Here is a 72,089-nt window from a genome sequence, read left to right as displayed (position 1 = left end):
TCACCACTGCTATTCAACATAGCACTAGATGTCCTAGCCTCAGCAATCAGACAACAAAAGGAAATTAAAGGCATCCAAATCAGCAAAGAAGAAGTCAATCTATCACTCTTCGCAGATGATATGATACTATATGTGGAAAACCCAAAAGACTCCACTCCAAAACTGCTAGAACTTGTACAGGAATTCAGTAAAGTGTCAGGATATAAAATCAATGCACAGAAATCTGTCGCTTTTCTCTACACCAACAACAAGACAGAAGAAAGAGAAATTAAGGAGTCAATCCCATTTACAATTGCACCCAAAACTATAAGATACCTAGGAATAAACCTAACCAAAGAGGCTAAGAATCTATACTCAGAAAACTATAAAGTACTCATGAAAGAAATTGAGGAAGACACAAAGAAATGGAAAAATGTTCCATGCTCCTGGATTGGAAGAATAAATATTGTGAAAATGTCTATGCTACCTAAAGCAATCTACACATTTAATGCAATTCCTATCAAAATACCATCCATTTTTTTCAAAGAAATGGATCAAATAATTCTAAAATTTATATGGAACCAGAAAAGACCGCGAATAGCCAAAGGAATATTGAACAAGAAAGCCAAAGTTGGTGGCATCACAATTCCGGACTTCAAGCTCTATTACAAAGCTGTCATCATCAATACAGCATTGTACTGACACAAAAACAGACACATAGATCAATGGAACAGAATAGAGAGCCCAGAAATAGACCCTCAACTCTATGGTGAACTAATCTTCGACAAAGCAGGAAAGAATGTCCAATGGAAAAAAGACAGCCTCTTCAATAAATGGTGTTGGGAAAATTGGACGGCCACATGCAGAAAAATGAAATTGGATGATTTCCTTACACCACACACGAAAATAGACTCAAAATGGATGAAGGACCTCAATGTGAGTAAGGAATCCATCAAAATCCTTAAGAACAGAGGCAGCAACCTCTTCAACCTCAGCCACAGCAACATCTTCCTAGGAACATTGCCAAAGGCAAGGGAAGCAAGGGCAAAAGTGAACTATTGGGATTTTATCAAGATCAAAAGCTTTTGCACAGCAAAGGAAACAGTGAACAAAACCAAAAGACAACTGACAGAATGGAAGAAGATATTTGCAAACGACATATCAGATAAAGGGCTAGTGTCCAGAATCTATAAAGAACTTAGCAAACTCAACACCCAAAGAACAAATAATCCAATCAAGTAATGGGCGGAAGACATGAACAGACATTTCTGCAAAGAAGACATCCAGATGGCCAACAGACACATGAAAAAGTGCTCCATATCACTCGGCATTAGGGAAATACAAATCAAAACCACAATGAGATACCACCTCACACCAGTCAGAATGGCTAAAATTAACAAGTCCGGAAATGACAGATGCTGGCGAGGATGTGGAGAAAGGGGAACCCTCCTACACTGTTGGTGGGAATGCAAGTTGGTGCAATCACTCTGGAAAACAGCATGGAGGTTCCTCAAAATGTTGAAAATAGAACTACCCTATGACCCAGCAATTGCACTGCTGTGTATTTACCCTAAAGATACAAATGTAGTGATCCGAAGGGGCACGTGCACCCGAATGTTTATAGCAGCAATGTCTACAATAGCCAAAGTATGGAAAGAACCTAGATGTCCATCAACAGACGAATGGATAAAGAAGAAGTGGTATATATACACAATGGAATACTATGCAGCCATCAAAGAAATGAAATCTTGCCATTTGCGACGACGTGGATGGAACTAGAGGATATCATGCTTTGCGAAATAAGTCAATTGGAGAAAGACAATTATCATATGATTTCCCTGATATGAGGGAGAGGAGATGCAATATGGGGGGTTAAGGGGGTAGGAGAAGAGTAAATGAAGCAAGATGGGATTGGGGGAAGACAAACCATAAGTGACTCAATCTCACAAAACAAACGGAGGGTTGCTGGGGGGACGGGGGTTGGGCGTGGGGTGGGGTTATGGACATTGGGGAGGGTATGTGCTATGGTGAGTGCTGTGAAGTGTGTAAACCTGGCGATTCACAGACCTGTACCCCTGGGGGAAAATATATTATATGTTTATAAAAAATAAAATTAAAAAAAATCACAAAAAAAAAATATCAAAAGAATCTGGGTTGTTGATATTTTTGAGCTTCTATGTTAACCAACCTCTATTTCAAGATTTTTTTTTGTATGTGAGATATTTTCTTTATATTTAAATAAAATAAATCTGAATTTTTAAATGCTTGCAGCTGAAACAATTAAAGCGATCATCTTTGCCAAAAACAAATTGAATACTGTTACTTGTATTTATTACTCCCACTGACTTCCCAGTGTTCCTGGGGTTTTCCTAGGTATAGGAGATGAGGCCCTCTGAGACCCAGGTCACTTCTCCATCATTAGAATTTTTTCCTTAGCATCACACTTCATCACCCCCATTCCCACACAAACAATAGCCATACAAAGCCATACAAATTCCTTGCAAATTCCTGAATTTGACATGTAATATCTTACTGTAATACCTTCGCACAGACTCTACTAATTTCCTAGAACATCCTGCCCTCTTTTGACTCAACTGAATTATTCACAATTAATTCATTTGGATTAAGTCAGTGTCTCCACACTGGAGGCATTGTTCTCCATTCCCCTCTTCTGCTTTTCTAGATGGTTCCTACTGTGTGTTCTTTCCGACTGTTGTGCATCCTCTGCTCTAAAGTCATGTTCCTGTGTCATTTACTATTACTGACATCAGAAGCCAACTCGGAAGTCATGACCATGAAAATCAGGAACCAGTCTGGCTTATAGATTCTTCCCAGGCCTACTGAGTTCATGATACTTAATGAGCATAAATAATGTGATAGCTTAGAAAAACTATATTTTATTACTGTACTTTTGTATTACAGCACTTTTTAAAGTCCACTTTTAACTCAGTATCTGCAGGTACAGTGCATCACTATGTCATCCATGCCACTTAATTGTTGGGGAACCATTATCAGCAAATGAGATGTGTTTGCTATCAAGTTTTTCATTGGGTGGTCTTGTGGTCCCTATTGAGTTAGGGTGGGCAACACCAGGTAGTCATCCTGGTTTTTCAGGTCCACTCTCCCCTCTAGATCTGAGCATACTTCTTACAGACTGGCCAGCCTCATCAGTTGCCAACATCAGGAGATAAAGCAAACAGCAAGATCAAATCAGTCTTTCACAGAAAAGAAGGCAAAGAAGTCTATCTCACTATCAAATTATACACCAATCATCCAGGTATATGGGCAAGGCTCAATGATAGTAAGAAATCCAGTGTCACTCAAAATGAATCAACCATCACAAAAGGAACATTAAAAAGTAGAGGCAGTGAGGCCAAAATTGTGACACAAGTTAAAGACTTATTTTCCAAGAGTTAGGAACCTAGGATAGCACCTTCTAGTCTATTTGACTATCACCCATTCTCATCCTCTGATATTAGACTATAAACTTTTGAGGGCATAATGTATTTCATTATTTTGTGTATCTCCAAAGCAAAATAATTCCAAAAAATATCTCTACCTAGCAAAGTGTCTGGGTTCTAGCTGGCATTCACTAAATATTTGTTGGATAACTGAATTATTTTAGTATTAATCATTTCTTCTTTCAAGTTTCTCCCTTACCTCTCTATCTCCTGTGTTCTCAACACTCTCATACTATTTTCCTGCCTGTCCCCTCTTTGAGGTTTTTTTTTTTTAATTTATTCATTTTTGGAGTTTATATCTTCTTACCTAAAATTTCCATACCCTCAAGAACAAAAAAATGTGGAACAAGAATGGACTCTCCACTTCCTACCTAGCAAGCAAGTGATATAGAGAATCTCTTATGTGCCAGACATTTACATGGTTCCTGCTATTATGCAAAAAGAACTCCACAAGGGAGATAAGTAGATATGCCTTGTGAAAGGGATTCTAGAATGACAGACAATGGTGCAGCCACTGGGCCAGCTGGATAGGGGGATTCAGGGGATATTTCAAAAAGGAAAGGACATAGGAGCTGATCTTTGAAGATAAAGTAGAAGAGTCCAAGGCAGAAAATCAGCTAAGAGCATAAGTGGACAAAGAAACAATTGAAATGAGATTTTGGGTGTGGAAGAGATAGATGTGGTTTATCTATTTTGCTGGCAACATCCTCATAGTCTTAGGTGGTCATTACCATTGCCAAAGCTACCTCCTTCCTCCCCTACTCCACCAGTTAAGTCCAGCTGGTACTGAAGTGAGTACATAATCTAAGAGCAAAATCCTCTAATTCGGGGAGAGAGGAAAAAAAGAAACTACCCCTCTTGAAAAAAAAAGCAAGAAATGCCAATATTGGTGAGCTAAGAACATGTCCAAGCTAGAAATACCAAGGAGCACTAACAAGGGATAAGTTGGGGAGATGAGTTGGCAGAGAGAAAAGTGAAGCAGACATACAGAGGGAAGCAGATTGAGGACAGCAACCTCAGCTTTGGAGAAAGGATCTCCTGCATTTATTCCCCTTTTATCTAGGAATGAACAGGCTCATTGTGGTTAAATGACTACCTCAAGGTTGCAGATCTGATATGTGGGAGGGCAGGGATTGAATTCAGATATACCTGACTCCCAAACCCATAGTAGTGATATCACACCAACCAGAAAAAGAAAGACAGCAGATATAAACAACAGAAAAGACATCATTCACTGTTCCCTAAATGAGAATAATATCATATAAGGAAAACACAGGATACTTTCTGAGTGTAAAAGGGACTTTAATATTTATAACAAAATAGCTAAATTTATTGCACACTTAGTATGTACCAAGCATTGTTCTAAGTGCTTCTTATGAATTATCTCATTTTGGGAGACTTTACCGCATACTCCATTCTACCACTTATCTTTCCATAAATTACTTCTGGGGAATTTGGGCTGACTGCTAATGCACGGTTTTCATTTTTCAAAGCATCCTCCGGTTTAGTGTGGCTGTTATTTATGTGCTTCTAGTTCTGGACATTCTGCATATTTTGCTTCATTTCTTCATTCCAGCTTCAATACAAACTAATGGGAAAAAATTAGTAGAGTGGTGACTGACCAATCAAATGAAAATTTAATTATTAATAACATTATTATGTAAGATCTTTTACATTTGTGAAAGTGTTTGATCTTTTTCAAAGTATTTTCACAGTTATATTATTTTTCTCTCATAGAACCCTGTGAATTCAGATTTTAAAAAAATCAGTGGATCTGAAGACAAGTCATGTAAAATTGTCCAGTTGGTGGAGAAAAAAGGAAAAGAGAATGTAAAAATGTGAAGCCTATGAGTTTTTTTTAAAAGATTTTATTTATTTATTTTACTGACAGAGAACAAAAATAGGCAGAGAGGCAGGCAGAGAGAGAGGAGGAAGCAGGCTCCCTGCTGAGCAGAGAGCCTGATGCGGGGCTCGATCCCAGGACCCTGAGATCATGACCTGAGCTGAAGGCAGAAGTTTTAACCCACTGAGACACCCAGGTGCCCTGAAGTCTATGAGTTTTATGGGAAATTATCAGAAAAATCAATATATACATTATCAATCAATATATACATTAAGGGAATCTCAGATGGAGAAATGAGAAAGAAGGAACAGAAAAGTTATTTAAGGAAATAATGGTTGAAAACTTCCCAAATTTTGGGAACAGTAAACTTCTAGATTCATGGAACTCAAAGGATCCCCAATAGGATCAAGTTAAAGATTATAGTATAATGATATTGTCAAAAGTCAAAGATTAAGAGAATTTTGAGAGTGGCAAAAGTGAAGTGACTCTTCACATAGGGAAATCCTGATAAGACAAAAGTTGTGTATCTCAATAAAGACCTTGTGGGCCAGGAAAGAGTTAAATAATATATTGAAAGCTCTGAAAAAAAAAATCCCTGCATATTTTTGGTCATTTGTCATAAATTGTCACTGATTGAATATGTGGGGATTTACTTATGGGCTGTCTATTTTGTTCCATGTATCTATGTGTCTGTTTTTATGTCAATACCGTATTGCTTTGATTATTAGAGCTTTTTCATAGTTTGAAATCATGAAGTATAATGCATCCAGCTTTGTTTTACCTCAAGATAGCTTTTGGAGACTCACTTTAGACTTAAGGACATACACAGGCTGAAAGTGAAGGGATGGAAAAGGATATGCCATGCAGGTGGTAACCAAAAAAACCAAAAACCAAAAACCAGCCAACCAAACAAACAAACAAAACAGGGCTAACTATACTTAGACAAAAGAACCTATGTGAAAACTGTCTTTAAAGCCAAATAAGGATATCGTATACAGAAAACAGAGTCAATTCAACAGGATGATATAACAATTATAAGTGTATACACAACCAATATCATAGCACCTACAAATATTAAACAAATATTGACAGACAGGAAGGGAGAACTTAAGAGAAATATAATACTAAAAGAAGGTTCAATACTATGAGTAATCATAGAACATTCAGACAGAAAATCAATAAGAAAACAACAGGCTTGAACTTCACTGTAGTCCAAATGGACATAAGAGATATATACCAAATTTTCCACACAGCAGCAGAATACTCATTATTCTCAAGTGCACATGGACATTCTTCATGATAGATCACATATTAGGCAACAAGACAAGTCTTAGGACATTTAAGAAAATCAAAATCATTCCAAGTGTTTCCAACCACAATGGCATGAAATTAGAAATCAATAACTTTAAGAAAACAAAAGAATTCACAAATATGTGGAAACTAAACAACACACATTGAAAAACAATTAATTCAAAAGGAAATCAAGAGGAAATTTTAAAAGTATCTCAAGACAGATGATAACAATAGCACAACATACCAAAAAAAATATGAGGTGCAAAAAAAGTATACTAAGAGAGAAGTTTATAGTATGGAATGCCCACATTAAAAAAAAAAAAGGATGAAATGTCTTAAATAAAACAAATTTACATTTCAGGGAGCTAGAGAAAAAAAAAATCAAACCAAGCACAAATTTGTCAATAAGAAGAATAAGGTGAAGATTAAGGCAGAAATATATTGGGCTCAGTTGGTTAAGTGTCTGCCTCAGGTTCAGGTCATGATATCAGGGTGCTGGGATTGAGATCCACTTCAGGTTCCCTGCTTGGTGGAGAGCCTGCTTCTCCCTCTCCCTCTGACTGCTGCTCCCCTGCTTGTGGTCTCTCTTTCTTTGTCAAATAAATAAAATATTTTTTAAAAGGCAGTACACCAAGTAAAGAATAGAAAAAAAAACCTACAAGTGTTTTATTTTATTTTATTTTATTTTATTTTTAAGATAACAAAACAGACAAACCTTTAGCTGGACTAAGACAAAAAGAGAAGGCTCAAATAAGTCAAATCAGGAAAGAAAGAGGGACAGTGCAATGGATGTCTCAGAAAAAAAAAATCATAGGAGACTATGAACAATTATATGTCAATATATTGGATAACTTAGAAGAAATGGCTAAGTTCCTAGAAACATATAGTCTAAAGAATCAAACTAAGAAGTATTAGAAATCATGAACAGACCACTAACAAATAAGGAGGTTTTAGAAATAATTAAAAACTTCCCAACCAAGAAAAGCCTAGGATCAGATGACTTCATGAGTGAATTCTACCAAACATTCAGTGATCACCAACAATATTCTTTTTTTTAAATTTAAATTTTTTCAGTGATCCAAGATTCATTGTTCATGTGCCACACCCAGTGCTCCATGCAATACATGCCCTCCTTAATACACACCACCAGGCTCTCCCAACCTCCCGCCGAAACCCTCAGTTTATTTCTGAGTCCACAGTCTCTCATCATTCATCTCCCCCTCTGATTTCCCCCAACTCCCTTCTCCTCTCCTTCACCCAGTGTTCTCCGTGTTATTCCTTATGCTCCACAAGTGAAACCATATGATAATTGACTCTCTCTGCTTGACTTATTTCACTCAGCATAATCTCCTCCAGTCCTGTCCATGTTGATATAAAAGTTGGGTATTCATCTTTTCTGATGTAGGCATAATACTCCATTGTATATATGAACCATATCTTATCAATTAATCTGTTGAAGGTCATCTTAGCTCTTTCCACAGTTTGCTGACTATGGTCATTGCTGCTATGAACATTGGGTTACGGATGTCCCTTCTTTTCCTTTCTTCTGTATCTTTGGGGTAAATACCTAGTCGTGCATTCAATATTCTTAAACTCTACAAGAAAAATAGAAGGACCATTTCTAAAATCAGTTTTTGAAGCCAGCACCAACCTTATAGCAAAACCAGGCAAAAAAACTGCAATAAAAGAAAAGTACAGGCTGATATCTCTAATGAACATAGATGCAAAAGTTCTCAACAAAACACTAGCAAACTAAATAGAATAACACATTAAAGGGATCATACACTATGGCCAAAATACATTAATGCTTGGAATGCAAGAATGATTCCACCTAAGCAAATTAATCAATGCAATACACTGCATCAGTAAAATGAAAGGAAAAAAATATATGGTCATCACAATAAAGAAAACATATTTGACAAAATTCAACATCCATTTGTGATTTAAAAAACTCGACAGAATAGGTATAGAATGAATTTATCTCAACACAATAAAGGCTATCTATTAAAAGCTCCATCATAATCAATGTAGAAAAACTGAAAACTCCTCTAAAAGCCAGTATAAGGCAAGGGTGTCCACTCTCACCTCTTCTATTAAACATATTACTAGAAATTTTAGCTAGAGCAATTAGATAAGAAAAACAAATAAACATCACTGGCATTGGAAAGAAAGAAGTAAAATGATCTCTGTTTACAGATGACATATTCATATATGCAGAATACTTTACAGGCTACACACACACACACACACACACACACACACACACACAATTAGAACTAATAATTAGTTCAGTAAATGTGCAGGATACAAAACCAACATACAAAAGCAATCATATTTACACACAAACAATGAACTATTCAAAAAGGAAATTAAGCAAGAAATCCCATTCACATTGGTGCATTGGCAACAAAAAAGAATAAAATACTTAGAAATAAACTTAACCAAAGAGATGGAAGACCTACACAATGAAAAGTATAAAAATTAATGAAAATTAAAGAAGATGCAGGTAAATGAAAAGACATCCATGTTCATGGATTGAAAGAATTAATATTGTTAATATGTCCAAATTACCCAGAGTGATCTACAGATTTGATGAAACCCCTATCAAAATTCTAATGACATTCTTTACAGAAATATAAAAAGAAATCTTAAAATTTAAAGCAACAACAGAAGACCTCAGATAGCCAAAGCAATCTTCAGCAAGAACAAAGCTGAAAGTATTCACTTCCTGTTTTCAAAATATATCTCAAACTACAGTAAACAAAACAGTATAGTATTGGTAGAAAGACAAACATATAGACTAATGAAATAGAATAGAGAGTCCAGAAATAAATCTATGCATCTATGAATGATCTAAAACCAGGGTGCCAAAAACATATAATGGAGAAAGGATAGATACTTCAATATACGATATTGAAAAAACTGGATATCTACACATAGAATAATTAAACTAGATCCTTATGTCACATCCTGTACAGAAATCAATTCAAATATAATATCATAGGGTGTATCAACTAGCAGAGCAGGTTTATCTCCCATGTCATGTTTTTCATTCTCTTGTTTATTCAGTCATATGTGCATGTACTCATTCATTCATTCAATTTAAAAACATGATGGTTACCTCATGTTTAAGGAACATTGTGGAAGTCTGTTGAGGATAACCTGAATTCTCTACATTCCAGTATGCCTCTGGCTTAGCCCCATGCCTGGCATGAAATTGGTGATCAGTGAATATTGTGTTGAACAATTACCAAACTGGAGGTCATTATGAACTTCCCCATTTACCTCAGAGTTGTCTTGAAAGAAGAAATATTTCAATATAAGACTGAGCTTCTGATTATCCTGCGCAGCTTCTCCCCATTCCCGCTGGTCAAGAAAAAGCTCCTAACCCAAACTATACCACTACTTATGTTTAGTAATTATTTGTGGTTTTTGGGGAAGGGTGTGTGATTTGCCAATTTCCTTCTTTTAGTATCCCTTTCCTCCCTTTGCTGAGGCAGCAGGAGTTACTGAGTTTCCAGAAAGCCCATAGCTTAGAAATTTGTCTCAATGGATGTGCCATCAGAAAATCATTAATACTGCAAGCATGGCTCTCTGTTTTTTAGGAATCTCTGTGCATGGGACATTCTCATCTTGGTTTGGACTACCAGCCTGAATTAGAGGAAAGATTCATTTCCTACTGATTTTTAGTACCATTAAAGAAACAACATTGCCTTTTGCATACACCTATTATTGGATGATTCATAGCTGTGAAGCCTGCAAGCTATGTTCTTGTTACCTAATATTGAGACAATTACTTCATCATGGCAGAAGCTTAATAAAAACAATTGTTAAATTACTCCAACAATGGTAATATGTCAAAGGTATGCAGATGACAACTGATAAGAGCCCCTACTTAATAAAACTGGAACAAATTGAGTATGAAAATAAATAAGAGAATATTGATACTCAAAGTGTGAAATAAGTTTCCATGTGTCCATACTGATAAAAATAAATGACCTAATAAACAAATAAATAAAGATGATAGATCTCCATGGAGAAGAATTCCAGATGATTTATGTGGATACTTCAACATCAAAGAAGGGAAGCTTAACTCCTGACCCTGTAAATATGGGCTGTGTGCATCACATGACTTCCTTCCAGAGAGTATGTCATAGAAAGGGGAAAAAAAGAATAACTCTGCAGTCGAGAAATCTGATGAAACTACCTTAACCAGGTGACCAAAATCAGCTGCAACAGTATTTCATGTTCATATTATGTACCCTTGTATGTCATGAGAAAGGTACTTTATCTCTGTGGCCTTTCTCCTAAAAACATATAACCTCAGTCTAATCGTGGGGAAAATCCGAATGAAAGGACAGTCCACTAAATACTTAAATATCTACTAAATACCTAAATACTAAATACCTCAAAATTGTCAAGATCATCCAAAACAAGGAAAATCTAAGAATCTGCCACAGCTGAGAAGAGCCCAAGGGAACATGATAACTGAATGTAATGTGGTATCCTGGATGGGGTGCTTGAGCAGAAAAATAACATTTGATAAAAAGTAAGGAAATTTGAATAAAGTATGGACTTTAGTTACTAATAACATGTTGATATTGGTTCACTAATTATAAAAATGTACCATGTTAACATAAGATATTAATAATAGGGAAACTGGGTGTGAAGTATGTGGGAACTCAGTCTATCTTCATATCTTTCCTGTAAATTTAGGACTATTTTGAACCTAAAAGTTTATTAAAAACTAAAAATGAATCCCAGTGAAGAGAGAAAGGAACAAGTGATAGCACTGTGGGATTTTCTCTAGCCCCCTGGTTGGGTAAATGAGTGTGTGACATGTTCTGATTATATATCACAGAACATTTTTGATGGATTTTTTCTCTCTTTAGACATGTGGGAAATAGCTCATCTGCACAATGGCCAATAAGCTATTAGCCTGACTTACTCTACTCACAATGGAGAAGGAATGGGGGAGAAGTGGCAAAGAATGATGAAAAGTAATGTGCTACTAAACCAAATGTTCCTTTTTATGAAGGAACACAACAGAACTCTTGGAAGAAGCCAACTTATTTTCCAAAATTAGTAATTTTCAAGTTTCTTTGATCATTCACTCTATTGAGTGAAGTATTGAAAACCTCTCAATATTTCCAAATACATATATATTTTTCATAAATATGTATACATGTACCAATATTACTAATATCCTAAGCCACAGTATACAGAGATGTTGATCACCAATAACAATGTACATAATTTTATATTTCATATTATATTTATAGTAATTTCTAATTTATTCTACCTGTTTCATGCCAGATCTGATTACTTTGCCATTGTTTTCATTTTTTAATTGGGTATTTTTTGCTGACAAAGGGCTCATATTTGAAGGCGAAACATAGTTAGCTGTGAAAAAAAAATTGGTTACCTTGTCTTTGCATATTAATTTTTAACCGACATTTTGCAATAACTGTTCTAAGATATGTCTCCATTTTGGGGAGGGCTAGTTTTTTAAAAAGAGATTGTATCATTTGTACACACATGATTGAACACACATTACAGTACTTGGTGATGCAGTGGGCATTCATGAGTGTGGTTGGAGTGATCCATTCACATTGCAGAGTCTCCCCTTCCCTCATACTCCTTGCACTATAACTGACAATGATTTGACACAGATTAAGCCATGGATTTAATGGATTTAATACTAGCAAAATTTAATTACTTTCTTTTCAGGTAAAAATAAATAGAAACAGAACCATTGAAAGTTTTTTCCTTGATCTAAATAAATCATCTGGAGAACTACCTAGGTATTTGTACCCCACTCTAAAAACCCCTGGTAAAACTGACTGCAATAAAGAGAAGGGCAGAAGTAGTTTATATTGGTGGGACATTCAGGTCAATGTCACACATAATTCCGTGGCTCATGTCAGAGCCGTGGACCTGGAGGTAATGATGCACCCTGCAAGAACCTCATTGAAACAGGGGATGGCCAAGGCTATCCTGTTTAGTCAGGTCAGAGGGCATGTGTACATTCTTGGGTGGAGTCAGTCTTCCAAATATCCAAGTACAGGGGTTATTTGAATCTGACCAGATTTTTGTGAGTTGTTATAGTTAATAAGTAAATTCAACAAAGTGCCAAAATATAAAGTCAATACACAAAAATAATTTGTATTTCTATATACTTGCAAAGAACAATCCTAAAAGAAAAAAATCAAAGTTCACAGATTCTCTTTATAGTAGTATATTTTTCCTTCCAACTTTTTATTTAGATTTTAATTTTTATATAGAGTATAATACTGGTTTCAGGAGTAGAATTAAAAATTCATCGCCTCCATATAACACCCAGTGCTCATCATAACAAGTGCCCTCCTTAACACCCATCACCTATTTAGCCCATCCCTCCATCAACCCTCAGTTTTTTCTCTATCATTAAGTTTTTTCTAGTTTAATTACCCCCTCTCTTTTTTTCATTCTGATATGTTTATTTGTTTTGTTTCCTAAATTCCTCATATGAGTGAAATCACAAGGCATTTGTCTTTCTCTGGCTGACTTATTCTGTATAGCATAAGCTATGGTTCTATGGACATCGTTGCAAGAGGCAAGATTTCAATCTTTTGATGGCTGAGTAATACTACATTGTTTATAGATACCACATCTTTATTTTATATCACATCCATTAGTTGGTGGACATTTAGGATTTTTGCATAGTTTGACTATTATTATTTTTAAAGATTGTTATTTATTTATTTATTTGTGTGTGTGTGTGTGTGTGTGTGTCTGTCTGTCTGTGTGTGTGAGAGAAAGAGAATGAGCAGGGAGGAGGGCAGAGGGGGGGAGAGAGAGAGAGAGAGAGAGAGAGAGAGAAAGATTCTCTGTTGAGCCGTGAGTCCAAGGCAGGGCTCAATCCCGGGACCTGGAGATTATGACCTGAGCTGAAGGTAGACACTTAACCAACTGAGCCACTCAGGCACCCCCATAATTTTGTTATTATTAAAAATGCTCCTATAAACATCAGGTCATACACCCCTTTGAATCTGTATTTTTGTATCCTTTGGGTAAGTACCTAGTAGTGAAATTGCTGGATTGTAGGGTATTTCTATTTTTAACCTTTTGAGGAACCTCCGTACTGTTTCCAGAGTGGCTGCACCAGTTTACATTCCCACTAACAGTGCAAAAGAGTTCCCCTTCCTCCGCATCCTCAGCAATATCTGTTGTTGAGTGTGTTGTTGATTTTAGTCATTCTGGCAGGTGTGAGGTGGTATTTCATTGCAGTTTTGATTTGTATTTCCTGAAGATGAGTGATGTTGAGCATCTTTGCATGTGTCTGTTAGCCATCTGAATGTCTTCTTTGGAAAAAAAAAAACATTTGCTGATGTCTTCTGCCCAGTTCTTAACTGGATTGTTTGTTATTTGGGCGTTGGTTTGATAAATTCTTAAAAGTTTGGATACTAACCCTTTATCAGATGTCTTTTGTAAATATCTTCTCCTATTCCACAGGCTGCCTTTTAGTTTAGTTGATTGTTTCCTTCTCTGTACAGAAGCTTTGTAGTTTGATGAAGTCTCAATACTTCATTTTTGCTTTTGTTTTCCTTGCCTCCAGTGATGTGTCTAGCAATAAGTTGCTATGGCCAAGGTCAAAGAGGTTGCCACCTGTGTGCTTTACTAAGATTTGGATAGTTTCCAGTCTCAAATTTAGGTCTTTCATCCATTTAGAATTTGTTTTTGTTGTATGGTGTAACAAAGTGCTCCAGTTTCATTCTTCTGCGTATTGTGGTCCAGTTTTCTTAATACCATTTATTGAAGGGACTGTCTTTTTCCATTGGATATTCTTTCCTGCTGTGTCAAAGATTAGTTGACCATAGAGTTTTGGGTCCATTTCCAGATTCCTTTTTCTGTTCCATTGATCTTTTTTCTGTTTTCATACCAATACCATACTGTACTGATTGCTACATATTTGTAATATAGCTTGAAGTCCAAAATTGTGATACATCCAACTTTTGTTTGTTAGTTTGTTCAGGATTGCTTTGGCTATGCAGGATCTTTTGTGGTTCCATACCACTAGATTGTTTCTTCTAGTGCTGTGAAAAATGCTAATGGTATTTTGATAGGGATTGCATTAATGTGTGTAGATTACTTTGGGTAGTTTAGCCATTTTAACAGTGTTCTGCCAATCCAAGAGCATGGAATGTCTTTCTGTTTTTTTGTGTCCTCTTCAACTTCTTTCATAAGTGTTCTATAGTTTTCAGCATACAGATCTTTCACCTCTTTGGTTATGTTTATTCTTAGATATCTTACTGTTTTCAGTGCAATTGTAAATGGGATATATTCCTTGATATCTTTTTCTGCTACTTCATTATTGGTTTATAGAAATGGAACAGATTTCTGTACATTGATTTTATATCTTATGATTTTCCTGAATTCAGGTATTAGTTCTACCAATTTTTTAGTGGAATCTCTTGGGTTTTTTACATAGAATATCAGGTTGTCTACAAAGAATGCATGTTTGGTTTCTTCTTTGCTGATTTGGTTGCCTACTTATTTCTTAGCTGAGGCTAAGTCTTATAGTGCTATGTTAAATAGTAATGGTGACAGTCGACATCTTTGTCTTGTTCTTGATTGTAGGGGAAAGACATCCTCAGATGATGAGGATGATATTACCTGTGGGTCTTTCATATACAGCTTTTATGATGTTGAGGTATATTTCATCTGTACATGCTTTGTTAGTTTTTATTTTTTATCAAGAATGGATGCTATATTTTGTCAAATGCCATTTCTGCATCTGTTGAGAGGATCTTATGTTTCTCACACTTTCTTTTTTATGATTACTATTTTTAAAATTTCTTTTCAGTGTACCAGAATTTATTGTTTATGCACCACACCCAGTGCTCCATGCAATCCGTGCCCTCTCTAATACCCACCCCCTGGTTCCCCCAACCTCTCACCCCCCCACCCCTTCAAAACCCTCAGATTGTTTGTCAGAGTCCATAGTCTGTCATGGTTCACCTCTCCTTCCAATTTCCCTCAAATCCCTTCTCCTCTCTAACTCCCCTTGTCCTCCATACTATTTGTTATGTTCCACAAATAAGTGAAACCTTATGATAATTGACTCTCTCTGCTTGACTTACTTCACTCAGCATAATCTCTTCCAGTCCCATCCATGTTGCTACAAAAGTTGGGTATTCATCCTTTCTGATGGAAGCATAATATTCCATAGTGTATATGGACCACATCTTCCTTATCCATTCGTCCGTTGAAGGGCATCTTGGTTCTTTCCACAGTTTGGCAACCGTGGCCATTGCTGCTATGAACATTGGGGTACAGATGGCCCTTCTTTTCACTACATCTGTATCTTTGGGGTAAATACCCAGTAGTGCAATGGCAGGGTCATAGGGAAGTTCTATTTTTAATTTCTTGAGGAATCTCCACACTGTTCTCCAAAGTGGCTGCACCAACTTGCATTCCCACCAACAGTATAAGAGGGTTCCCCTTTCTCCACATCCCCTCCAACACATGTTGTTTCCTGTCTTGCTTATTTTGGCCATTCTAACTGGTGTAAGGTGATATCTCAATGTGGTTTTAATTTGAATCTCCCTGATGGCTAGTGATGATGAACATTTTTTCATGTGTCTGATAGCCATTTGTATGTCTTCATTGGAGAAGTGTCTGTTCACATCTTCTCCCCATTTTTTGATATGATTATCTCTTTTGTGTGTGTTGAGTTTGAGGAGTTCTTTATAGATCCTGGATATCAATCTTTTGTCTGTACTGAACTACAGAACACTCATGAAAGAAATTGAAGAAGACACAAAAAGATGGAAGACCATTCCATGCTCTTGGATCAGAAGAATAAACATTGTTAAAATGTCTATACTGTTTAGAACAATCTATAATTTTAATGCCATTCCAATCAAAATTCCACCAGTATTCTTCAAAGAGCTAGAGCAAATAATCCAAAAATTTGTATGGAACCAGAAGAGACCCCAAATCGCTAAGGAAATGTTGAAAAACCAAAATAAACCTGGGGGCATCACGTTACCTGATTTCAAGCTTTACTACAAAGCTGTGATCACCAAGACAGCATGGTACTGGCATAAAAACAGACACATAGACCAGTGGAACACAGTAGAGAGCCCAGATATGGACCCTCAACTCTATGGTCAGTTAATCTTCGACAAAACAGGAAAAAATATACAGTGGAAAAAAGACAGTCTCTTCAATAAATGGTGCTGGGAAAACTGGGCAGCTATATGTAGAAGAATGAAACTCGACCATTCTCTTACACCATACACAAAGATAAACTCAAAATGGATAAAAGACCTCAATGTGAGACAGGAATCCATCAGAATCCTAGAGGAGAACATAGGCAGTAATCTCTTCGATATCAGCCACAGCAACTTCTTTAAGATATGTCTCCAAAGGCAAAGGTAACAAAAGCCAAAATAAACTTTTGGGACTTCATCAAAATCAAAAGCTTCTGCACAGCAAAGGAAACAGTCAAGAAAACAAAGAGGCAACCCACGGAATGGGAGAAGATATTTGCAAATGACAGTACAGTGAATAATTCTTTTAATGTTAGATTCATTTTGCTACTATCTTGTTTAGAATTACTGCATCCATGTTCATCAAAGACCATGGCCTATAATTCTTCCTTCAAGTGAGGTCTTTGTCTGTTTTTTTTTTTTTTTTTTTTTTTAATCAAGCTAATCTGGCCTCATAGAAGCAACTTGGACATTTTTCTTCCATTTTGGAACATTTTGAGTTAAACTCTTCCTTAAATGTCTAGTAGAATTCTCCTGGGAAGCCATGTAGCCCAGAACTTTTGTTTGTTGGGAGATGTTTGATTACTGATTCAATTTCTTTGCTGGTTATGGGTCTGTTCAAATTTTCTATGTCTTCCTGTTTCAGTTTTGGTAGTTCATAAGTTTCTAGGAATTTGTTCATTTCTTCCAGATTGCCCAGTTTTTTGGCAGATATTTTTCATAATATTCTCTTTTAATTTGTGCATTTCTGTGGTGTTGGTTCTTATCTCTCTTCCTTCATTCATGATTGTATTTATTTCGTTCCCTTCTCTTTTCTTTTGATAAGTCTAACTAGATGTTTATCCTATTGCTTTAGGATGAAATGTTCTGAATATGTTTGTTAAACCTATCTGGTTAAGTATGTCATTCAAAGTCATTGTTTCCTTGTTCATTTTATGCTTACATGATCTGTCCATTTCTGTGAATGGGGTGTTAAAGTGTCCTGCTCTTATTGTATTATTATCAATGAGCTTCCTTATGTTTGTTATTAATTGATTTATATTTTTGGGTGCTCCCAATTTGGGGGGCATACATATTTATAATTAGTAGATCTTCTTGATGGATAGACTGCTTAATTATGATTTAGTGCCATTCTTCATCTCTCATTACAGTCTTTGGTTTAAAATCTTATTTTCATGATATAAATATGGCTGCTCTGGCTTTCTTTTTATGTCCATTAGCATGATAGATTGTTTTCCATCCCCTTTCTTTAAACCTGCCAATGTCTTTCTGTCGAAAATTAGTCCTTGTAAATAGCATATAGATGGGTTTTTTTTAATCCATTCTGATACCCTATGTCTTTTAATTGGTGCATTCAGTCCACTTATGTTCAAAATGATTATTCATAGATATTAATTTAGTGCCATTGCATTCTGTTTCTTTCTAGTCTTTGTTGCCTTTGCCTCCCCACTGCCTTCAAGAGTACCCTTTAATATTTATTGAAGGGCTGGTTAAGTGGCCACAAACTCCCTTAATTGTTGTTTGGAAAACTCTTTATCTCTCCAATTCTGAATATGATAGCCTTGCTGGATAAACTATTCTGGGCTGTATATTTTCTCACTCAGTATGTTCAATATATCCTGTGACAGTCTCTGGTCTGCCATGTTTCTGTGGACAGATGTGCTGTGATCCTGATCTGGCTTTCCTTCTAGTTTAAGTACTTTTCTTCCCTTGCTGCTTTCAGGATTCTTTCCTTGTCTCTGTATTTTTTCTTTCTTTCTCTCTCTCTCTCTGTTTTTTTTTTTTTGTTTTTTTTTTTGGTCTCTGTATTTTCTAACTTGGCTATGATATTTCTTGGTGATGTCCAGATTTTGTTGATTTAAATAGATATATATCTATTTAAATCAAATATATATATATATATATATATATATATATAATATATATATATATATATATATATATATATATATATATATCAGAGAAAGCATGAGCAGGAGTGATAGAGGGAGAATCTCAAGGAGAATCTGTGCTGAGCATGGAGTCTGTTGTGAGGCTTGATCTCATGACACTGAGATGACTTGAGCTGAAACCAAGAGTCAGATGCTAAACTGAGTGCAGCATCCAGGTGCCCTTTTTGTTGAATTTATTTTTTTTAAGATTTTAATTATTTATTTGACAGAGAGAGATCACAAGTAGACAGAGACGCAGGCAGAGAGAGAGAGAGGGAAGCAGGCTCTCTGCTGAGCAAAGAGCCCGATGTGGGACTCGATCCCAGGACCCTGAGATCATGACCTGATCCAAAGGCAGCAGCTGAACCCACTGAGCCACCCAGGCGCCTTTCTTTTTGTTGAATTTAATTGGAGTTTCCTGTGTTTCTTGAATTTTGATGTTTGTTTCTTCCCCAGATTAGGGAATTTTTCAGTTATAACTTGCTCCAATAAATCTTCTGCTCTTTTTTTCTTTCTCTTCTTCTGGGATGCATGTGATTCAAACATTATTATGTTTTAAGGAGTTGCTGAGTTCCCTAAATCAACATTTGTTATCCAATACCTTTCTTTCCATTTTTTCCAACTTCTTTGTTTTCTGTAATTTTATCTTCTATATCACTGCTTCTTTCATCCTCATTGACATGAGGTTTTGCATCTAAGTTGTAGTATCTAAGTTGTAGTATTTGGTTTTGCATCTAAGTTGTAGTATTTCTTATTTTGGCCTCAGTAGTTCATTATTAATTTTTTTTTATCTCTGTACTAAGGGGGTCTCCAGTGTCTTCTATACTTTTCTCAAGCCCAGCTAGTGTCCTTATGGTATTGTTTTACACTCCAATTCAGACATCTTATTTGTATCTGTATTGATTTTGCAGTGAATTCATCTGTCTTGTCACTTTGTCTGGGTCACTACTTTTGTTGTTGTATTTAGGTCAGTCTACTGTATTCCCACTCCTGAAAATAATGGTAACATAAAGAAGATATCTGGGGGACAATTTGGCAGCAGAGTAGGGGACCTCATTTTATCTGGTCCCTCGAATTTAGCAGCTTATCTGCCAAACCATTCTGAGCACACACGAATTCAACCTGAAGATTTATCTGGATCCTTACAAGCAGAAAAATGACTACATTTTGTGAGGTAAGGAGTGCAGAACCTTGAATATTTGGAGGAAATGTCAGAAGGTAAATGGAGGGGGAAGGAGCCTCCATAAGACAGCCACTGGTAAGTGATATTACACCAGAGCAAAATATCAGTACCCTTGGAAATCAGCTCCAGAGAGAGGTACCACTTTTTGAAAAGGGCATAAGGAATGAATAGGGCAGAATTCTCAGTGGATCATTGTAGTCTCAGGATTCCAGGAGACTCAGAAAGAAAGGGGGATCCTGAGTGTCCAAGCTGTGGAGCAGTGAGACTGGTTATGGTCAGCGAGCCCAGAAAGAACTCTCAGCTCTGGTCACCGTAAATTGCAAGGTGGGCTGGGAGGGAGACCACTTTCTGTCTGACCCCCCTGAGAAGGACTAGAAAATGTGGGCTGTTTAACAATCCAGGTTACTGTGCCCATGAAAGGGCAAAAGCTCTTAGGGCAGTGTGGCCCATGAAAGGACTGAAGGAGCAGGAGCATGACCTAAGAGCTGCAAAAGAGAGTGCATGTGTGAGCAAATGGCTGCTAGCAATTACAAATCACAAAGCACAAGGACACTTGCAGGTCCCTGTTTCTCCCCTGGGAGAGGTGCAGTGGAGCAGGAACCAACGGATTTGGCAGTTTGGCACACAAAGAGGCTGTGCTCACAACAGGGCAACAGCTCTTAAGGCAGCATGGCCCCTGAAAGGACAGTGGGACAACACCCAGCATGGCCTGTAAGCTGCAGAAGAGCGTGCATGCATGAGCCCACAGCACTTAGCAATTGCAAAGTCACAAAGCACAGAGATGCTCATGGGTCCCTGTAATTTCACTTAGGAGAGCTGCAGCAGGTATAATAGTGTGGGTCTGTGGAGTTTGGTACAAACAGAAGTGGAGATGGTTTGACCTGATGGTTTTATTGAAGAAAGGGGACTTTGACCTTGTGGCTCTGGACCAGAGATTCCAGCAAGGCCATATTTGCTCTGACACACTTAAGAGAAGTGGAAAAATGTCAGGGAACAAAAGCCACACAGCCAACTAGCTCACATTAAGCCCACCTCCGTGATAAGGAGTGGGCAAATCCACACACTCAAGGATGACTAAGAAGCCAAGGGGTAGGTTCCCACCCCCCAGAAGACAGATTAGAAGAACAGGTGAATGATAAGATTATTTCACACAGGACTGTAAAACTCTAGCACCAGGGAGAAATAATATAAGGAGCTTTAGGTGTTCCCTCATGACTCGTTTATACTTTAGGCTAAAAGTTTCTTTCCTCCTAATCCTCCTTCTCCCTCCTTCTTCTCCTTCTTCTTCTTCTCCTTCTTCTTCTTCTTCTTCTTCTTCTTCTTCTTCTTCTTCTTCTTCTTCTTCTTCTTCTTCTATCCTGTTCACCTTACAAATAGATACTTATTTTCCAACTTATGTTTTATTTTTTAATAAATTTTATTTTATTATTATTTTTTTAAACATATAATATATTTTTATCCCCAGGGGTACAGGTCTGTGAATCGTCAGGTTTACACATTTCACAGCACTCACCATAGCACATACCCTCCCCAATGTCCATAACCCCACACCCCCTCTCCCAACCCTCCTCCCCCCATCAACCCTCAGTTTGTTTTGTGAGATTAAGAGTCACTTATGGTTTGTCTTCCTCCCAATCCCAACTTGTTTCATTTACTCTTCTCCGACCCCATTAACCCCCCATGTTGCACCTCCTCTCCCTCATATGAGGGAGATCATATGATAATTGTCTTTCTCCGATTGACTTACTTCTTTAAGCATGATACCCTCTAGTTCCATCCACGTCGTCGCAAATGGCAAGATTTCATTTCTTTTGAAGGCCGCATAGTATTCCATTGTGTATATATACCACTTCTTCTTTATCCATTCATCTGTTGATGGACATCTAGGTTCTTTCCATAATTGGGCTATTGTAGACATTGCTGCTATAAACATTCGGGTGCACGTGCCCCTTCAGATCACTATGTTTGTATCTTTAGGGTAAATACCCAGTAGTGCAATTGTTGGGTCATAGGGTAGTTCTATTTTCAACATTTTGAGGAACCTCCATGCTGTTTTCCAGAGTGGTTGCACCAGCTTGCATTCCCACCAACAGTGTAGGAGGGTTCTCCTTTCTCCACATCCTCGCCTGCATCTGTCATTTCCTGACTTGTTAATTTTAGCCATTCTGACTGGTGTGAGGTGATATCTCATTGTGGTTTTGATTTGTATTTCCCTGATGCCGAGTGATAAGGAGCACTTATTCATGTGTCTGTTGACCATCTGGATGTCTTCTTTGCAGAAATGTCTATTCATGTCCTCTGCCCATTTCTTGATTGGATTATTTGTTCTTTTGGATTATTTGTTCTTTGAGTGTTGAGTTTGCTAAGTTCTTTATAGATTCTGGACACTAGCCCTTTATCTGATATGTCGTTTGCAAATATCTTCTTCCATTCTGTCAGTTGTCTTTTGGTTTTGTTTACTGTTTCCTTTGCTGTGCAAAAGTTTTGATCTTGATAAAATCCCAATAGTTCATTTTTGCCCTTGCTTCCCTTGCCTTTGGCGATGTTCCTAGGAAGATGTTGCTGCGGCTGAGGTTGAAGAGGTTGCTGCCTCTGTTCTCCTCAAGGATGTTGATGGATTCCTTTCTCACATTGAGGTCCTTCATCCATTTTGAGTCTATTTTCATGTGTGGTGTAAGGAAATGATCCAATTTCATTTTTCTGCATGTGGCTATCCAATTTTCCCAACACCATTTATTGAAGAGGCTGTCTTTTTTCCATTGGACATTCTTTCCTGCTTTGTCGAAGATTAGTTGACCATAGAGTTGAGGGTCTATTTCTGGGCTGTCTATTCTGTTCCATTGATCTATGTGTCTGTTTTTGTGCCAGTACCATGCTGTCTTGATGATGACAGCTTTGTAATAGAGCTTGAAGTCCGGGATTGTGATGCCACCAACTTTGGTTTTCTTGTTCAATATTCCTTTGGCTATTCGGGGTCTTTTCTGGTTCCATATAAATTTTAGGATTGTTTGTTTCATTTCTTTGAAAAAAAGTGGATGGTACTTTGATAGGAATTGCATTAAATGCGTAGATTGCTTTAGGTAGCATAGACATTTTCACAATATTTATTCTTCCAATCCAGGAGCATGGAACATTTTTCCATTTCTTTGTGTCTTTCTCAATTTCTTTCATGAGTACTTTATAGTTTTCTGAGTATAGATTCTTAGCCTCTTTGGTTAGGTTTATTCCTAGGTATCTTATAGATTTGGGTGCAATTGTAAATGGGATTGACTCCTTAATTTCTTTCTTCTGTCTTGTTGTTGGTGTAGAGAAATGCAACTGATTTCTGTGCATTGATTTTATATCCTGACACTTTACTGAATTCCTGTACAAGTTCTAGCAGTTTTGGAGTGGAGTCTTTTGGGTTTTCCACATATAATATCATATCATCTGCAAAGAGTGATAGTTTGACTTCTTCTTTGCCGATTTGGATGCCTTTAATTTCCTTTTGTTGTCTGATTGCTGAGGCTAGGACTTCTAGTACTATGTTGAATAGCAGTGGTGATAATGGACATCCCTGCCGTGTTCCTGACCTTAGTGGAAAAGCTTTCAGTTTTTTTCCATTGAGAATGATATTTGCGGTGGGTTTTTCATAGATGGCTTTGATAATATAGAGGTATGTGCCCTCTATCCCTACACTTTGAAGAGTTTTGATCAGGAAGGGATGCTGTACTTTGTCAATGCTTTTTCAGCATCTATTGAGAGTATCATATGGTTCTTGTTCTTTCTTTTATTAATGTGTTGTATCACATTGATTGATCTGCGGATGTTGAACCAACCTTGCAGCCCTGGAATAAATCCCACTTGGTCGTGGTGAATAATCCTTTTAATGTACTGTTGAATCCTATTGGCTAGTATTTTGGTGAGAATTTTTGCATCTGTGTTCATCAAGGATATTGGTCTGTAATTCTCTTTTTTGATGGGATCCTTGTCTGGTTTTGGGATCAAGGTGATGCTGGCCTCATAAAATGAGTTTGGAAGTTTTCCTTCCATTTCTATTTTTTGGAACAGTTTCAGGAGAATAGGAATTAGTTCTTCTTTAAATGTTTGGTAGAATTCCCCCGGGAAGCCATCTGGCCCTGGGCTTTTGTTTGTTTGGAGATTTTGGATGACTGTTTCAATCTCCTTACTGGTTGTGGGTCTGTTCAGGCTTTCTATTCCTTCCTGGTTCAGTTGTGGTAGTTTATATGTCTCTAGGAATGCATCCATTTCTTCCAGATTATCAAATTTGTTGGCGTAGAGTTGCTCATTGTATGTTCTTATAATTGTCTGTATTTCTTTGGTGTTAGTTGTGATCTCTCCTCTTTTATTCATGATTTTATTTATGTGGGTCCTTTCTCTTTTCTTTTGGTAAGTCTGGCCAGGGGTTTATCCATCTTATTAATTCTTTCAAAGAACCAGCTCCTAGTTTTGTTGATTTGGTCTATTGTTTATTTTGGTTTATATTTCATTGATTTCTGCTCTGATCTTTATGATTTCTCTTCTCCTGCTGGGTTTAGGGTTTCTTTCTTGTTCTTTCTCCAGCTCCTTTAGGTGTAGGGTTAGGTTGTGTACCTGAGACCTTTCTTGTTTCTTGAGGAAGGCTTGTACCGCTATATATTTTCCTCTCAGGACTGCCTTTGTTGTGTCCCACAGATTTTGAACCATTGTATTTTCATTATCATTTGTTTCCATAATTTTTTTCAATTCTTCTTTAATTTCCTGGTTGACCCATTCATTCTTTAAAAGGATGCTGTTTAGTCTCCATGTATTGGGTTCTTTCCAAATTTCCTCTTGTGATTGAGTTCTAGCTTCAGAGCATTGTGGTCTGAAAATATGCAGGGAATGATCCCAATCTTTTGATACCGGTTGAGACCTGATTTAGGACCGAGGATGTGATCTATTCTGGAGAATGTTCCATGTGCACTAGAGAAGAATGTGTATTCTGTTGCTTTGGGATGAAATGTTCTGAATATATCTGTGATGTCCATCTGGTCCAATGTGTCATTTAAGGCCTTTATTTCCTTGTTGATCTTTTGCTTGGATGATCTGTCCATTTTAGTGAGGGGAGTGTTAAAGTCCCCTACTATTATTGTATTATTGTTGATGTGTTTCTTTGATTTTGTTATTAATTGGTTTATATAGTTGCTTGCTCCCACATTAGGGGCATAGATATTTAAAATTGTTAGATCTTCTTGTTGGACAGATCCTTTGAGTATGATACAGTGTCCTTCCTCATCTCTTATTATAGTCTTTGGCTTAAAATCTAATTGATCTGATATAAGGATTGCCACTCCTGCTTTCTTCTGATGTCCATTAGCATGGTAAATTCTTTTCCACCCCCTCACTTTAAATATGGAGGTATCTACGGGTTTAAAATGAGTTTCTTGTAGGCAGCATATAGATGGGTTTTGTTTTTTTATCCATTTTGATACCCTGTGTCTTTTGATTGGGGCATTTAGCCCATTAACATTCAGGGTAACTATTGAGAGATATGAATTTAGTGCCATTGTATTGCCTGTAAGGTGACTGTTATTGTATATTGTCTCTGTTCCTTTCTGATCTACTACTTTTAGGCTCTCTCTTTGCTTAGAGGACCCCTTTCAATATTTCCTGTAGAGCTGGTTTGGTGTTTGCAAATTCTTTCAGTTTTTGTTTGTCCTGGAAGGTTTTTATCTCTCCTTCTATTTTCAGTGATAGCCTAGCTGGATATAGTGTTCTTGGCTTCATGTTTTTCTCGTTTAGTGCTCTGAATATATCATGCCAGCTCTTTCTGGCCTGCCAGGTCTCTGTGGATAAGTCTGCTGCCAATCTAATGTTTCTACCATTGTATGTTACAGACTTCTTTTCCCGGGCTACTTCAGGATTTTCTCTTTGTCACTAAGACTTGTAAATTTTACTATTAGATGGCGGGGTGTGGACCTATTCTTATTGATTTTGAGGGGGGTTCTCTGAACCTCCTGGATTTTGATGCTTGTTCCCTTTGCCATATTGGGGAAATTCTCTCCAATAATTCTCTCCAATATACCTTCTGCTCCCCTCTCTCTTTCTTCTTCTTCTGGAATCCCAATTATTCTAATGTTGTTTCGTCTTATGGTGTCACTTTTCTCTTGAATTCTCCCCTCGTGGTCCAGTAGCTGTTTGTCCCTCTTTTGCTCAGCTTCTTTATTCTCTGTCATTTGGTCTTTTATATCGCTAATTCTCTCTTCTGACTCCTTTATCCTAGCAGTGAGATCCTCCAGTTTTTATTGCACCTCATTAATAGCTTTTTTGATTTCAACTTGGTTAGATTTTAGTTCTTTTATTTCTCCAGAAAGGGCTTTTATATCTCCTGAGAGGGCTTCTCTAATATCTTCCATGCCTTTTTCGAGCCCAGCTAGAACCTTGAGAATCGTCATTGTGAACTCTAGATCTGACATATTACATACTGACATATGTCTGTATTGATTAAGTCCCTAGCCTTTAGTATTGCCTCTTGTTCTTTTTTTTGTGGTGAATTTTTTCACCGTGTCATTTTGTCCAGATAAGAATATATGAAGGAGCAAGTAAAATACTAAAAGGGTGGCAACAACCTCAGGAAAATATGCTTTAACCAAATCAGAAGAGTTCCCAAATCGTGAGGTAGGAGAAAGGGGATAAAAAGAGGTTCAGAAAGAAAAAATAATAATAAAATAAACAATTAAAAGAAGAAAACGAATAAAGAAAAAATATAAAAAGAAAAAATATATATATATACTAGATAAACTAGTTAAAAAACGTTAAAAAAGAAAAGGGTAAAAGTTTAAAAAAATTTAGCAGAAGAAGAGAAAAAAAATTGAAATAGAAAAATAATTAAATTAACTGCAAGGCTAAAGAAATATGGGGAGAAAGCCATGAGTTCTGTGCTTTGCTTTCTCCTCTTCTGGGATTCTGCTCTCCTTGGTATTGAAACTGCACCTCTTGGTAGGTGAACTTGGTCCTGGCTGGGTTTCTTGTTGATATTCTGGGGAAGGGGCCTGTTGTAGTGATTCTCAAGTGTCTTTGCCCCAGGTGGAGTTGCACCGCCCTTACCAGGGGCCGGGCTGAGTAATCTGCTCGGGTTTGCTTTCGGGAGCTTTTGTTCCCTGAGCGCTTTCCGTAGAGTTCCAGAGGACGGGATTGAAGATGGCAGCCTCCCAGTCTCTGGCCCAGAGAAGCCGAGAGCCCGGGGTCCCGCTCCTCAGTGCGCCCTCAGAGAACAGCGCCCAATTACTCCCGTCACCCTGGCTTCTTCCTGCGCTCTGAGCTCACCAAGCCTGCGACTGGGTCAAGGTAACCCGAGTTTGGAGCTCACTCCTCAGCTCTGTCTCTATAGCTGGCTTCCCTGTTCTAATACCTGTAAGCTCTGCGACACTCAGACACCCCCGATCCTTCTGTAACCCTGCGGGACCTGAGGCCATGTTGACCCTGCATGGGCTTCACCCCGGTTGAGCCTCTGGAGCCATGTCACTCAGCAGAACATACTTTTAAAAGTCCTGATTTTGTGCTCCATTGCTCGGCCGCTTGCCGGGAGCCGGCCCCTCCCCCCGCGGTCTATCTTCCCGTCGCTTTGGATTCACTTTTCCGCCAGTCCTACCTTTCAGAAAGTGGTTGATTTTCTGTTTCCAGAATTGCTGTTCTTCTTCTCTTCAATCTCTCATTGGATTTGTAGGTGTTTGCAATCTTTAGATAAGCTATCTAGCTGATCTCCCGCTACCTGAAGTAGTCTCAGCCTGCTACTTCTCCGACATCTTGACTCCTCCCTAACTTATGTTTTTAAGTCACTTTCAAACTTTCATTATTTCACATCTATGTTTCATAGATTTATGCCCTATCCAAGACGATTTTTCACTCTATTTAATTTTATCTTCATATGTATCTATATCCATATCTATCTATAAATAAGTCTATTTATAGATAGATAGAAATCAATATCTATCTATAAATATCTACCTATTTATAGATAGATATCTATCCATATCTATAAATAAATCTATTTATAGATAGAAAGGTACAATCCTCATATCAGACAAATCTAGTTATAAATAGATTTATAGATAGATATAGATAGATATAGATATAGATATAGATGAAGTTCTGATTTCTTTGAAATTTTGGAATATAGTTTCTTCTAACACACAAACCAAAAATAATCAATCAGGAACAGGGAGATCACCCTGATTTCTCCAACCTGAGAGACTACAATACTCCCTTTTTCATTGTTTTATATCATCTTGGCTCTGGTTGTATATCTGTCGTAGCTTCAGACCACTTTGGATGTTATCTAGGGTGCATTTTCCTTGGGTCATGCTTGATAATTTGGACCCTGTTCATTTGCTTAGCCAACCCTTAATAGAATGTCCAGAAGGAGGAACTCTAAACAAATAAAAGAAACAATGTCCTCTGCCACAGAACTAATGGATATGGATATAAACAAGATGTCAGACACAGAATTGAAGATAGCAATCACAAAGTCAAAAGCTAGACTTGAAAAAAGCATTAGTGACAAAATAGAATCTCTGAGGGCAGGAATGAGATCAGGTCAAACTTAAAAATGCTGTGAATGAGATGCAGTCTAAACTGGATACTCTCACAGCCAAGATAAATGAGACAGAGGAGAGAATTAGTGGTCTAGATGATAAGCTGATGGAAAGGAAGGAAGTTGAGGAAAACAGCTAGTAGCCTATGAAAATAGACTTCGAGAGATTAATGATGCCATGAAACATTCCAGTGTCAGAATTGTTGGGGATCCCCAAGGGGGTGGAGAGAGAAAGGACTAGAAGGCATATTTGAACAAATAATAGCTGAGAACATCCTTAATGTGGGGAAGGAAACATGCATTCATTTCCATAAGGCAGAGAGGACCCCTCTCAAAATGAATAAAGATATATCAATACCCTGACATAAAATAGTGAAGCTTGAAAATCTTACAACCAAATAATCTATCCTGAGAATAGCTTGGGAGAGGAGGTTTCTTACATATGGAGGGAGAAACATCAGAATAACACCAAATATATTCACAGAGAACTGACAAGCCAGAAAGGTCTGGTAGGACATATTCAGGATATTAAATGAGAAAAACATGCAGTCAAGAATACTTTATCCAGCAAAGTTATCATTCAGAATGGTTAGAGAGATAAAGAACTTCCAGGACAAGCAGAAACTGAAAGAATATGTAACCACAAAGCCAGCTCTGCAAGAAATATTAAGGGGGATTCTGTAAGCAAAAAACCCCAAGAGTAATATAGAACAGAAATTAACAGAAACAATCTATAGATACAGAGACTTTAAAGACAATACAATGAGGGACTATGGACTCCAGGAAACTCCTGGGTTGCTCAGTGGGTTAAAGCCTCTGCCTTCAGCTCAGGTAATGATCTCAGGGTCCTGGGATCAAGTCCCACATTGGGCTCTCTGCTCAGCAGGGAGCCTGTTTCATTCTCTCTCTCTCTGCCTGCCTCTCTGCCAACGTGTGATCTCTTTCTCTGTCAAATAAATAAATAATATCTTAAAAACAAAAACAAAAACTAATGATGTTCTGTGTGGTGACTAAATTAACATAAAAAATTAAATAAAGGCAATACAATGGCACTAAATTCATATCTCTCAATAGTTACTCTGAATGTAAATGGGCTGAATGCTGTCATGAAAAGAGACAAGACTTCAGATTGGATAAAAAGGCAGGATCCATCCATATGCTGTCTACAAGAGACACATTTTGAACCTAAAGACACCTCCAGATTGAAAGTGAGATGGAGAACAATCTAACAAGCTAATGGATCTTAAAAGAAAGATTGGGTAACAATCCTCATATCAGACAAATTAGATTTTAAACCAAAACCATACAAAGAGACATAGAAGGACACTATATTATATGTAGAGTCTATTCAACAAGAGGTTCTAACAATTATAAATATCTATTCCCCCAACATGGGAGCAGCCAATTACATAAACGAATTAATAACCAAAATAAAGAAACGTATTGATAATAATACATTAATAGAAGAAAACTTCAGCACTCCACTCACAGAAGTGGATAGTTTATCTAAGCAGAGGATGAACAAAGAAACAAGGGCTTTGAGTGACACACTGGACCAGATGGACTTCACAGATATATACAGAACATTCCCCCCTAAGACAGCAGAATACTCATTCTTCTCAAATGCACATTGAACTTTCTCCAGAAGAGATCACAAATCAGTTCTCAACCAATAGTAAAAGATTGAGATCATTTCCTGCTTGTTATGAGACCACAGTGCTTTGAAACTGGAACTCAGTCACAAGAAAATATTCAGAAGGAATTCAAACACTTGGAGGTTAAAGAGCATCCTGATAGAGAATGAATAGGCCAACCAAGATATTAAAGAAGAACTTAAGAAATTCCTGGAAACTAAAAACAATGAAAACACATTGGTTTGGGGCACCTGGGTGGTTCAGTGGGTTAAGCCTCTGCCTTTGGTTCAGGTCATGATCTCAAGGTTCTGGGACTGAGCCCTGTATTGGGCTCTCTGCTCAGCAGGGAGTCTGCTTCTCCCCCCCCCACCCCACTCCTACCTCTCTGCCTACTTGTGATGTCTCTCTTTTTCTCTCTCTCTGTCAAATAAATAAATAATTTTATTTAAACCCACATTGGTTCAAAACCTATGGGAAAGAGCAAAGGTAGTCCTAAGAGGAAAGTACACAGCCACAGAAGCAGCTCTCAAAAAATTAGAAAAAAATATCCCGAATGCACAAGATAACCTTACACTGAAAGGGCCTGGAGAAAGAACAGCAAATAAAGCCTAAACCAAAGCAGGAGGAGAGAAATAATAATTAGTAGAGCAGAAATCAATGAAATAGAAACCAGAAAAATCGTAGAAGAGATCAATGAAACTAGAAGCTGGTTCTTTGAAAGAATTAATAAGATCAATAAACCTCTGACCATACTTACTTGAAAGAAAAGAGTAAAGACCCAAATTAATAAAATCACGAACAAAAAGGGAGAGATCATGACCAACACTGAGGAAATATAATTTGCAAAAGAACAATTATGAAAAATATATGCCAAAAAATTATGCAATCTATAAGAAATGGATGAATTTCCGGAAATTCATAAACTACCGACTGAAATAGGCAGAGGCAGAAAATATGAACAGACAAATAACCAGCAAGGAAATTGAAGCAGTAATTAAAAACCTCTCAAAAAACAAGGGTTCAGGGCCAGATGGCATCCCAGGGGAATTCTACCAAATATTTAAAGAAGAAATCATACCTATGCTAAAGAAGCACTTCCAAAAAAAAAAAAAAAAAAAAAGAAAGAGAAGAAAATTTTCCAAACTTGTTCTATGAGACCAACATTACCCTGATCCCAAAACCAGACAAAGAGCCCATAAAAAAGGAGAATTATAGACAAATATCCCTGATGAATATGGAGGCCAAAATACTTAACAACATCCTAGCCAACAGGATCCAACAGAATATTAAAAGGATTATTCACCATGACCAGGTGGGATTTATTCCTCGAATTCAAGGCTGGCTCAACATTCGGAAATCAATCAACCTGATAGAGCACATTAATAAAAGACCAGGCAAGAACTAGAGGATTTTCTCAATTGATTCAGAAAAAGCATTTGACAAAATACAGCATCCTTTCTTTGTCAAAACTCTTCAAAGTATAGGGATATAGGGAACATACCTCAGTATCATAAAAGCCATCTATGAAAAGTCCACAGCGAATAGCATTCTCAATGGGAGAAAACTGAAAGTTTTTCCCTGAAGGTCAGGAGCATGACAGGAATACCCACTCTCACCATTATTGTTGATCATAGTAATAGAAGTCCTAGCCTCAGTAATCAGATAACAAAAAGAAATAAGATTCATTCTAACTGGCAAGAAGAAGTCAAACTCTCTCTCTTTAAATATGACATATTTTTTGTGGAAAACATAAAGGACTCCACCCCCAAATTACTACCCCTTATATAGCAATTCAGCAACATGGAAAGATACAAAATCAATGCACTGAAATCAGTTGCATTACTATACACTAACAATGTAACTGAAGAAAGAGAAATTAAGGAATCCATCCCATTTACAATAACACCAAAAACCATAAGATATCTTGGAATAAACCTAACCAAAGAGGTAAAGGATCTATGCTCCAGAAACTACAGATCACTTATGAAAGAAATTGAGGAAGACACAAAGAGATGGGTAAGGATTCCATGCTCATGAATTGGAAGAATAAACATTGTTAAAATGTTCATGCTGCCCAGGCAATCTATACTTTCAATGCCATCCCTATCAAAATAACATTGACATTTTTCACAGAGCTCGAACAAACAATCCTAAAATCTGTATTGAACCAGAAAAGACCCTGAATCACCAGGGAAGTGTTGAAAAAAAAAAATTAAAGCTAGGGGGAATCACAATTCCAGACTTCAAGCTGTATTACAAAGCTGTGATCATCAAGACAGCATAGTATTGACACAATAGCAGATACTTAGATCAATCAAACAGAATAGAGAGCCCAGAAATAGACCCACAACTCTGTGGTCAACTAATCTTTGACAAAGCAGGAAAGAATATCCAGTGGAATAAAAACCGTCTTTTCAATAAATGGTGATGATAAATTGGACAGCCACATGCAGAATAATGCAACTGGACCATTCTCTTACACCATATGCAAAGACAAACTCAATATGGATGAATGACCTCAATGTGAGACAGGAATCCACCAAAACCCTAGAGGATAGGAGTAACCTCTTAGACATTGGCCATAGCGACTTCTTTCAAGTCATGTCTCTAAAGACAAGGGAAACAAAAGCAAAAATGAGCTTTTTAGACTTCATCATGATAAAAAGCTTTTGCACGGCAAAGGAAACCATTAATAAAATTAAGAGGCAATTGATGAAATGGAAGAAGATATTTACAAAATGACATTTTACAGATAAAAAGCTGATCTCCAACATCTATAAAGTACTTCTCAAACTCAACACCTAAAAACACCAAATAATCCAATCAATTAATGGGCAGAAGACACAACTAGACACTTCTCCAAAGAAGATATACAAATGGACAATGGACACATGAAAAAATGTTCCACATCTCTAGACATCAGGGAAATACAAATCAAAACCACAATGAAGTGTTACCTTACACCAGTTAGAATGGTCAAAATTAACAAGACAGGAAGCAGATGCTGGCAAGGATATGGAGAAAGGGGAACCTCTCACACTGTTGGTGAGAATGCAAGCTGGTACAGCCAATTTGGAAAACAGTATAGAGGTTCCTCAAGACATTAAAAATATAGCTACCCTATGACCCAGCAATTGCACTACTATGTATTACCCCAGAGATACAGATGTAGTGAAAAGAAGGGGCACATGCACCCCAATGTTTATAAGAGCAATGTCCACAATGGCCAAACTGTGGAAGGAGCCGAGATGTCCTTCAGTGGATGAATGGATAAAGAAAATGTGGTTCATACATACAATGGAATTTTACTCAGGCATCAGAAAGGATGGATACCCACCATGATGGAACTGAAGGGGATTATGCTAAGTAAAATAAGTCAAGCAGAGAAAGGCAATTATCATTGTTTCACTCATATGTGGAACATAAGAAATAGTGTGGAGGACCACAGGGGAATAAAATGAAAACTGAATGGGAAGAAATCAGAGAGGGAGACAAACCTTAAGAGACTCTGGACTCCAGGAAACAAACTTCAGGGTCACAGAAAGGAGGCATGTGGGGGAATGGGGCAACCAGGTGATGGGTATTAAGGAGAGCATGTGTTGTATTGAGCACTGGGTGTTGTACAGAGCTAATGAATTGCTGAACACTACTTCAAAAGCTAATGATATGTTGACTAATTAAACATAATAAAAATACAGAAAAAATGATTTTTATATTTTATGTGCTGATTTTGATTTGAGAACTGTGTCACTCTAAAATCAGTTATTAGTTCTAGGAGGTTTTTATTTGTTTGTTTTTTAGTTTCCTCAATGTCATCTGCAAATCAGTCCTGCTTTACTTCTTCCTTTATGATCTATATGATTTTCATTTATTTTCCTTGCCTTATTAAATAGCTAGAAGTTTTTGTAGTATAATGAATTACAGTGCTAGCAGTGTCCATCCTTGCTTGTTGTGTATGTTAGCTGAAGGTTTTTGTAGATGTTTCTTATGAAGTTGAGGATTTTCTCTTCTATTTTTGCTTTTTGAGAATTTTTATGATAAATGACAGGTGTAGATTGGCAAATGCTTTTTCCACATCACTGATAAGATCATATAGTTTTTATTTTTTCTGTGATGTATTTCATCACTTGATCTTGAATGTTGATGCAGTCTTGCACATTTGCAAAACATTCTACTTGGTAATGGTGTGTGTGTGTGTGTCTATACTTATACATTGTTGGATCAATTTCCTAATCTTTTATTGAGGGTGCTTTCTTCTAAATTCATGAAGATTACATGTAGTTTTCATTGTACAGTCTTTTTTAGTTTTGCTATAAGGGTAATACTAGCCTCATAAAAGGAGTTGGGAGTCTCTTTCTTTCTTTTCCTTCTTTTTTTCCTTCCATCCTTTTTTCTTTTTAGTTTTTGTTTTTTTATTTTTTATTTTTAAGTTTTTATTTTAATTCCAGTATCATTAATATACAGTGTAATATTTGTTTAAGATGTGCAATACAGTTATTCAACATTCCATATAATATCTGGTGCTCATCACTAGTGCATTTCTCAATTCCTATAATCTATTTAATCCATCCTCTTACCTATCTCTTCTATTTCTATGGAACTGTGTCAAATTGATGTTGATTCTTCTTAAACGTATGGTAGAATTCTCTAATGAAAGCATCTGGGACTGGGAATCTCTTTTTCGGGGATACTTCACATTTCTTGGTTATAAAATTGTTCTGATTATCAGTTTTGTCTCAATTCCAATTTCACAGTTTTGATTTCAAGGAATTGATTATTTTCTTCCAAGTTGTTGACTTTATGAGGGTAAAGCTGTACTTTGTATTTCCTTGTTTCCTTTTTAATGGCTGGAGGATTTATAGTGATTTCCTTTGTTTCATTTTTTATTTTGGTATGTCTTTTCTTTGTCAGTGTTGTTAAAGTTTTATAAATTTTATTTTTTTTTCTCTCATTGATTTCTGCTCTTATCTTTATTATCGCTTTCTTTATTCTTGTTAGGGATTTGTTTTGCTCTTCTCTTTCTAATTTCTTGAAGTAGTTACTTAGATTATTGATTTGAGATATTTTAAAATCTTCTCAAGTAAGCTTTTAGTGCCGTCAATTTCCCTCACAACATTGTTTTTTTAATACCATATTTTATGATACCATATTTTAACTTTATATTTATTTTACATTACATATGTTTAATATATATTTATACTTACATTTACATTTATTTTATTATATTCTTTTTGACATGAATTATTTAGAAGTATTTTAATTTTCAACTGCTTGGGGGATTTCCTGTTGTTTTTGTGTTGTTGATTTCTAGTTTGATTCCATTATGCTCAGAGAAGATGTTCTCTATAGTTTCAATTATTTTAAATTATTTGAGGTTTACTGTGAATTGTCTATTTCTCCTTTTAGCTCTCTTTATATATTGTGAGGCTCTGTTTTAGAACATATATATTTAAGATCACAATTCCTTCCTTGTGGAGTGATTCTTTTATCATTATTTAATGTCTCCCTTTGTCTCCAGTGGTTTTTCTATGCCCCAGAACCTACTTTGATATTTTACTTTCTCTTTTTTTAATTATTATGTTCAGTTAGCCAATATGTTGTACACCATTAGTTTTTGATATAGTGTTCAAAGATTTGTTAGTTATGTGTAATACCCAGTGCTCATCACAATACATGCCCTCCTTAATACCCATCACCTGGTTATCCCATTCCCCCCACCCCCTCCTTTCTGTAATCCTCAGTTTGTTTTCCAGAGTCCAGAGTCTTTCCATGGTTTGTATCCCTCTCTGATTTCTTCCCATTCAGTTTTACCTCCCTTCCCACTTTTTTGACTGATGCTTGCAAGTATGTATTTTTTCCTTTCTTTTACTTTCAACCTTTATATTTTATTGAATTTGAAACGAATTTCTTACAGATAACATTTTATTGGATCATGTGTTTTTATCTATTTTGCCAATTTACCTGATTTTAAATTTTAATTTATTTTATTTAAAATTTCAGTATAGTTAACATACAGTGCTGTATTAGTTTCAGGTGTTGTCAATCTATCTTCTAGCTGTCATATTTAGACTATTTACATTTAAATAATGTGTTAGAGTTCACATCTGACATTTTACCAGTTTCTCAACTCCTTCTCTTTGCCTTCCTGTGGATAACTCAGACTTTTTTTTTTTTTTTTAGTATTTCATCTTGATTTATTTATAGTAATGTTGAAATACTGCTTTGTGTAGCTTTTTTTTTTTTTTTGGTTGTTGCTCTAGATATTACAAAACATTTGCATGCTTATCACAGTTATAGGTCCACATGTTTTAGCATCTGAGTGAAGTTCAGATGCTTTATTTTCATTCTGGTCCCCCTTTACTCTCCCCGTTTTTATATATAATTATCTTAACTGTTTCCAATATATACATTTAAAACCATATCAGATGCTATAATTTTGCATTAACTTTCAACTATGACTTAATAACCTCATGGTTTTAAGGATATTTTATTATAGTTACCTCAATTATTATCCAGTCCAATGTATTTTTTTCATTTCTGAAGTGCCAAGGTTTTGTTGTGGTGATTGTTAGCTTTTCCTTTCTATTTCAAGAATTTCTTTTGACTACACTTTAAGGATAGGTTACTGGAAACAAATTTTCTGGGTTTTCCTTTGTTTGACAATGTCTTTGTTTTCTTTTATTCCTTAAAGGGATTTTTGCCAGCTATTAAACACTGAAGAAGTATTTTTTTTCTCAATACTTGAAAAAATATGGTCACCATCCTTCTGCCTTTAACGTTTCAGATGACTGCTCAGCTGGCATTCAAATTGGTATTCTCTTGTAAGTAATATGTGATTTTCTGTCACTGCTTTCAACATTTTTTAAAATTTTCTTTAGTTTTCTGAAGTTTAATTATGATGTTTGGCATGAACATGCTTATATTTGTCCCAAGTTTGTTAAGCTTCTTGAATCTGTATACATATATTTTCTAAATCTTTGGGAAGTTTCTGGCCATTATTTCTTTGAAAACCTTATTAGTCTTCTCTTTTGTCCCCCTCTTCTTCTGAGAGTCCTATGAGTTGAGTTTATACCTTTTATTATGGTCAGATCTATGAGACTCTAATCATTTCCCTCCAATCTATTTTGTCCTTGTGTATATTGGGTAAGTTCTACTGATATGCAGTTTTCTCATTCTATTCTTTGTTTTCTTCACTCTACTTAAGCCCATTCAGAAAGTCTTTTATTTCAATGACTATAATTTTCTGTACTGTAATTCCCACTTGGCACTTTAAACAATAACTTCTACTTTTTTTAGATTTTTAAAATTTTTTTTATTTGTTTTGAGGTAGTTTGTGATTGATTTTTTTTTTATAAAGGCTACTTTAAAATTCTTGTCAAATATTTCTAACATCTGATTTATCTCAGTGTTAGTGTGTGTTCATTTATGACTTTCCTTGTTCTTGGTATGATGGATAATTTTTTCATTGTTTCCTAGAAGTTCTGAATATTATATTATGTGCATGTTGTATTGTGTACTTTTGAATTTGTGCCATCTCATTGTCTTCCAGTATGCATGGAAATGCAGATGGTCCCTGGGAACCCTTTCCTAGTTAAAGTGAGGCACTAATTGCATAGCCCCTTAGCCTCTGAGTGGGAATGTTAGTTCAGTTCCCTAATGGTCCCCTCTTATAGAGGATGGAGTGGAGTGTCAACAATCCTCAGCTCCTACCACTCACTGCTTAACTGAAACTAAATATAACATGAGGCTCAGCTCCCAACTAGACTTCATCTACCTGGGTTGGGAGGAGTAGAGTACTGAGTAGCTATTCAGCCTCATTGATGCGGTGGGAGTGGAAGCTTAAATGGGTTCTCTGATGAAATGGGGGAATGTGGTCAGGAAGGTGGGGGTGGAGTGGCCAAAAGGGGATAGGGAAAGGACTACATGCACCCCAATATTCACAGCAGCATTATCTATAATAGCCAAATTTTGGAAAGAGTCCAAATTTCCATTGACTGATAAGTGGATAAAGAATAGGTGCTATAGACACATGATGAAATACTATAAAGCTACCAAAAAAAAAAAAAGAAAGAAAGAAAGAAAGAAAAAAATGAAATCTTGCCACTTGCAATAACATAGATGGATCTCGAGAGTATTATGGTAAGTGAAATAAGTCAGTCAGAGAAAGACAGATACATTATTTTGCTCATATGTGGAATTTAAGAAATGAACAGATGAACCTGGGGAGGGGGGGAGCAAGGCAAACCATAAAACAGACACTTAACTACAGAAAACAAACTAAGAGTGGCTGGAAATAGACTTGGGCAGGAGGATGGATCAAATGAGTGATAGACATTAAGGAAGGGCACTTGTTGTGATGCACACTGGGTGTTATATATGAGTGATGAGCCACTAAATTCTACACCTGACACTAATATTGTGCTATATATTAACTAACTGGAATTTAAATAAAAACTTGAAAGAAAGCAAATGAAAAAGAAAAAAAAAATCCTTAAAAAGACTCAATAAAATATAAATCAATGGATATTCCTTTAACATGAATACACACACACACACACACACATAAATGGCAGCCCCAAAGTTGAATTTTACTCACTGAGGAAAACTAGAGACTATCTCACTAATGTGGGATGCCCACTAAACCCACTACTATTGACCACTGTGTTAAGATATTAATCAAAGCAAATACATGTGGGAAAACAATTAGAGGCACAATAATAGAAAAAGAAGAAGTAACATTTTCTTGGCAAGTAACATGATTTGTGTGCATTAATTTTATATCCTGACACTTTACTGAATTCCTTGTATGGGTTCTAGCAGTTTTGGGTGGTGTCTTTTGGGTTTTCCACATAAAGTATCATGTCATCTGCAAAGAGTGAGAGTTTGACTTCTTCTTTGTGGATCTGGATGTCTTTTACTTCTTTTTGTTGTCTGATTGCTGAGGCTAGGACTTCTGGTATTATGTTGAATACCAGTGGTGATGGTGGACAGCCCTGCCATGTTCCTGACCTTAGGGGAAAGCTCTCAGGTTTTCCCTGTTGAGAATGATATTCACTGTAGGTTTTTTTATAGATGGCTTCTATGATATTGAGGTATGTACCCTCTATCCTTACACTGTGAAGAGTTTTGACCAGGAAAGGATGCTGTATTTTGTCAATTGCATTTTCTACATCTATTGAGAGTATCATATGGTTCTTTTTCTTTCTTTTATTAATGTATTATGTCACATCGATTGATTTGTGGATGTTGAACCAACCTTGCAGCCAGAAATAAATCTCACTTGATCATGGTGCATAATCATTTTAATGTACAGTTGGATCCTACTGACTAATATTTTGGTGAGAATTTTTGCATCCATGTTTATCAAGGATATTGGTCTGTAATTCTCCTTTTTAATGGGTTCTTTGTCTGGTTTGGGGATCAAGGTAATGCAGGCCTCATAAAAAAAGTTTGAAGTTTTCTTTTCATTTCTATTTTTTGGAACAATTTCAGGAGAATAGGCATTAATTCTTCTTTCAGTGTTTGGTAGAATTCCCCTGGGATGCCATCGGGTCCTGAGCTTTTATTTGTTGGGAGATTTTTGATTACTGCTTCTACTTCCTTACTTGTTATGGGCCTGTTCTTGTTTTCTATTTCTTCCTGGTTCATCTTCAGTAGTTTTTACATCTCTAGGGACGCATCCATTTCTTCTGGATTGTCTAATTTGCTAACATATAGTTGCTCATTATACATTCTTATAATTGTTTGTGATTCTTTGGTGTTGGTTGTGAACTCTCCTCTTTCATTCATGATTTTATTAATTTGGGCCCTCTCTCTTTTACTTTTGATAAATTTGGCCAGGAGTTTATCAGTATTATTAATTCTTTCAAAGAATCAACTCCTATTTTCATTGATTTTTTTCTACCGTTCTTTTGGTTTATATTTTATTGATTTCTGCTCTGATCTTTATTATTTCTCTTCTCCTGCTGGGTTTAGGCTTTCTTTGCTGTTCTTTCTTCAGCTCCTTTAGGTGTAGGGTTATGTTGTGTATGTGAGACACTTCTTATTTCTTTAGAAAGGCTTGTATTGCTATATGCTTTCCACTTAGGATGTCCTTTGCTGCATCCTAAAGATTTTGAACAGCTCTGTTTTCATTTTCTTTTGTTTCTGTGATTTTTTTTAAAGTTCTTCTTTAATTTCCTGGTTGACCCATTCATTCTTTAGTAGGATGCTCTTTAGCCTCCATATGTTTGTGTTCTTTCCAAATTTCCTCTTGTGATTGAGTTCTAGTTTCAAAGCATTGTGGTCTGAAAATATACAGGGAGTGCTTCCTATGTTTTGGTACCAGATGAGACTGATTTTTGATGGTGGATGTGATCTATTCTGGAGAATGTTCCATTTACACTAGGGAAGAATATGTATTCTGTTGTTTTGGGATGGAATGTTCTAATATATCTGTGATATCCACCTGGTCCAGTGTGTCATTTAAAGCCTTTATTTACTTGTTGATCTCTTGCTTAGATGATCTTTCCATTTTAGTGAGGGGCTTGTTAAATTCCCCTACTATTATTGGATTAGTGTCAATGTGTTTCTTTCTTTTTTTTTTTAATTAATTGGCTTATATAATTGGCTGTTCCCATAATAGGGGCTTAGGTATTTAAAACTATTAGATCTTCTTTTTGGCTAGACCCTTGAAGTATGATATAGTGTCCTTCCATATCTCTTATTTGGCTTAAAATCTAATTTATCTGATATAAGGATTGCCATCCCAGCTTTCATTTGACGTCCATTGGCATGGTAAATGGTTTTCCACACCCCTACTTTATATATTTTTTAATTTTTAAAGATTTTATTTATTTATTTGACAGAGGGAGACACAGTGAGAGAGGGAACCCAAGCAGGGGGACTAGAAGAGGGAAAGCAGACTTCCTGCTGAGCAGGAGCCTGATGCGGGGCTCAATACCAGGACCCCAGGATCATCACCTGAGCTGAAGGCAGATGCTTAACAACTGAGCCACCCAGATGTCCCTCCACCCCTTCACTTTGAATCTGGAGGTGTCTTTGGGTCTAAAATGAGTCTCTTGCAGACTGTATATCAATGGGTCTTTTTTTTTTTTAATCCAATCTAATACCCTGTTTTTTGATTAGGGCATTTAGCCCATTACATTCAGGTTAACTACTGAAAGATATTAATTGAGTGCCATTGTATTGCCTGTGAGGTGACTTTTACTATATATTGTCTCTGTTCCTTTCTGGTCCATGTAATTAAAATTACATGGCTCTCTCTTTGCTCCAGTATACCTTCTGCCCCCCTCTCTTTCTTTTTCTTCTGGGATCCCAATTATTCTCATATTGTTGTCTTATGGTATCACTTATCTCTTGAATTCTCCCCTCATGATCCATTAGTTGTTTATCTCTCTTTTTCTCAATTTCTTTATTCTCCATCACTTGGTCTTTTATTTCACTAATTTTCTCTTCTGCCTCATTTATCCTGGTAGTAAGAGCCTCCCTTTTTAATTGCACCTCATCAATAGCCTTTTTTATTTCAACTTGGTTAGATTTTTAGTTCATATATTGTTTTTTCCCCTGATTTTGTTGAGTTATCTTATTTTGTTTTATTGTAGCTCATCAAGCTTCCTTGAAACAACTCTTGAAATCTTGATTATGCATATTACAAATCTTCATTTCTTTCAGGTCAGTTACAGGAAAATTATTGTCTTCCTTTGTTGTTGTCATGTTTTCTTGATTTTTCATGTTTTTTGAAGTGTAGCATCGCTATTTTCACATCTGAAGCAATTAACCACCCTGTCTTTACTGATTGGCTTTGGCGAGAAAAGCCTTTTTCATCCCTTTGGGGGTTTTAATGTTATCCCAGTCCTTGTGTATTGATATGCCTACTCCACACTTCTTGTTTACCCTTCAGAGAATTCTCATTCTTTGCCCTTCTCAGTCCTTCAGTGGCAGGCCAGGTGCCTATAGCCTTCCATTTGTTCTCATTAAGGCACTGCCAAATGATCAAATTTGTGGGCTTCCTCCAAATCCCACATTGTCAGACCAGCATGTGCTCACTAATCATCTGCCAAGTATACACTTGCCACAATTGAGGGCACACACTGGGAACCAGTATTTGAGGATGGGGCACATGGAGTGTGGGGTGCTACTGTGCCAGTTGAGGAATCTTCCATAAAGGATCCCTGGTAGCCCATGGTCAGGGTTCCTGATGGACTTCATGAAAGTCTGTGTCCCTTTGCTCCCTCCAAGAGGCCTGGTTGCTTTCCTCACAGCCCTTTCTTTCCCCACAGTTGTGCAACACTCTTCAGTACTCTGAATGGGGAGAGAAAGGGATTGTCCTCTTTGGTAGACTCTCACACAGCTGAGGAACCTAGGCTCATGCATATGCTCTTGCTTTTCACTGTGAGAGAAAATGAAGGCCAAGGAGGTCTCTCGTGGCCCTGAGCTGTACCATCTGGGGGGGAATAGTGACACAGGTAACATGAAAATATTTCCTTACCATCATCATTGCCTTCAATCTTGAATTTCTCTGTGGCAATACCATGTTGAAACTTCCCAGCTGTACTCCTGAACTTCCACAAAAGCATTCTCATCTTGGGTGACTGTCAAAATAAGTGTTCTTTGGGTGGAAGACAGAGGAAAGCCTCTATTCTACTATTTCGCTGATGTCACTCTCTCTGGATCTTTTTAAGAATAATTTGTAAAGTGGGAAAGTAGGTGAATGAATAAGTAAAAAAAGACTGGCCAAGAGTGAGTGATTTTTGGACCAAGCATATGAGTACAAGGAAATTCATTATAGTATTCATTTGAATTTGTATATTTTTGAAATTTTCAAAATTAAAAGTATCCAAAATATATTTCATAAGTGATTGACTCATGCCTTCATAAGCATCTGACTTTCAGATTAATTTAGTGTTTTCCATACACTTAATTATCTCATTATTTTGTATTTTTGAAACAATTTAAGTTGGAAGGAAGTTGAAATCTTTCAAGTAGGTTTTCTTTGCAAGTGCACTCCACCTCAATTGGCTTTTCATGGCTCCAAAATTGCTGTCTGGGTTTAGGTAGAAACATCTGATCATTTCAAATAAGTACACCTTTTGACAGGTGGACAGCTTTTTCTATATGGACCATAACATTTACCATCAATTCATATACATAAATGTACATTTAATAGGTGTCACATGTTGATTCATTGCTTAATATTCCTACAGCAGACTCCCCCCACCCATCTCTCTCGCCTTTAAACTGTCTCTTTTGTTTAATCATTGGGGCATCTGACTTTATTATTGTTCCTTTATTAGATTTATTGCTTCTTTGGGGGAAAAACAAGAACTTCCCTAAAACAGAGGAAGAGGTTTATATCAATCAGGATACAGACGTATCTAGTCCATTGCATGTGTGGAAGCTATGGGGACCAGCTGGAAGAACAGGGAGAGAATATGTTGGAGAATTAGAGGATGAACCAATTTGCACAATGAGCCTGGGAACTTCTAGTATAGAATAGATTAAACCATCAACCATTTTGGTTTTCTGTTGCTGCATAACAAGCCATCCCTAAAAACAATGGTTTAAAACAGCAGTAATTTTATTTGGGGGCTCAAGCAGGTCATTTCTCTGCTCCATGTGTGGTTCACTATAGATGTAATTATCTAGGTGGTCAGCTGGCCTAGAATGTATAAGATAGTTTATTCCTATGTCTGGCACCTTAGTGGGGATAGCTGGAAGTTTAGGCTCAGTTGGGATACTTGTGGTGTGTCTAGGCTACTCTCTCTTCTGCCATGTAATTTCAGGGTCTCTCCTTTGCTTCTTAGCTTCTCCATTTGATCTCTAGATGGTCTCTTACATAAGATAGCCAGACGTTCTACACTACAGCTCAAGGCTCCCAAAAATGCAAAATAGAAACCACCATGCATTTTGAAGTCTGAGGCCTGTAATTGACACAACATCATTTCTACCATAATTCTATGGGTTAATGTGTCATCATAAGTCATTACAGATTCAGTGCAGGAGGGGCATGTGTCATTGTGGACATGTCTGTCAACTAGTTTTTATGGTCTCTTTCTGGCATTCAAGACTCATACTTCTCCCACATACAAAATATGCTCATCTCTCCCAAAACCCCTCAAATCTTATTCCAGTGAGGCTTTGTGTTCAGCCCTGAGGCCAGGATCTTGTCACCCAAATCAGGTCCGGATGTGAACAAGGCTGTTTGGATATTGTCCCTCAGGCCCACCTCAGGTATTGTCTTTCCTGAATGGAACAACTGTGAAGTAAAGAGACACAGAAATATCACCTAACATATGATGAACCAGAGATCAGTCAATCACAATACACAAATTACTAAACAAAATGTTGTGGAAGAGAAGTCCTATGACATCTTTGAAATAGAGCTATCCTACCTAATACATGAATAGCTATTATGAGAATAAAATAAATTAATATGTATGAAATATGTAGGACATTGTTTGACATATAAAAATGATAAATAACAATGATATATCACTACCAGATTTCTGCAGAATTCTCAGGGTTACCTTCTTGCCTTGGATGGGTCAAAGACAGCCTTTTTCATTGTCATTTGGTTGGTCAAACTCTGTTCCTAGTCCCTATATTCACTTTTATCTCCCTCTGGGCCTCAGAGGCATTAGCTCACCTACTTGGATTATTGGCTGTACAGTCCTTATTTATTCCTGTTACTCCAGTATCTCTCTTTCTTTCAGTACCTCCTATTTTAAATTATATTCTACCCAGCAGTTATGCTTATAGCAGATAAGATATCTACATTAACTAATTCTACTGTACTCTAAGAAAGGACCCTGGGAAATTCTTATAACCTGCAATAAATAAGATTAAGGAACTATTGAAGTATATACATTATCAGTCAGGGAAAATAAATTTCCATTATCACTGGGAAAAAGAAATGCTTAAAAGGTATACTATGTACCCAATGTGTGTGATTATCACAAGCACTCTCTTGATTCACAATTATAACTCTTCTGGAAGTCTCCAATATTAAACTTAGTTTTTTCTACACATAGTACAACAAACAAAAGTCATTGAAATTTCTAGCATCCTCAGAGCTTCAAGGTGAATGAAGCTGTTCTAAGTAACTTTCATCCCCTCTTCTGCATATGTCACACAAAATAACTTCAAAGGAGTTTGGGAACAGGAGGACCCCAAGCTCACCCATCCAATGCTTACAACTATATATCATCCACATCCATGTTAATAACTTGAAAAACAATTCAAAGACTGGTAGAATAAACTCCACAACTAACTATTAGAGAAGAAGTTGCTGCTGAAAGTTTAGGAAGCTCACAAAGGTGGAGGAAGTCTTCCTGAATGAGGGAGGGTGCTATGTGTGGTGAGGGCAGAGAAATTCACCAGAGAGCTCACACAGGGAAGAGTAATCCCCATAACATATAGCTTTAAATATCGGAGAGGCTGAATTCCATGAATTTGTAAAATCAGTGGGACTTGGAGTCTAGAGCTTCAGGGGTCAGCAGAATCAGCTGAGTGAGCCAGAAGGGTGAGTGATAGCTGAGTTGCCACCCTTAAACGGATAGCAGTGTACAGAAAGACAACATAAAAATAGTAGCTTACACAACACATGGGGCAAATGTGAGAGAGATCTGTTCATACTGATTTTGGAGCATATTGGGGGACTTCTTCAAAAACAAGGGAGCTGGCAGTTCCCATTTTCCTCCCCCCCAACCCCAGCATAAGCACAAGGACACCTGTGGGAGACAATGCTGCACAGACACTTGCTACCTAATCTGTCAGCAGTGTGCCATGGCCAAGAGTTCTCCTGAGGACTCACCTGCTCCAAATCTACTAGCTTTGGACCTGGGCTCAGGACAAACTTTTTCAGAGAGCACCCTGCCTAGCCACCAGGTGCACAGTTACCATAATGTTTTGCCCAGCCATTCCTACCACCCTGAACACCCTGCCACATGCCCCTGGTCATCAACACCTGCCAGGTCCAGCCATGCCCAGGCAACACCATGTAGATCCCCAGCCTTGCATCCTGGCTGCTCCAGCATGAGCCCTCAGACACTGTAGTGCTTTGGGGGAATCCAATATAGGACTAGTGGCCCAGGGAAAACTTTGCTAATACTGCTGCTCTGCCCTTAAGTTCCCCAGGGGTATGCCCTTTCAGAGCTGGACTGCCTAGGTCCCATAAATACCACAAAGAGCAAGAACAACTCACAAAATGCAGGGAGTCAGTAAAGACAATGGCACTGAAAGGAAAAGTGACTCAGACACAGCAGCAGGGCATAAATGATGCACATAAAATACTCTTCTGAAGTGCCAGGTTCTGGTGAACAGGGAACACTGTACTGCAGGGCCCTGCAGGACTCTTCATCTTAAAGCCACTGCTTTCAAGAGTGGAAGATACAGATGGCTTTCTTAACATACAGTAACAGACACAGAGAGGCAGACAAAATAGCAGATAAAGAAATTTATCCCAAAAGAAAAACAAGACAAGGCCATAGCCAGAGATCTAAGTGAAACATATATTAAGTATAATGGCTGATAGAGAATTTAAAGCAATGATCATAATTATACTCAGTGGACTCGATTAAAGAGCAAACATTTGAATGAGACACAGCACAGAAATAAGGCATAACAGCAGAGAGAAATGAATGAGAAACACACTTGATGGAATGAACAGCAGGATGGAAGAAGCAGAGGAATGAATAAGTGACCAAGAAGACAGAGTAATGGAAAAATCATCAAGCTGAATTAAGGAGAGAAAAAATAATTATGAAAAACAGGAATAGACTTAAGAAATTTAATGGCTCCATCAAATATATTAACATTCATATATAGGTGTCCCAAAAGAAGAGAGAGAGAAAAGGGGGCAGAAAATTTTTTTGAAAAATAGTAATTTTCTTAATATGGGAGAGGAAACAGATATTCAGATCCAGAAGGCAAGGAGAACTCCCAACAAAATCAACAAAAGAAAAATCACACCAAGACATAGTGTATTTAAACTGGTAAATAATAATAATAGAGAAAAAAAGTTTTAAAATCAGCAAAGCAACAGTAGTTTGCACCTTGCAAAGGAAAACTCATAAGCCTAGCAGGAGAGTTTTGAAGAGAAACTTTGTGAGTCAGAAGAGAGTGGCATGACGAATTCAAAGTGCTGAAGGAGATAAATCTGCAGCCAAGAATATTCTATCCATCAACACTATCATTCAGGATAGAAGTAGAGATAAAAGTTTCCAAGACAAACGAAAACTAAAGGTGTTCATCACCATTAAACTAGAAATTTTAAAGGGGATTCTGAGTGGAAAGGAGAAATCAAAAGTGAAGAAAAAAGTAGGAAACGCAAAGCAGTAGAAATGAATATTTCTGTAAAAATCAGTCAAGGAACTCACAAAACAGGATGAAAATATAATAACATATACTTAAAACATGCAGAAGATAGAAGACAAGTATGGGTTCAAACTTAAAATACCATCAACTTCATATAGACTGCTGTATTCAGCAGAGGTTATATATAAACCTAATGGTAACCATATATCAAAACCACTAACAAATATGCAAAGAAAAAAGAGAAAGAAATCCAAGTACATCATTAAAGAAAATCAACAAACCATGAAAGAGAGACAAGAAAGGACCAAAGAAAATCTTCAGAAACAACAAAGAAAGAAATAATAAAATGACAATAAACATCTATTTATTAATAGTTACTTTGAATGTAAATGGACTACATGCTCCAATAAAAAGACATAAGGGGACAGAATGGATAAAAAACAACACCAATCTATATGTGCCTACAAGGGAATCATTTTAGACCTAATACATTTATAGATTGAAATTGAGAGATAGAGAAATATTTAATATGCAAATGGATGTCAAAAGAAAGTCAGGACAGCAATTGTTATACAGGACAAGATAGACTTTAAAACAAAGACTGTAACAAGAGACAAGGAAAGACACTATATAATAATAAATGGGACAATTCAACAAGAAGATATAACAATGTTAAATATTTATGCACCCAACATAGGAGCACCCAAATATATAAAACAATCAATAACAAGCAAAAAGGAATTCATTGATAATAATACAATAACCTTTGGGTACTTTAGTATCATACTTACATGAATGGGCAGATAGTTTAAACAGAAAATAAAAAAGGAAACAATGGCTTTGAATGACACACTGGACCAGATGAACTTAACACATTTTAACAGCATTCGGTCCTAAAACAGCAGAATATACATTTTTTTTCCAGTGCACATGGAACTGCAGTACAAGCCTCCCCAAGACATAAGAAAAACTCAAACAAACAACCTAAATTTACACCTAAGGAAGTTAGAAAAAGAGCAACAAACAAAACCTAAAAAGGAGCAGTAGGAGGGAAGTAATAAAGACTAGAGTAGAAATAAGTGATATAGAAACAAACAAACAAAAAAACCCAATAGGATATATCAATGAAACCAGGAAGTGATTCTTTGAAAAGATCAATAAAAATTGATAAACCTCTAACCAGGCTTATCAAGAAAAAAAGAGAAAGGATTCAAATAAGTAAAATAACAAATGAGACAGGAGAAATAACCAACACCACATAAATACAAATAATTATATGAAAATATGATGGAAAACTATATGCCAACAAATTGAACAACTTAGAAGAAATGGATCAAGTCCTGGAAACATATAAACTACCAAAACTGAAACAAGAAGAAACAGAAAATTTGAACAGACCAATAACCAGCAAAGAAGTTGAATCAGTAATCAAAAACTCCCAAAAAACAGAAGTCCAATTCTGGATGTTTTTATAAATGAATTCTACCAAACATTGAAAGAAAAGTTAATAGCTATTCTTCTCAAACTATTTCAGAAGATAGAAAAGGAAGGAAAATATTGAGATAATACCTTACACCTGTCAGTTGGCTAAAATCAACAACATGAGGAACAACACATGTTGGTGAGGGTGTGGAGAAAGGGGAACCCTCTTGCACGTTTGGGTGGAACAGAAACTGGTGTAACCAATCTGGAAAACAGTATGTAGTTTCCTCAAAAAGTTAAAAATAGTATTATCCTATGATCCAGTAATCACACTATTGGATATTTATCCCAATTACAAAAACATTAATTCAGAAGGATACATGCACTCTTATTTATAGCAGCATTATTTGTAACACTTAAGATATGAAAGCAACTCAGATCAATTGAGGAATAGATAAAGAGTATGATTTAGATGATAGATAGATAATGACAGGTAGATGATAGATGATAAATAGATAGATAGATAGATAGATATAGATAGATAGATCATAGAATATTTTTCAGCCATAAAAAAGAATGAAATCTTGCCATTTTTAATGACATGGATAGAGCTAGAGAGTATAACGCTAAGTGAAATAAGTCAGTCAAAGAAAGACAAATACCATATGATTTCACTCATTTTGGGGATTTAAGAAACAAAACAAATGAGGAAAGGGAAAAAAGGAGAGATAGAGAGAGAGAGTCAAACCAATAAACAGACTCTTAATTATAGAGAACAGACTGATGATTATCAGAGGGGAGGTCAGTTGGGGGTTGGATTAGATAGTTGATGGGATTAAGGAGTGCACTTTTTAAAAATATTTTATTTATTTATGTATTATTTGAGAGAGAGAAAGAGAAAGAGAGAGAGAGAGAAAGTGCAAGCAGGGAAATGGGCAGAGGGAGAGGGAGAAGTAGACTCCCCAATGAGCAGGGAGCCCAACTCAGAGCTTGATCCCAGGACCTTGGGACCATGTCCTGAGCCAAAAAATAATGTTTAATTGAGGTGCCCAGACACCCTAGGAGTGCACTTATGATGGGTGCATACTGGGTGATGTATGGAATAGTTGAATTACTATTACTCCTAAAACTAATGTAATACTGTATGTAACTATACTGGAATTAAAAACTTAAAAAAGGGGGCACCTGGGTGGCTCAGTGGGTTAAAGCCTCTGCCTTCGGCTCAGGTCATGATCCCAGGGTCCTGGGAAAGCCCCGCATTCGGCTCTCTGCTCAGTGGGGAGTCTGCTTCCCTTCTTCTCTCTCTGCCTGCCTCTCTGCTTACTTGTGATCTCTGTCAAATAAATAAATAAAATCTTAAAAAAAAAAAAACTTAAAAAAATATAACTCCAAATCACCATAACGAATACTTCATCCCATAGTTGTCTTTTTTCTTCCTGTAGATTTGTTGACTTGAGCTGTCTGAATACTTTGTAATTTGGTGTCATATTCTGGGAAGTCAAGAAAATATTTCTGTTTCCCTCCATGAAAGCTACAGGCCATTAGGGTGATAAGCAAATTCCTAGCTAATTTGCTAGAAGTTTCATGAAAAAGGAATAGTTTCACTTGGTTATTCCCATAAGCAAAATTATAAGATTGTACTCTGCAGATTTTGGTCTGTTTAATGAGGCAGTCTTGTTTAATTGAAAGTAGGTAGGCTTTCAAATCACTCTGAACTATATTTAAATCCCACATTTACCATTTATGACTCTCAGTACCCTTATTTTAAAAGTGGAAATACAATTGACCTCAGAATGTAAAAATTAAACCAGAAAGCATCTAAGAAAATACCTAGTGTCTGATTTATGTAGTAATTATAATGATTATTATGTTAAAAGAGAAAGAAGGCTTCTATTTCTAACCATGATGAAGTAGCTTATAATAGACTAACCCTATCATCAGTGAAGACAACTATCAAACTGGATTAAAAACAAACAAAAAGAAAAATATAAAGTCATTTGGGAAGCAACCAAGGCAGCCTGAACTTGTGGGAAGCAATGAAGGCAGCCTGAACATGATCCTGAAAAAGCGGGGAATTGCACAAAAAGTCTTGCTGTTTCCGTTGGGGCAACTGCCGAGTCAAAGTATGGGGAATCTGCCTTGGGAAAAGTGCAGTAGTTTGAGTCTTATGGTAGAACGAAGGGCTGGGGGGAAAGGTTGAATTTTGGAGCCACCACAGTGGCATGGACTTAAATAGGGAAGATCTTGGAGAGGTAGGAAACACAAGTTTGAGGCAGAAATTCTACTGGCAATTCCCTTTGAGGGGTTTGCCCTCCCACCCAAGTGGTGTACACAGGACAGAACACTGAGACACTGAGACAAATGGGCATCACAGGAGGGAAAACCTGAGCAGAGGTCCCAACAGGCCCAAGATGTTGGGAAACAGAGGAGTTGTGGAGAGGCCGTGGTAAAAATACTGAGACTCAGTGAAGACGGGAAGAGCTGTGCCTTGGGGGTAGGGAAGCTGGGAACATACAAAACAACAGAACCTGAACCACACCTCAAACGCATTAGGTGATGTGCCCTAGGCCACCAGCCTCTCAGAAGGACAACTCCTCCCTGGAGGATGACATTATCCACACTTATTTCATACACAGTATATGGGTATTTAGAAAATGTTACCAGGCATATCAAAAAACAGGACCAAAGACTCCAAGTTCATAGAAAAAAAAAATGGACAATGGAAACAAACCAGATATTGGAGTTACCAGAACTTCAAAAGAGTTGTGATTAATATGTTCGTGAAAATAGGTAAAATTATGGGTAAATCCGGAGTGCCCAGTAGCTCAGTTGGTTAAGTGTTGGCCTTCGGCTCAGGTCACTGGGATTGAGCCCTGTATCAGGCTCCCATCTCAATGGGGATTCTGCTTCTCCCTATTCCTCTATCCCTACTCCCCTGCTCATGTGCGCTCTCTCTCTCTCAATCTCTCTCATTTGTTCACTCTCTCTCGCAAATAAATCAATAAAATCTTTTAAAAAATTCTGGATAATTCCATCAGACCACTAGAATTTATTGAAAAATAAAATAACCATATTATAAATGAAAAATATAATAATTGAAATTATGAATTTTAAAAATAGAGTTAAGTGTATTTTTAGCAGGTTATCCCTCATAGGCTAGGCACAGGAAAATGAACTGGAATATTGACACAAAGGTATCATGGAGAAATTTTATAATTTTTCTTTTTTTTTCTTTAAAAAAATTTTTTTTATAAACATATAATGTATTATTAGACCCCAGGGGTACAGGTTTGTGAATCGCCACGTTTACACACTTCACAACACTCACCATTTCACATACCCTCCCCAATGTCCATAACCCCACCACCCTCTCCTAAACCCCCAAATTTTATAATTTTTAAAAAGTAAGACCTTAAGAGATAGATTGAACATAGCGAAAACATCTGAAATATATGTTATTGGTGTTATTCTTCAAAACAAAGCCAAAATAGAGACATTTTATACAAACTGAAAAACTGAAAGAATTTGTTATCTTCAGTACAGAAATCAGTATTTCCTTTTTTTTTTAAGATTTTATTTATTTGACAGACAGAGATCACAAGTAGGCAGAGAGAGAGAGAGAGGAGGAAGCAGGCTCCCTGCTGAGCAGAGAGCCTGATGCAGGGATTGATCCCAGGACCCTGAGACCATGACCTGAGCTGGAAGCAGAGGCTTTAACTCACTGAGCCATCCAGGCGCCCTCAGTATTTCCTTTAACAGAGTTCTTAAACAAGGGAAAATGTTCCCTACTGGAAGCCTGTTAAAGGAGAAAGAAGTGAAAAGAGAAACAAAACAAAACAAAACAGAAGATAAATACATAGATAAATCCAAAAAATATTGACTTAAGGATTCAAATGTCTTATAGGGTAAAAGTCTATGTAGAAATACATGACAACATTTGTACGAAAAATGTAAGAAAGGTAAATAATGTTAAATCACTTTCAGATTCTTTCACTGTTCAGAAGGCATTAAAGCAATAATTTCAGGCAGACCACAATAAATCAAGAATATATATTGCTTTTTCATAGAGTATATATCCACAAATATTTAGAAAAGCTTTTAATAAAGAGGAGAAATGGAACAAATACAAATCTTGATTGTTACCATAAAAGGCATAAAACTAAAAAAAAGTTACAAAGAACAAATGAGAAAATAAAACAAATAATAAGAAGTTACATTTAAATGTCAATGTACCTGTAATATATAATATATGAATTTTATGTATTTTTTAAATTTTATTTGTGTTTTTTTTTAATTTCTTTTCAGTGTTCCAGAATTCATTGTTTATGCACCACACCCAGGGCTCCATGAGAGACTGTGGATTCTGAAAAACAATCTGAGGGTTTTGGAGCGGAGAGGGTGGGAGGTTGGGTGAACCTGGTGGTGGCTATTATGGAAGGCATGCATTGCATGAATTTTATATTTTTTAAAACCTAATTAAATTAATCCAATTAAAACTCAGATTTCCACACATATAAATGGTACATTTATAGTAAAGGTGACAATTCAGTGCAGCAAGGAAGGATGAACTTTTCAATACATGCTATTAGATCAAATGGATTTTCATATGGAAAAAAGAATACTATTGATACTTTATACCATATGTAAAAATGATTTCAGATTAATTTAATTTGAATTTATTTTATTATTTTATTATTTATTTAAATTGAATTAACCAACATATAGTACATCATTAGTTTTTGGTATAGTGTTCAATGTTAACTTGAATTTAAAAGATAAAATACATATGTAACACGAAATAAGCCTTTAGAAAAAGATTTAAGAGAATAACTTAATGATCTTGGGGTAAGCAAAGATTTCTTGGACACAAAAATCACTAATTATAATGAAGAAAAAAACCCAATAGTTTGTAATACACTAATATTAAAAATAGTCTGTTGAGCCATAAATACAGAGAGTAAACTGATGATTGTCAGAGGAAAGAGGTTGGGGGATGGGTAAAATGGTTGAAGGGTAGTGGGAGATATAGGCTTCCCATTATGAAATTAATATTCATGGGGATGAAAAGTGCAGCATAGGGAATCTAGTCATTGAGGAGTATTGTATGGGGACAGATGGCAGCTACACTTGTGAGCAGAGTATAACGTACAGAATTGTGGAATTACTATTATGTACAGCTGAAAGTAATGTAACATCTTGTGTCAACTACACACACACACACACACACACACACACACACACACACGATCTAAGTAAAGTCTTGCATTAACAACAACAACAAAAAAAGTCTGTTGATGGAAAGTCATCAGGAAATGAATGGGGAAAAAAGCAAGCCCAGACTGTAGAAGACATCTGCCAAAGATATAGCTGCCAAAGGATTCATATGCAGAATACAAAAAAGAAATCCTATAAGCCATTTAGAAAAAGAGAGGCTTCTTAACTGAAAAATGAGCAAAAGTACTGTACTAGGCATTTCACAAAATAGTCTATCTCAATAATAAATAAACATAAGAGAGTTACCTCACTCTATTAGTCATTGGATTAATGGAAATTATATTCATGAAGCACTACTGTATTGAATACAATGAAAAAAACACGTGCCATATGTTAGCAAGGATGTGAAGATCAAGAACTTGTTTGCACTGCTGGAGGGATTAGCAACAGAAACTAACATTTGGGATAATTGTTTAGTGATTTCTACTGAGAGTGAAATAAGCATAAGACCCAGCAATTATACTCCTAAGTATATCTGGGGAAGAAACATATGTACGTGTTTATAAAAATTATAGAAAATGTTAATTGCAGCACTATTTGTATAGGCCCCAAACTGGAAATATGAAAATGCTCAGTAGGAAGATGGATGTCTTAGTTCAGGCAGCAATAACAGAATAGCACAGACTGGGGGAGCTTGTAAGCCACAGAAACTTATTCCTTACAGTTCTAGAGGCTGCAAGTCCAAGACTGGGATGTCTGCATGGTCAGATTCTGGTGAAAACCCTCTTCTAGGTTGCAGACTGCTGATTTCTGCTTTATCCTCACCTCACATGCTGGGAGGCACTAGCAAGCTCTATGGAGCTTCTTTTACAGAGACACTAGTCCCACACATGAGGGCTCTGCTCTTATGATCTAATCATCTCCCAAACACCTCATCTTCCAACCTTATCACTTTGGACATTGGGTTTCCAGCGTATATATTTTGTGGGACACAAACATTCAGATCATAGCAAAACATAAATAAATTGCTATATATTCATGTGACAGAGTATTAACAGAAAGAAAAAAAAATCTACTCTTACATGCAATGATATGAATACATTTCAAAGGCATATATTCAGTGAAATAAGCACACAAGACCTACTATTGTATGATTTCATTTCTATAAATTCCCAATCCAGGTAAAACTAATGTATGCTGCTAGAAGGAAAAATAGTGGTAGGCTTTGCAAGACGGCAGTGCCTAGGAAGGAGCATGGAGGGCTTCTGGAGTGCCAGAATGTTCTATATTTTGATCTGTGTGCTTGGTATATAGGGGCATTCATTTTGTGAAAGTTCATGGAAAAGTTTAATTAAGGTATATACCTAATTCCTGAATGTATATTTAAAACATAAAATATTTTTAAAAGATTAAAGTCAGATAAGATAAAAATACTGTTGGTGAGAATGCAAGTTGGTGCAGCCACTTTGGAAAACAGTGTGGAGATTCCTTAAGAAATTAAAAATAGATCTTCCCTATGACCCTGCAATTACGCTACTGGGTATTTACCCCAAAGATACAGATGTAGTGAAAAGAAGGGCCATCTGCACCCCAATGTTCATAGCAACAATGGCCATGGTCGTCAAACTGTGGAAAGAACAAATATGCCCTTCAATGGACGAGTGGATAAGGAAGATGTGGGCCATATATACTATGGAGTATTATGCCTCCATCAGAAAGGATGAATACCCAACTTTTGTATCAACATGGATGGGACTGGAAGAGATTATGCTGAGTGAAGTAAGTCAAGGAGAGAGAGTCAATTATCATATGGTTTTGCTTATTTGTGGAGCATAAGAAATAATATGGAGGACACGGGGAGATGGAGAGGAGAAAGGAGTTGGGGGAACTTGGAGGGGGAGATGAGCCATGAGAGACTATGGACTCTGAAAAACAATCTGAGGGTTTTGAAGGGGCAGGGGATGGGAGGTTGTGTGAGCCTGGTGGTGGGTATTATGGAGGGCACGTATTGCATGGAGCACTGGGTGTGGTGCATAAATAATGAATTCTGGAACACTGAAAAGAAATTTAAAAAAATAAACAAAAATTTAAAAATATATGAGATTTCTAAAGATAAAGATGTAGTGAAAAGAAGGGCCATCTGCACCCCAATGTTCATAACAACAATGGCCACAATCACCAATCCATGGAAAGAACCAAGATGCCCTTCAACGGACAAATGGATAAGGAAGATGTGGTCCATATATATTCAGTTTTACAAACTGGTAATATGAAGTCTTTGATCTCCATACTGATATCAGTGAAGCACCATCCTTAGAAATCTAGTGACCAAGTACCTGAAAAGTACAAATGTTGACTCATAGATGATAAATAGATAATAAAGGGATATTGATTTAAACTGCGGTGGTTATGGAGATTTATTGCTCTAAGAAGCATATATTGACTAAAAAAGTAAGGTCAGATTTTGACATTGACTTAGCAATAAATATTGATATATACCAGAGCAGAGAAGCAGTAGTTGTAAAAAAATGCTTTCTGCATGTGGAATCTAAAAATGAGTCATTTGCTCTTCCAATCCTAGTTTCTCAACACACACACACACACACACCCACACACACACACACACACACGACTTGTTAAAAACATAACAAAGAAGGTGTCCTGATTCATAGCCACACACACATCATCTGCGTTAGGTACCTTAATGACATTAAGATAATTACCAAAATATGAATCTTCCTGTATCATTACAGTACACCCATCCCCAGGCTGATTTTATTCCAGCTCCTGGATTGATTGCAAAATAACATCATACTAAAATTCCATCTTACCCTGACTAGTTAAAAAAAATATTCCTACTTTCCACCTTGTGTCAGGAGAGGCATATTGGATTCTATTTAAAAAGCTGTGCTTTCAGAACACGGAAGGCATGTGTACATAGACCAACTATTGGGATGGAAAACAAGGAATATGATCAGTCATGTACTGTAATGAAATTTTTTATTTTCTTTTAGACACTGCTGTGACTTTAAAACATATAGACACATATCTACTACCTACCCACCTATTTATCTGTCATCTGTATCTAACATTTGTCTGTCTATCTCCCTTGGTGTGGGTGTTGGTTGCATTCTTGATGCCCACTGAGCATAGAAACTTACTGGAGTTCAATTTTCAGGTTACAATAATTGACTCTGATGATTATGGACACATTTCAGCAAGACCATGAAACTTCTGAAATTGTATAAAAATTGTGTGTATATGTATTTATATGATGTATATATGTATTTATGCACAGAGAGAGCCTATAGTTATTGGCAAATGTGAATTTTAACCTGAAGAAAGATAAGAATTTAAAAAGAAACATGACTTAAAATGGAAAGAAGGGACATTGGGAAACATTGCTGAGATAAGAGCTTTCCTATTATTCTTTCTTATGGCAGAGCATCTCAACAGCCATTCACAAGGGGGCCTATGTTGCAGCAGAGCATACTCATTTATACCCCATACTGTTTTGGTACCTAGAGTGACAAGCTTCCCTTTTGGGAAGTCTCAGCTCAGTGAGTGTCCTACATTCAGTGCAGTTCAAGGTACAGAGGTACACTCCCCCTCCTCTACTGCCTTGTCTGCACCTCTCCTCACATATATCATGCAAAATTTCCCATATTTTCACTCTTGCTGTCCTTTCAGCCTGGAATGCATTCCTTTCCCTTTGTTTGTGACAGTAACTTTTTGTCTTTTAAGGACTCAGTTGAAGAGCACTTCTTTTGGAAAAACCTCTGAGTATACCTACTCTTCTTTTCTATCATAATCCCTCACCATCCTGTGTTTGTTTTTTCATAGTTCTGGACGCACTGCCTTTCTTCTTTACTGGACTGTGAGATCATTGAAGACAAGCAAGCATGGATTTTATCACCACATCCCTAACACCAAAGACAGGGCCTCACACTGAAGAGAGGCTCAGGAAGCGTGCGTGGAAGGGAGTTCTCTATAGCCCCAACACCTTCTGCCCTCTTCCGAGCCTGTGCAGTTCTTGCTGTCTGCATCACACATCTGAAGACAGCTTTCCTGCGTGGTGAAGCTGATGTTCCCTGTGGTTAATGGTGACAGCCTAGGATGATGGAAGACCACTTGGAGAGAGAGATAGAGGGAGAGAGAGAACATTTTTATACTTGCTGACTCACAAAGAATGCAAGTCCACCCAATCCATTTGGGGTACCTGTGAGGGATGTGTCCAGAAGACACTGGTCAAGAGGAGCAGATCCTATAGTGTTTGATACACTGAAAACACTGCCTCTGCATATTTACAAACATGATACTAAAATTTGCTGGGATAAATGCTTGAGTTTATGTTTTGCATTAGTCATCAAGGCATTCTAAATGACCTATTGCTGTCAACCATATCAAGATTGAAGAAATGGATCAGGAAGGGGGATCCTGCTATAATAAACAGCTTCAGCCCAGGAGCTGTTGTCCTTCCCCACCAGTCCTGAGACTCCCCTCTTTCACCCAGGGACACTTGTGGCCCAGGGTAATGTGCAAGAGGGATCCCATTACAAGAAGTGCCTGGAAAGTTATCTTTGTTTCCATTTCCTCAAGTCTCCATTTCTCTCACCTAGAGACAATAGGCAGTCAGCTGGATGAAGCTCCTTCATCTCTTTGAGCAGCACAAGTAGGAAAGAATGAGGGCTCCAGTGAGAAATGAACTGCAAAACATTGTTGAAGGAAATTAAGGAAAACTTAAGTAGTTGGAAAAACAACCCATGGTCCTGGATTGTAAGACTAGCATTGTTAAGATGCTAATACTAAATTGATCTTCAGATTCAACACAATCTCCATAATAATCTCAGCTAATTTCTTTATAGAAATTGAGATGCTAATCATCGATTGGAAGAACAAATATTGTTAAAAATCTCTGTACTACCCAGAGAAATCTACACTTTTAATGCAATCCTTGAATGAAATCTTGCCATTTGCAATGATGTGGATGGAGATAAGATATATTATTATCTTAACTCATCTTAATTATAGAGACCAAACTGATGGTTACCAGAGGAGAAGTGGGGAGGGAATGGGTAAAGTAGGTAATGGGGATCCAGAGTACACTTATGGTGAGCACCAGATAATATATGGAATTGTTGACTCACTATATTTCATCCCTGAAACTAATATAACATGGTATGTTAACAATACTGGAATTAAAATAAAAAACTTAAAAAAAGAAATTGAGGAGCTGTAGGACCAGTAATTCAGATGGAATTGCAAGGAACTCAGAATAACCAAAACAAAACAAAACAACAAAAAAAAAAAAGAAAGAAAAAGACTTGTACTTCCTTAGTTAAAAACTTATTACAAAACAACAGTAATCAATACACTGTGATACTAGTATAATAGTAGACATACAGATCAATGGAATGGAAGTAGGAGTCCAGAAAAATCCCATACATCTATAATCAACTGACTTATGACAAGGGTGCCAAGACCATTCAAGGAGGAAAGAATAGGCTTTTCAACACATGCTGTGAGTACAAATGAATAGCTACATGCCAAAAAGAAAAAAAAAAAGAAAAAGGAAGAAGAAAGGAAAAAAAATGTTTAAGCCTTACTTTACATGGTATAAAAAAATTAACTTGGATGAGTCAAAGACCTAAATATAAAAGGCAAAACTATGGAAATATTACAAAAAGAAAATAGGGTCAATCTCCATAAACTTGGGTCTGGCAAAAGATTCTTCAATATGATGATATCAAAACCATGGGCAATGAAAAAAAAAAAAAGCAGGTAAATTGAATTTCATCAAAACTAAAAATTTTTGTGTTTCAAACCACACCATCCAGAGCATGAAAAAACAACCTACCAAATGGAAGAAAATATCTGCAAATCATATATCTGAAAAGCAACGTTTATCCAAAATATATACATGATTCTTTCAAGTCAGTATTAAAATGACAAACAATGCCATTAAAAAGTGCACAAAGAATCTGAATAGACACTTCTCCAAGGAAAATACAGAAGTGGCCAATAAGCACATGAAAAGATGTGCAGCTTCATTAGTCATCACAAAAATGCAAATAGAAACTGCAGTGAGATACTATTTTTCACACCCACTAGGATGACTAGAACTAAAAAAAAGTCAGATAACAAGTGTTGGTGGTGAAGAGGAGAATCCCTGTTTGTAGGAATGCAAAATGTATAAAGTATAGCTACTTTAGAAAATAGTATGGCAATTCCTCAAATGATCAAGTACAGAGCTAATATGTGACACAGCAATTCCACCCCACTTATATACCTGAGATAAATAACACTATGTCTACACAAAACCTTGCATGTTTATAGCAGTGTTATTTTTAATAGCCAAAAGATGTAAAAAACATAAATGCTTGTCAACTGATGAATGGGTAAGAGATATATGGTGTATCTATACAATGGAATAGTATTCAGTTATAAAAAGGAATGAAGAAAAATATAAAAAAAGAGAATGAGAAAAAAAGAGAATGAATTATTGATACATGCTACCACATGGATGAAACTTGAACACATGCTAAATGCAAGAAGCCAGTCATAGGAGATAACATATTATATGATTTTCTTCATATGATATGTCCAGAACAGGGAAATCTATAACGACAGGAAATAGACGAATGGTTACTAAGGGCTGAAGGTAGAGTGGGGCATCTGAGGAGGTTATAGCTAAAAGTCTATAACATTTCATGAAAGTGTTCTAGAGTTGACTGTGGTGATGATTGCACATATCTATGAATATATTGAAAAACTAATGCATTGTATAATATGTGAATTACATTTCATTTAAACTCAAAAATAATGGCTATTATTGTTAAATGAAATAAGTCAAACTGAGAAAGACAAATACCACATGATTTCACTCATATGTGGAATCTATAAAAAAACAGAACAAATGAATAAACAAAGCAGAAACAGACCTGTAAATACAGAAAACAAACTGATGGTTGCCAGAGAGGAGGAATAGGGGATGGGCAAAATGGGTGAAGGGGACTGGGAGGTACAGGCTTCCAGTTACGGAATGAATACATCACAGGAAAATAAGGTACAGCATTGGTAATATAGCCAGTGATATTGAAATAGTGTTGTATGATGACAGATGGTAGCTACACTTGTAGTGAGCATAGCATAACATATAGAAAACAAATTACTATATATATATATATATATATATAACAAATTAACAAATTACTACACCTGAAATTAATGCAACATTGTGCATTACATATACTCAAATATATATATATTTTTTAATAATGGAAAATCCAGAATGTTTCTAACTATTTAAACTTGGCTGGAGCATAGGACACCATGGGGTTGGTGCAAAGTTGGTGCAGAGTATATGGCTAGGGAGAGGGAGGTTGAGGGGTTTAGATAATATTCCAAGGTCAGCAGAGAACCAGGGCAGGTCTTCAACATAGAATGTTGGCATAGTCTGATTTCAGAGAGGGTTGGGGGAAATAGAGGTGGGGATCTGCTTTTCACCAGTCAGCTGTGTTTCCACAGCCCCCAAAATATTTTTGCCCTGGAACTGTTACCTAATTTATCTCCTCCAATCCTGCTTACCTTAATTGGCAAGGCATTTTTCCCATTGCTCCTCAGAATCTTATCTCTTCACTGATTCTCCCACATACTAATTCCTACAAGTGGAAATTGCTAACCCATTAACATTTTCCTAATAAAAAAGCATTTGTTATTTATGCCCTCAGTATAGCAGCTAGACATGGTAACCCTGGTTATATATCCTTTTCTGTGTCCACCTTTAGTAATAAAGCAATTATTCCCTCAGCTCCAGTCTCATTCCTTCATGAACTGGGGGTCAAGCTGGTGAAGCATGTGCCCTGACAACTATCCCTTCCATTAACATTTTCACAAAGACAATATATTGGTGTCTTTTTTTATTAAATAAAGAAGTCTGTTATTCTTGGCAGGACTAGAAAATAAAACAAACAGTACACTAGAAGACCAACCAAAATTACAAAGCACTTATAAATTACAAAGAATGTGTATGGCCAATGGGCAAAGAGTAATAGTACTTGTGCAGATTGCCAAAGACTGATTCCCCACAGCCTCCTGCCTTGTGTTTTGTGCTTTGAAAAAGACGTAAACCCACATTCATTTTCTCCTCAGCATTTCTTCAGAAATATCTGGGCTTCTTGGAACAACAGGGCAGTTTTTCTGGGTAAAGGAAGTGAATCAAAACTGACTCTAACCTGCAGGAAAAAGAGTGTTGAAAAACTAAGCAGACTGTGGGATGTGGAGATTGTCCAAATAGGAATCCTCTAAGAGGGCAACCACTAATGAATTCAGTGCTTGTATTCTGAAGTCCACTGGGTCTTCTATAAGTCACACTAGCAGCAGTTAATTTACATCTGGGATCTCCTGGCATTTGAGCAATCACTAGTCATTCAGTTTTTGAATTTTGCCATCACTCCATCCCCACTGTCAATCAAGCATGCACCCAGACCTTGATTTGAAAACCTGTACTGTTCCCTACCAGTCCTCTCTGGTTGTGACTAATGTTGTCATTCTTGGCCACCTGTATCTAGATTGGAGCCTGATGTAGACTCACTGCACCCTCAGGAGAGGTCCAGGAGAAATATGCATGCACAGAAATAAGTCCAACACAGAAAGATGGTTGCTGCTGCAAATGTAGCAAGGACGCATATTAAAGACAGTAGTTAGACCCAATCTCAGAAAGACTACACAGAGAAGGTAACCTCTTGGTAAGAGTTTTAACGTAAAGAGTACATATACAAGCTGTGTGTGTGTGTGTGTGTGTGTGTGTGTGTGTGTGTGTGTTTGGGGAGCAGTAAGCTCATCAGATGCCAAGTGCTCAGGCTCTTTGGATTACCTCCTGCAGAATTTAACTCTCTCTCTTTCTATACATAATAGAACTAAACAACCATAAATCATACCTTTATATGACTCTTAATTATTTTTTCCCTCATGAGTCAAGAAACTGTCAATAAATGAGGTCTTCCTTCCTCTGCATGCATAATTAAAATTATATTCATTAGACTCTAAGCAGAATTATTGATGAAGGTTCCAAAAATATCTTGGAAAAAGAGAGCAATAACATATTATGTTGGTAGAGGCAGAATTTTACAGCTTTCAAAGCATTTTGACATCTATTAATTCTTTCAATTCTTAAAATTTCTTAGAAAGTATGTGGTATTATGCTCATTGTACAGTTGGGCAAAGTAGATATTAGATAATGTGACTTTTTCTAGGTTATTTAAATTTGATGGGATGCAGATGGACAAATGGTGTCAACATAGACACCTGTTCCAATACTTTCCTCTGGCAATATCACAATGCAGGAGTGACTTGAGGAAAGAATGAGGCAGACATAGCCATGCTGGGCTCTGGGAATCCAGGAATCAAGACAGAGAATTCCAAGGAACTGTCACGGATGTACAAAGCAGCATCTGAAACCAAGTGAAGAATCCATGACTTATATAGAGATTTGTTTGCTTTTTTTTTTTTTTTAAGATTTTATTTGTTTTATTTGACAGACAGAGATCACAAGTAGGTAAAGAGGCAGAGAGAGAGAGAGAGAGAGAGAGAGAGAGAGGAAGCAGGCTCCCTGCTGAGCAGAGAGCCCAATGGGGGGGGGGGGGCTCAATCCCAAGACACCGAGATCATGACCTGAGCCAAAGACAGAGGCTTTAACCCACTGAGCCACCCAGGCGCCCCCTAGATTTGTTTGCCTTTCATGAAAATACAAAACCTGACTATAGAGCATGTATCTACCATAGAGAGTCTGATCAGGAGGGGATAGGAAGAGATAGATGGTGTCTATAAAAGAATCACAAGCAGGCGCTTCCATACCTAGAAGAAATTGGGAACTTTTATCCTTTAAAAAAAAAAATCATAAATGTAAACATCACTTTCAGGCTCCTCTGTACTCTGCATAACTAGGCCTTGGTTTGGGCCCTTCCCCCAACCTGAATCCTGTCAGTTTAGTGAGAATACCTCTATGCTTGACAGCTGGTTAAGCTCCTTATCAACCTCTATGATGTCCAAGTCTTTGTCCTGCCTTTAGCAAGCATTCTACTAAACCTGTTTTAGAAGAATTCCCCTACCCCTGATGTCTAATCCTTTAGTAATAGTTCCATCCACATATCCCTTACTCTGTTCATTGGCTATAGATCACCATCTGTCTGCTGTATCCTGAGTTGAGCTCAGTTCTATGTTAAAGTTTCTTTCCCCTACTGCAATAGCTAAAGAATCTGTTCTGCTGTTTTTAACAAGTGTCTGCTGCAAAATTTTTCTTTTATACCACCTACATGAGAATCACTGGAAGCTTGTTTAAACATGCATTCCTGGGTCCACTCCTATTTATTGAATAAGAATCTCTATAAGCCGAATCCTGGAAATTGTGTTTCCCAGGCTTGAAGGGGATTTTCACATGCATCAGAGCACTGGGTATAGATTTCCATGCCCCAACGTGAGCTGGTTTGGGGCTATGGCTGAGTGAGAGAGCAGGAAATGGATCCACTCATCCCTAACATAACTAACTGATTCTGTGTCTTCAGAGTTGGACTCCTACAGAACTGGACTCCTTCCTTCAAATGGAAGCACTGGAGGAATAGCTTTGTTTTTCAAGTCAAAGATTGGTCTTAGAAGGAGACTATTAATGTTCATTTTTACTTGAATGCTTGAAAAACACTAATTGGCTCCTTCCCTTCATAAATAGAGGCCAGATGATTGCAAGTGTGCTAAAGAAGAAAGACACATAATTGTAATTGTATAAACTCTGCCTTCTAAAACAGTAGGGTATTTTTAGAAGCAGGTAAAATGATGTAACACTATATGTAACAATGTATTTAAATGTTCTACCTATAAGACATCTTTGTCAACAGAGAGGCAGACAGAAAGGAGCTTGGAATGAGTTTGCATATTTGAGTTTAAGTTTCAATCAGTCCCAGTTTCTGTTATCTTTGGTGTATTCATTCACTCAACAATTATGCTACAGTGGCTCCCCTACTCAGGTGCAGCATTCAGAGTCAGTTCCTCTAACTCTAGCACCCAGACACCCTAGAGAGCAGTGCTGCTCTGATGTGGTCTGTTGACTATTACTGGACCCCAAACTGGGGAGGGTCACTTCTCTGGCATGAGACAAATACAGAAATAGAATGTAAGCATTTATAAACTTTAGAGCAATTGATCAGAGTATTTCAGTATCCATTGGTTCTAATATTAAAATGTTGGGGCAGGATGGGGATAACAGAAGAGGAATAGAATACCTATAAGGGGAGATATGTTTGGAGGTTAGTTCCTAAACTTTCTGCCTTGTACTTATTTCTTATAAGGCCCCAGTAGGTATAAAGTTGATCTGACAATCCAGTTCACATCCAAGTTTTCATAGTCTCTCAGTAAATTGCTCACTGAATTGAAAGTGAGATTACTTCACTAATCCAAACCCTTGAATTATAGATCCCAGTCTCCATGGCATTTCATTCTTCTGTATTCCTTTTGTAGAATGAAAGGAAGAAAAGAAGGAAGGACTGGTAGGCAGATAGATGGACAGTACTGGAGGTGAGCCCAAAGGAGAAAATGTCCTTGCCAGGCAAAGATGTCTGATTCAGTAGGTAAATACACATTTTTCAGTTTCTAGCAGCATTTTTAAATTTATATGGAAAATGATTCTGACATATTCCACTGGTGGCATTTCTGTTTTGTTTCACATATTCAACAAAACTCGTTGAACATCTACTCAGTACAAAACAGCATTCCAGGTCATGATAATACAGAGGAAAATAAGAGGCCATCTGCTCATATGACTTTTCTCACCCTGTTCCCTCTGACTAGACCCCTTTGTTCTCACCTTCTTTTGTCTCACTTACATGCGCCCTCCTGAATGGAGATCATACCTGATGCACAGGAAACTATGTTTTTCTAACATAGTCCCATAATCCTCACTGATTACTGCAAACAGACCCACTGGAAGGGAAGTCCAAGTGTAAGGGCTGGGTCTCATCCTGTTTTTTTCCCAGCATCTTGCAGTATTTAGCACAGAATTAGTCTACATAAATCTGTGGGATATGAGCCATTACACTCAGGCCCTGCCCTAAAGGAAGTAGATCTTTAGTTGTATTTTAGATTGGCATCTTTGCCTCAGGGATGTCTGCTTATAAACAACTCTGGAGAGAAGATTGGGTCCTTAACATATCCTCAAGCAGGCAGTAGCCTTCTTTTCTCACTGGTTTGATGAAAAGAAACTCCAAAAATCTGCCATCCAGTGCCAGGCCAGACTCTTTTGGTCAAGCTGCAGGAATATGATAAATTAATTGTCCAATTTCAAGCTTTCTGTTTCTGTCATGATGAAATGACGTATGTTGTTCAAATGCACAGCACTCCTAGAGATGGGGAAACACTTTTTAGGGAAGGAAGCATCATAGCAATCTGATTAGTCATACCCTTCATAGGATCTCAGGATTATGTATGTCAGCATTATCTCTTCTCTTTGCCATTATTCAGAAAAACACAGCTGCAAAAAAGGGAATTAGTTTTGTAAGATCTATTTTATAGGGATAACACTGAATTTACCTTGAGTAATATTGACAATTTACTACTTTAACTCTCATGAGCAACAATGTATTTGGAACCTCCCTGTTCTTCAGGAAACAAGAGTGCTACTATTTGCTACTGAGAACCTCAGAGTGATAATTCCCCATGTACCTTGAGCTGGGTGAACAAGTGGTCAGCACTGGTGCTGGCAGGACCCTCCCAGAGGCTGCTAAAACAATGAATGGCTGCAAGATCATTATTGCTACACTTGATGCACTATAAAGAGGTATTGAAGGACCTGTGCAGGCAGTGCAGGGAACATTGAATAATTATCAATGAAATGATATGCTATTATTAACTCCAAATGCCCAGGTCTTTGGGATTATGTTCAACGTTAAGCAAAAACAAGAAAAAATTATATTGTGAGGGAAAGTTTCAATTTACAACTTTTAAAATAAATATATTTCTTCTGAGAAGAGTTGTTATACAAGGGGTTAACACCATGCAATTTCTTTCATTTTGTTTTTATGATTTAAGAGAAAGCATTTTCCCCCTTGCTTGGCTGTTTGAAGATGTGGTTTTGAAGAACATTCTTCATTAGTGTAGAGCATCAGTGTTTGAGTTGGAAGGAGATGTAGCTGTGACCTGGTTCATTCCATCTCCTTTGCTCATAGGCGTTTTCCAGATCACTCAGGGGGTTAAGCTCTGAGCCAGTATTTGGAAATAGAACCTCAGTGTCTGAGAAGGTTGCTGCTTTTAATGCATATCATGGACAATGCGTGGGCTAGGAAAGGACAGTGGGGTTCTTGCTTGGGTGCAAAATTTAAGAGATTGCTGAAAAACTCAGAAATCAAAATAAGTTTAATTTAATTTTTTTTTTTAAATCAGAATGAGTCCAAAAATTATACGGTCAGTGGATTTTTTTTTTTTCCTTTTTCCCAGGCTGCAATGTGGCTTGTCATTGATCTATTAATGATCTTACCTTTTTTTTAAATTTTTTTTAATTTTTAAGACTTTATTTATTTATTTGACAGAGATAAACACAGCTAGAGAGGGAACACAAACAGGGGGAAGGGAGAGGGAGAAGTAGACTCCCCACTGAGCAGGGAGCCTGAAGGGGGCGGGGCTCGATCCCAGGACCCTGAGATCATGAACTCAGCCGAAGGCAGACGCTTAACAACTGAGCCACCCAGGTGCCCCCAATCCTATCTTTTTTTTTTTTTAATGATCTTTTCCTCATGGATTTTTTGGATTAATTTTGAATTCTGTGTTGAAATATTATTCATACATTTTTTGGCACTCCCTTAAATTTTGTGCTCAAGGCTTGTGTCTCTCTTGCCTCACTTTAGTCCCACTTTGTACCAAGAACTCTCTTTTTAACACAAAGTAGCACAATTGGTAATGTTTTCTTGGAGATCACACTCACCCTTTCTTTTTATCTTCCCTGCTCCTTTCTCCTGTATTTCTTACACACACTCATTTGGAGCTTGAAAAGCCAAAATTGGGGTAGGGGGAGTGGATTGGCTTATTTTCAGTTGCAGGTAGTGTCTGATGTAAGATCTTCACTTACCGCTTCCTAAAATACCCTTAATTGGTAACTCACAGTTCACAGGATCTTCTGGTTTAAAACAAACCTAGAAATAAGAATGAAAATGTATTTCCAGAACTTCTACATGGAATGTAACAAACTCAGAATTAGATAACTATCTCTAAAACACCCACAGGCATAAAAGATATCAGGATACAGTATTTGACTTAAAAGCCTTCTATTACCAAGTGGTTTGTGCATTTCCCTGTATGGGTGGAGTGCTTTTCACAGAGCAGTGCTGACTTAACAGGCAAACACGGCCTGTACAATAGTATTCAATTCATGTATCACTGCACACATGGACAGTCAGACACAGAAATAAGTGGAAACACCAGAATGTTAATAGTGGTTATTCTGGATGTGGGGGTGGGATTTGGGCTATTTTTTTCTCTCTTTATATTATCATATATTTTTAAATTCTTTCTCATTTAGCACAAATCACATATTGAAAATTATTTTTGTATGATTTCAAATGCTTTTTGTGTAGAGAATGGTAAATCAGTGCTTTCTAATTCTAATTAATACCAAAAAATAGAAAAGCATCTGAGTGGCAGTTTCAGATTTGGGTATTAGCATCAAATAGAATATTTGAGCAGAAAGTAATATTAGGAATTGCTGAGAAGAATGATCAGAACTGCTAAAATCTTTGTCCAAAATGGTTCCTCTTGTCCTACTTAAGGACAAGGGTCTTTAAGGAGGAAAGGGTCTTTTCTCATGCCTCACAGCTGTAGAACCCTCCATCTAGTGGTCAAGCTTCTATATGTGTTATCCCACTGGGCAGGTGACTGTGGCTGGAAGTCTCACACCTACGATGAGATTACCATGAGGACTGACAGTAGAAAAAGTACTCATTTGGCAGAGTCTAATGGAATTTCTTTCCAGCAGAATTAAATTCAGACCTACAGAGTGAAAAAGATTTTGGGCAATTTCATGTGGGAGAGTTACGTCTCTTCAACTAGGGAAGTTCAATTACTAAGAGGCAGCTTGGGAAGGAAGGTGGAGTTAGAAATCTTGAAGTGTGTAGATGGGTTTGGAATAGCCACTGTGGGGAAGATAATGACGATTGAACAAGAGGGACATGAGTGTGCAATGTGTTATGGGACCTGGGGTGAACATGAAGGTGGGCTGTTGTTGGAGAGTGATCCTCCTCCAAATTTCCTCCCATTCATGCCAAGTCAGATTCACTAAAGTCTTCCATTTCCGGGGCTAGAATGAAGCATGGACTATCCAGATTCAAGCTGTTACCATGGAGTGGATGGCTGCTGGCACATATTACCCTTCCTGAACACAGGACTGTACACAGATGCACCTCACAGACAGACTGCATGGATCCTGAAGATGAAGCATGAGCACACAGCTGAGAACTTCTCAACAAACAAAGGCCATTATGGAGGGGAAAGTAGGACAAAGAAAACATGATCAATCCAACCAAAGTCAGGAATGTAGGGGTACTGAGTGTGAAAGCATAATAAGTAGAAAAAGCAATAGCTTTCCCATACTATTACAAAAAAAAAAAAAAAAAAAAAAGCCATTTGAAAGGTAAACCCAGGTGAAGTGAAGTCCCGTAGCTGTTCTAAGTTAAGAAGACAACTCCAGGAGTCGAGGAAGTCTGAAGTTGCTAGATTAGCAGGATAGGGTACCAAAAAAAGGGAGATAGAGTCACACCAAGAGTGTTCAAGAGAACTTCAAAGGGTTCCTTGAGTCTTCAGCTGTGTGATTATCAACACATGCATTTTATTTTACTTATTTTATTTCATTATTTTAGTATTATTTATTTTATTTTTATATTATTTGCTTTGTTCTGTTTTCCAAGTTTTTATTTAAGTTTCAGCTAGTTAACATACAATGTAGTATTAGTTTCAGGTATAGAACTTGGTGATTCATCACTTCCATACAACACCCAGTGCTCATCACAACAAGTACATTCCTTAATTCCCACCACCTAATTAACCTATCTCCCCATGGACCTCCCCTCTGGTAACATCTTTATAGTTGAGTTTGTTTCCTGGTTTCTCTCTCTCTCTCTCTTTTTAATCTATGTTCATTTGTTTTGTTTCTTAAATTCTACATATGAGAGAAATCACATGATATTTGTCTTTTTCTGACTTATTTTGCTTAGCACAATATTCTCTAGGCCATCCACATTATTGCAAATAAAACATTTTATTTTCATGAAGTCCCAAAGTTCATACTTACTTTTGTTTCCAAAAGGAGAAATATCTAGTAAGAAGTTGCTCCAGCCAATGTCAAAGAGGTTGCTGTCTATATTCTCTTCTAGGATTTTGATGGTTTCTTGTCTCACATGGTCTTTCATCCATTTTGAATTTATTTTTATGTATGGTGTAAGAAAGTGGTCCACTTTCATTCTTTTGCATGTTGCTGTACAGTTTCCCCAACAGCATTTGTTGAAGAGACTGTCTTTTTTCTGTTGGATATTCTTTCCTGCTTTATCAAAGATTAATTGCTCATATAGTTGGGGTTTATTTCTGAGTTTTTAATTCTGTTCCATTGATCTATGTGTCTATTTTTGTACTATCTTGATCACTACAGCTTTGTAATATAACTTGAAGTTATATATAATTTTGATACCTCCAGCTTTTCTTCTCCTTTTCTGGATTGCCTTGTCTATCCTGGGTCTTTTGTGGTTCCACACAAATTTTGAGATTGTTTGTCCTGGCTTTGTGAAAAATGCGGATGGTATTTTTTGGGGGCTTGCGTTAAATGTGTAGTTTGCTTTGGGTAGTATAGGCATTTTAACAATGTTTGTCCTAATCCATGGGCGTGGACTGTCTTCCTATTTCTCTGTGTCATCTTCAATTTCTTTCATCAGTGTTCTATAGTTTACAGAGTACAGATCTTTTACCTCTTTGGTTAGGATTATTTTTGGGTACCTTATGGTCTTGGGTTCAATTGTAAATAGGATTGAGTCCTTGATTTCTCTTTTGTATGCTTCATTTCTTTATAACATGCAACAGATTTCTGTATGTTTCTGTATGTTGATTTTTAAAAATTATTAATTTATTTTTTTAAATAAACATATAACGTACTTTTATCCCCAGGGATACAGGTCTGTGAATCACCAGTGTATGTTGATTTTTTTTATCCTGTGGCTTTACTGAATTCATGCCTCAGTTGTAACAATTTTTTGGTGGAGTCTTTAGGGTTTTTATATAGAGTATCATGTCATCTGCAAATAGTGAAAGTCTGACTTCTTCATTGCTAGTATGGATACATTTTATTTCTTTTTTTGTCTGATTAATGAGGCTAGGAGTTCCAGTATTATGTTGAATAGCAGTGGTGATACTGAACATCTCTGTCTTGTTCCTACTGTAAAAGAAAAGCTCTGTTTTTCCTCAGTGAAGATGACATTAGCTGTGGGTCTTTCATATATAGCTTTAATGAAGTTGAGGTACGTTCTCTCTATCTCTATTTTTTGAGGGTTTGCATGGATGTTGTGCTTTGTCAAATGCTTTCTCTGCATCTATTAGAAGGATCGTATGGTTCTTATCCTTTTATTACTGTGATTTATCATGTTGATTGATTTGCAAATATTGAATAACCCTTACAGCCCAAGAATAAATCCTGCTTGATTGTGGTGAATGATTTTTAATGTACTATTTGATTTGATTTGCTGATTTTTAATTGAGAATTTTTGCATCCACCAGCACATGCAGTTTAGAAAAATACCTGAGGAACAGAGGGAATACTTTGTTTCTCCCTTTAAAGTCTTTGTCTAGTAAGTACAATATCTGAGCTTCCTCTGGGACAGTTTCTGTTAATTTATTTCATTGAATGAGTCATGTTTTCCTCTGTTGTTGTCATTTTGTATGCTTTGGATTTTTATTGAAAATTGGGCATTTGGCTATTATAATGTGGCA

Source organism: Lontra canadensis, unplaced genomic scaffold (genome assembly GCF_010015895.1).
Source record: "Lontra canadensis isolate GAN:19392208 unplaced genomic scaffold, GSC_riverotter_1.0 scaffold136, whole genome shotgun sequence".
Lineage (NCBI taxonomy): Eukaryota > Metazoa > Chordata > Mammalia > Carnivora > Mustelidae > Lontra > Lontra canadensis.
The sequence above is the reverse complement of the archived record's forward strand: the minus strand, read 5'-3'. Positions refer to the sequence as shown.